Below are 70456 nucleotides of genomic sequence, written 5' to 3' on the forward strand. Positions count from 1 at the left end.
CTCCAAAAGGTGCTCTAGCTGTGGCCTTAGAAGATGAACTCTCCTTTAACCTCAGTTTCCTTATCTGTGAAATAGGGGTAAAATAGCACCTTCTTCACGAGGCTCAGAAGGAACGAGGAAGAGAATGTACGTGATGCAGTCAACACATGTCCAGCCCATCGTAAGTGCTCAGCACGTTGAGTTCAGAATAATCCAAGATTAATACTAATGTCTGGTGAGGAACGTCGATAGTAACTTTCCCTTGGGCAGGTCAGCACAGAAGCCCGGGGAGATCAGCTGAGGTCAAAGGACCCATCACTTGGTTTCTGAGATCAGCCCCGGTGGGATTGACAGCCTCGGCCCATCTCTCGGCCAGATCTGCCATGTCGCGGGGAGGCCCAGCAGGCTCGTTCTTCCTCAGATTTCTTCCCCTGTGGGGATCAAGGCAGGAGAGCGCAGGCCTCGGATGATAAACACATTCTTGCCTCTCCCTGTGTAAAGTGATAATGCCAGAGGTGCCTGGCACCAAGCAAGGGACAGTGCCATCCCTCCAAGGCTCCTTGTCCCCACAGCTGACTAGGTGCCTGCTGGTATGGCCCTGGGAACTGTCTTGAAAGTCCTTGTCTCTCTCCCCTTTGTCTTTGTTTAGCAGCTGCGTTGCACTGCCGGGTATGGGGTGCATTCCTGCCTCCTGACAGTGACTGTTCCCTTCAACAAGTTTTAACAGATTTGGGGGGAACAATTTTATGTCCACAGCCGATTGTGTGGAGAGCACAGAGAATGCCCTGTCCTTCCTACGCCCTCAGACACACACAGCCTCCCCCGATCCGCATCCCCCTGCAGAGGGCACGCTTGCGACCTCCGTGAACCTGCAGGGACACGTCGTTATCGCTCAGATTCCACATTCACTGTAGGGTTCGCTCTTGGTGTTATACCTTCTATAGGAGTTGTTGACTTTTTACACCAGAAATTGTCCCATGAGAGCTTATTCGAGTAATTCAGGGCAAAGCTGGGGATGCCGACCTATTTCTAAATAATCCATTTTGGAGAAGAGCATTTGAGATGAAATGGAAATAGAAAAGAAAGAAAGACATGATGGAAGGAAGGAGCAAGAGAGAAGAGAAGAGACCATCCAGGCACCCAGGAAGGTCCCTCCCCCCAGTCTCCGAAGCGCTTCACAAGCAGAGGTCAGTGGTTGTTCTTGCCTAAAATTCATACTCTTCTCCTGTTTCCAAAATCCTCCCACCATCCCCCCACCGTCTCCGGGCCTTCCTCTTCCTGGGGGGAGAGTTCTGCCTTTGAATCTTTGCCTTGAAGCTTTTCCGCTGCCTGTCCTCCAGGCCTCCATGGTGAGGTCCCTACCGGTAAAAGGAGAGTTTTACTTTGAAATGGAGGGCTCAGGAATGGAGCGGGGCAGTTCTGAAGAGTTTTTTTTCCCCTGTACCTAAGATAACTTTTTATTGCTCTTGCAACGTTCTTGTAAGGAAACCAAGTCAGCCTCCTGCTCTGACAGATGAAACCTTGAGGAGCTGGCTGTCCCCAGAGCCCGGGGCAGTGCTAAGACATCCTTCCAAACCCGGGCCCAGACAGCTGGAGGGCTCCAGTTACTCAAGAGGTGAGTGACACGGACCCTTGGCCCCTGTGCGGAAGGGGAGGAGTGGGGCAAGGGAGCTGGGGGAGGGAAGGACAGAGGAGAAAGAAGGGCGGTGACAAGAGGGAGGGGGCTGCTAGGAAGGCGGGAAGCAGGCGGGGCTGAGGCCTGGCTGTGGAGGAGGGGAGCGTCCTTTCTGACCATACCCCCTGCTGGACTTTGGGGGGGAAGGGTGGTGCCCCACCTTGGACCTCGGGGTGTGATTGGTGACTTTCCAACCCAAAAGACCCCTGAAGTGGAAGCCGTTCTGGCCGTCTGTCCCCCCCAGGATCATTAAGGTCCTTTCACAGCGAACGACCATTCCAGAAGCTGGCCCTCTCCAAGCCGGCAGATGGAGTTTGCTCTAAACCTTTGATTCGAGATTTAAATATGTATTGTTTTTTTTCAAATAGTGAATTAAAATGCACACCCATCTAAATGTTTTTACTGTACTTTTCTAAAATGACAATGGGTGGCATTAGCAATGATAAAAAATGATTTTCAATGATAAAAATTGAATTGGTTTGAAAAGTCCCAAAATAATTTATAAAATTTGATAGAGAAAGAAGTGATAAATCTAAATTTCACATTGGTTAATTGGTGAGATGAAAGTGGATTTGGAACAAGAGATGGGACTTACAAACTTTTTAATTAAAGTATAGTTGATTTACAATGTTGCGCCAATTTCTGCTGTACAACAAAGTGACCCAGTCACATATATATATTATATATGTTAATATATAAATATAGATAAAATAGATACGGAATACATATAAAATAGATAATGTATAAATATATTAATTTTATAGTAATATATAAATACACAAATGTGTTTGGCTTGTTAAAACAAATGTATATTACTTTGTTGTTTTTTAAAGTAAACTCAAGAAAATTTTTAAAAACTTTTCCCTATGTTTTCTGTTTGTTTGTTTTGCTTTTTAGTGTCACACCCATGCCACATGGAGGTTCCCAGGCTAGGGGTCTAATTGGAGCTGCTGCCGCCCGCCTACACCACAGCCATAGTAACGCCGGATCTTTAACTCACTGAGCGAGGGCAGGGATCAAACCCCCAAACTCATTGTTCCTAGTCAGATTCATTTCTGCTTCACCAAGACGTGAACTTCAGCCATTTTTTTTAAAAGGCTGTTTCGTTAAGTGAAACACTTAATTCACTTTTTAATTGTATAAAGTTTGGTGAATCAAAACTTTCACCAGACTTTATACAATTAAGATACAATTAAAATACCAAATGGTATTTTTTTAACTCTCTAGAGAATCCTTTCTGCCAATTTTGCGTGTGCCAGCCCACCTGCCAAAAGTTTGGTTGTACATTTGTCCAACATGGGCCTTATAGGCCTTTTTGTCAAAAGCAAATGCTTCCACCATTTGAATGCAGATAATGTGCATTTCATTCAGAGCTTCAATAGCTTAAATAATTTTTTTTTTCAACTGTGAAATTGCAAGCAGACAGAAAAGACTGGAAAATAATTTTAAAAATAGCCATGACCCACAGTTTGATTTAACAAATATTATTTTTCCGTATTTGCTTCAGATCCTTAAAAATAATTACAATAGTAATAATAATTAAAGACTGCAGTTATGTATCCTCTGCCTTCATCTCAGCAACAACTGTTTCTCTGAAGCTGGTATGTATCTTCCTGTCCAGTGTTTTGTACTTTTATTTTGTGTATATATCTTTAAACAATTATGTACGATTATTTTTTTTGGCCGTGTCCAAGACATGCAGAAGTTCCTGGGCCAGGGGTCGAACCTGCACCACAGCAGTGACCCAGGCTGCTGCAGTGACAATACCAGATCCTTAACCTACTGCACCGCAGGGGAACTCCCTAGACATCATTATATTTTAAAACTAAACCAAAATATTTTAGTGCTATGTACGTAATTATCTTGGAGATTTATCCAAGTTGATATGTGTAGCTATGGTGCATTCAGTTTCATTGCTCTATAGCCATTCTGTATAATATGACTTTATATATATTTATAAATTATATATAATATATATTGTATATTACAAAATAAGTCTTTAATAAAAGTCTTTACTATATATTAAAGTAATTTATAAATAAAATTCTTTAATATATATATAGTATATATGTTATACACCATTATTTTATATATTTATATTATATATATCATATATAGTATGACTTTATGTATTCTATATAGTATGACATTTCTGCATTTATTTCTCCATTCCCCTATTGATTCAAGACATTTCTAATCTTCCCATTATAAAAAAAAAATACTGCATTCAACATCTTTGCACTGACCTTGAACCAGAGCACACCTTAGGATTGTCCTAGCAGGACAAGTGCCGTGTCACTGAAGCACCCTTTAAAGTTTAAGCATGAGAGAGAGAAACGTGCAAAGTTTTAGGTTTTCTTCAGGAAGGTTGGTTTTAATAATGATTCTGAGTCATCTCATTTCAGCTGATCATGAATTCTCCACTTTCATTCACCACTTTTCCTCCCAAATTTGAAAACTAGGAAACCTCTAAATCCAAGCCTTGATTATGAAGAGTTTATTGGTCAGAACTCGAAGAACTAACTCATCCCAAAGCTGAACTGAGGAGGAGACTGGTGAGTATGTTTCTTGTTCTTTCTTTTCTCTCGGAATATTGCACATCAATTTAGAATGTATTAAACAAGACGTCAAGATCATTAAGCTTATTTTATTTTATTTCTATTTTTTCTTTTTAGGGCCACTCCTGTGGCACATGGCGTTTCCCAAATTAGGGGTCGAATCGGTGCTGTAGCCACTGGCCTACACCACAGCCATAGCCACGCCAGATCCAAGCCACATCTGCGACCTTCACCACAGCTCACTGCAACGCCAGGTCCTTAACCCACTGAGCAAGGCCAAGGATCGAACCTGTGTCCTCCTGGATACCAGTCAGGTTCATTTCTGCTGAGCCACAATGGGAACTCCTAAGCTTATTAGAACAAGAAAATAAGTCTTGGTAAGTAGGCTAATGACTTTAGAATCCTGAGTTGTTGGGAAGCAGGCTGAAGGGTGGCCCTCTGCCTTTGCTTGATGAGCACCCATGATGGTATTTTTTCCCTCCTTCTAGATCGGTTTCAGCAGGTTGGCGTCAGCAGATTCCAGGTGATGGGCAGGCAGCTTTATTCTAACAGTCTGTTGATTCCCAGTAACGCGTGGCCTTCCTAAAGAGGTAAAATAATTCCTCTTGTCATTGTCCCTGCCCTGCCTCAGTCCAGCCCTGTCAGGAGTCCGTCCTCCCAATCTGCGTGTCACCAAGCCCTGGCAGACCCATGGGGACCCGCTGCCACCTGGGACCTGTGCTCCCCCAGTTCTTCAGCCCCATGGGGCTACCTGCTGTAAAGGTGTACAGCACCTGTTCCAGGCCTTTCCAAGGTTTTCCAATGCTGCCAGCACCTCAGCCCTGTGTGTCCCAAAGTGCCACCAGGTGTGATAGGCAGCATGGACTGAGGTGGCCTATGGCTATGTCTGTTGCGTTTTATTAGTTATTAATTCCTAGGCACATTTCATACATTTTATTACTGAGGACAAGGCTAAAATGAGCATTTAAGTTAAAAAATCCTTACTTTTAAAGGAAAATATTAAGTACATAAAGGGGCATGTGGCCCATATTGTGACAATCACATGCAGTAACTGCATTTAGGAGACATTGGCTGAGCAAAGCACAGCCTGGCGTAAGGGCAGTAAGTCACTGAATTTCCGTGAGCACCACACTCAAGTGAGTGTTGATTTGGGCCTGTCCCTTCAGTTCCTTGAGTCTCCGTTTACCCACCTGGAAAACACAGGGTTGGACTGAATCCGTGATTCTCAGCCCTGTCTTTACCCTTGAATCTCCCGGCATCCTCTCCAGATCAACTCAGGTAATATCCCTGACTCAGTGTTTAGCAGCTTCTCCAGGTAGCTGTATGTGGGCAAGGTGGAGACTCACTAGATACACTGCGGTCTGAGGCTCCTCCCAGGTAGCAGATGAGTTGATTTTTTGATCCCATGAAAAGTAAGTACTGATTCGGTGATAGCAGAGGAGGCTCACGGTCCCCTCAGACTCTGCCATAACTCGTGTGATTTTTAACCATCGTCCAGGCCTGGGTCAACATTGGGCTGGAAGGTCCCTGAGGTCAGGGACCATGGCCTTTATCTGGGTTTCAGCAGATCCTGAGCCAGGGCTTGGTGTGGAGGAAATGGTCAATAAACGCTGGATGAGAGAAGAATAAATCGAAGTTCAGGAATATGACTTTATAAGGGCATCTAGGCTTAATCATGTGGTCAGGGATGAGTAACTAAACTCACAAGAGCCTGACTTTTGTACCAGAATTCCAGCTTATTGATTCCTCAGGGGATCTCTGCTGAGTCTAAGAAATAGAACCAGGAGTTCCCATCGTGGCGCAGTGGTTAATGAATCCGACTAGGAACCATGAGGTTGCGGGTTCGGTCCCTGCCCTTGCTCAGTGGGTTAACGATCTGGCGTTGCCGTGAGCTGTGGTGTAGGTTGCAGACGCGGCTCGGATCCCGCGTTGCTGTGGCTCTGGCGTAGGCCAGTGGCTACAGCTCCGATTTGACCCCTAGCCTGGGAACCTCCATATGCCGTGAGAGCGGCCCAAAGAAATAGCAAAAAGACAAAAAAAAAAAAAAAGAAGTAGAACCAGTCTCTGTCCCAGTATACTCTCTTCCTGGTGACGAGGGTCAGAAGGTTACTTGGTGAGTACAGAACAAAAGGTGCATCTTCTGAGCTGTTTCTATCAAGTTCTGATGACCCCGTGGCCTGGCCTTCATCTCTTTTAAGGCTATTTTTATGTAAAGGGTCAGGATCAATCATCCAGAATCAAAGTGCCTGTGGGGCCTCCTGGTGACACACTGACAGATTTCCATCTTCCCATTTCCTTTTTCAAATAGTCATCCTGACGTTTACACTCGTTGCCACAACACACCATCTCCTGAGTGCTAGCTTATTTTGCCTTGAGTTAGGCTGCTTGCTCATGACATACTTGGGACAGGCACTTTAATCTCCTCGGCAAGGTCATTCCAAATCTCTCTGCAAGATGGGTTACTTCTGGAAAGCTGTCTTGAAGACAGCTAATCCCATCCTTCTGGCAGGCGTGACTTTTGGGGATGGCATCTGCTGACCTTTTGCTTCAAGAGCAATCTTATTTTGAGAACTGAAGTGCGTGGTCCACCTTCTACAGTTACCCTGACTAAAAATACTTCGGAGGGTGAGGAGTCTTCAAGGGGAGGTTGCAAGGATTTTAGTGCTGCCTTTCAAGTGCATGGCCTTGAGAGTTCCCATCGTGGCACAGTGGAAAAGAAGCTGACTAGGAACCCTGAGGTTGTGGGTTCAATCCCTGGCCTTGCTTAGTGGGTTAAGGATCCCCCGTTGCTGTGAACTGTGGTGTAGGTCGCAGACGAGGCTCAAATCTCGTGCTGCTGTGGCTGTGACATAGGCTGGCAGCTACAGCTCTGATTTGACCCCTAGCCTGGGAACTTCCATATGCCACTGGTTGTGGCCCTAAGAAAAAAAGAGAAGAAAAGTTTAAGCGCATAACCTTGTTACTGTGCTAAGCTGCGTGTTCCCTGCTGAACTGCCCTTTCAGGTTGTGATTGATTGTAGGCCATCCTTTGTGCTGAGCTTTGTGGTCGTGTTGCCTTTTCCCTGCAGAGGTACCTACTGATGACGCTGCTGTGATGCTCCTGACGGCAGCACCACTGTTTTGTCTCAATATGCAGAGTTAGCTACCTGCCTGCTTCACTTTTCTCACACAGACCTGAGCTTCCATCCGTGCGTGTCAGCCATGGTCCCCCCCCGACACCGTATGTCGCCTCCCTCCCACCACCAACGGTATCATTGGGGAACTTCCAGATAAACCTAAGACTAGATGTATTTGTGTTGCACAGGTGGTGCTGGAATTTTCTAGAGAAAGTATGAAACAGGCTGCAAGCATGTCCAAACTAAACTATGGGTATGTTTCTGCATCTTTGTGTGCGCGGATTCGGCTCTGGAACAGAACCTGGGTCTGCTCTCCAGCGGCACAGCCAAGCCAGTCCCCCGACACTGCGCTGCGCTGCAGGGAAGAACAAGGCACCAAGCAAGGAGAGCAGGCCCCTTATGCTCAGGAGACCCCAACCCCCTGTGGCTTTCACGGAGGTGTGTTTGTGAGGAAGAGGGTTGCCGGTGTGACGTCGACTTGGGCATAATTCTCTGAGTGGTTGATGATGAGGTTCCAGTCTTCTGGTTCCAACGAGTCTGGGGTCCACACGCTGGTGGTCAGCGTGCAGTTAACATCTTCTGCCTGGTGAGGGCTTTAGTATCTGCAAAACAACTCAAGGCTGTGGCTCAGGAAGTGATCTCTAGCCCTTGAGGAGGAACTAAAGGTCCTCAAGTTTGTTTTAGGGCCAAACTGTTATTATTTTGTCTTGCTTGACTGCTTTCTTTTCTTTCTGCATTTTCTCACTTCTCTGATTAAATTTGCTCTTTGGACATCAGGGAGGGCCTCAGAGGCTAACGTTTTTTTTACAGACAAGAGTTAGGGGGCGCAGGGGAGTCTGGTCCCAGGAAGACCTCACAGGGTCCTGCTCAGTTTCAACTTGATGAACTGTGTGAGTGTCACTCAGTTCCTCCTGTGCTGATAGGTTGCTACATCCTGGATTTCAGGATTGTATTTGTCAGGCTTCCCCACTCGCTGCCCCCTGGTTGTTATTTTTTGTTTATTTGGTTTTTTGTTTGTATGTTTGTGTGGCTGCACCTGTGGCATATGCAAGTTCCCAGGCCTTGGATTGCAACCTACGCCATAGCTGTAGCAACCCTGGATCCTTAACCTGCTGTGCCATAGCAAGAACTCCTAACCCCTGTTTTTTAGTGTGCTTAAATTAAAGCCAATGCTTCCACCTTATAAAAATAGTAGAGTAACTTTGAGGATTAGCTCTTGCATTGAGGAAGCTCTTCCTTAAAACTGATTTCCATTTTTCTTCCTACATTCACAGTCTAATTGCGCCACAGGGTGTGGGTGTGGCTGTGTACATGTGCGCACCTGCGAGTGTGTGTTTAGGTATTTGCATGTGAACAGAACGTTTGTGGGAGTTCCCTCCGTGGCTCAGTGGTATCGAACCCCACTAGGATCCATGAGGATGTGGGTTTGATCCCTGGTCTTGCTCAGTGGGCTAAGGATCCGGCGTTGCCATCAGCTGTGGTGTAGGTCGAAGATGTGGCTTGGATCTGGTGTTGCTGTGGCTCTGGTGTAGGCTGGCAGCTGTAGCTTGGATTAGACCCCTAGCCTGGTTACCTCCATATGCTGTGGGTGTGGCCCTAAAAAGCAGAAAACACACACACACACAAACACACACACACACACACAAAGGAGAACCTTTATGGAAGGATGTATAAGAAACTGGAAACTGATTACTTCAGGGAAGAATACTAGGGTAGGAAGGGACATTATTTTTTATTTTACTGTCAACCTTTGTACTGTTTTAGACTGCTTCGCCACCCATTAAATAAGATGTTATATCCAAATGATCATATGATCTGAGTCCCTTCTCTGAGAGTCTGTCATCCTCTTGCATGAAGGTATGTTTTATACTTTCTTCCTCCAATCTCTTTACTGAATTCAGTTCTGTTGGCTATATAGGAACACCTCATTTTTCCATCATTGTCTGAGAATGAAACTTTCCACACTGTGAATTCTCTAGGTAAATGATTCTACTTCCTTTATTTTGTTTAAGTGTAGAATAATTACTAATGGACCGTTTATACGTGGTATTACATACCTTCCTGTTCTCTTTTTTTAAACAGCTTTATTGAGATATATGCGATATATATACACGTATATACGATATATATACGATAACATTGACCTATTAAAAGTTCAGTGGTATTTAGCGCATTCACAGAGATGTGCAGCCATCATTGTGGCCTAATTTTAGAACATTTCCACCCCCCAAAAGAAGCTCCATACCCATGAAGTTGTCACTCCTGCTAATCTATTTCTGCCTCTATAGAAATTTGCCTATTCTGGACATTTCATATAAATGGAATTACATAATATGCACTCTTTTGTTCCTTAAGCAGAACAGAGTTAACAGTGTTTTTCCTTTTCCGGATAGTTAAGGCTTATTGTCGTTGACAGTATGCTTGTGATGACCTCAAGGAACACCAGGCCTCGAGACTGGTTGTCTCTGTGTTCCAGGGCCCGTTTGGAGGGCCCGTGGCCCAGGCCACCAGGAGACTTCTTGTCTTGGGCTTTTAGCTCTCATTTTAACCATCATCTCCCTTCTGGTTGGGTCTTTCATTGCTGCAAAGCTGGACCATTAGTATCCAAACTAGATCACACCCAAAGTCTCATGCCTTCTCTTGACCCAGGCTCACAGCGTAACTCAAGTGTGAAGCCGCTGGTGTGCTTCTCTCCTTCTCCCGGAGAATTAAACAGGATGAACCCTGCTGTTCTTTCATTGCTATCTTGAGCATCTTGTATCATTCCGTCCACTAAATTCCGTCTTCGTGGTAAATCCCCCACAAGTATTTTATGATCTCTCTGGTTTACGCGGTGCTAAACCCTTTGATTCCCTGTATCCTTCCTCCCCTTTCTGAAAATAGTCTGCAGCCCTCACATCGGGACGTTATCCTCTTTCCTTTCTCCGAAATTGCATAACTGTGAGAGAACATGTTCCCTAATTTTCCTTAAGAGCCTGAATAATCAGAACATTCTTGAATGCAAACCTCCAGGCAGGGTGGGGCAGGGCAGGCCCGAAGTCAGCGGGCACCTGTCTGCCAAGTCCAAGAGCATCTGCTTGTTTGACACAGAGAAGTATTTGCCCTCTGAACGGTCCCGTAAGTATTTTCTTTATCTCGGTGGAAATAGGGTGAAGAGGCAGGATTTAACTGTGGGGACACTGTTTCTGGTCTGGGCCAGACTTAGAGGATGGTTTGAGGTTTGAGTCAGGATGACAGGGAGTGGACTTGGCCAGGGGAGCATGGCAGAGTCTGACCAGAGGTAAGTCACAGGAACTGGAGATTTCCTGGCTCATTGTCAGGATAACAGTTTGGGGCACTCTTGCTGAGAGCAGTTCTGGGTCACAGTGAATCTGGAGACTAAGAAAATTCATTCTGTGTCCGGGGAGCCAGCCCTTCTCTGGTCCTGACTTGGGCAGGGAATGCATGGCAGTAGAAGGGTGCCTGGTGCCCAGCAGATGCGAGAAATGCCTGCGGAATGACCGACTCTCTGGTGTCAGTCTGAGCAGTTCGTAGCGACTTCCACGCAGGGGATGCTGAGAAGGGTCCTCAGGTTAGGCTCGGTGGGAAATGCTCTGATTTAGGACTGACCTGCCGGGGGTGCAGGTGAGCGAGTGGAGAGAAGTCAGTGGTGTGGGAAGTGAGATCCGAGCTGAAAACACAGAAGTGGCCCTGAATTGCAGATGGCACAGGGAAGGGAGGAGGCGTCCACCTCTGGATGATCTGCTAGCAGGGTACTCTGCTGGACTCAGACCCTGGTAGTGAGGACACCCCCAGCTGCACTGGAGATAACCAGAACTGAGGTACCCCCACAGCCACTGTGCTTGGTGGGGCCACATTTGCGGACCAGGAAGCACTCCCTCCATAAGTGACCCAGCACTGCCCTCTGGTGGTAAAAGCCATCAAATGCACATTGGCTCAAAGGATTCCTTCCCGAGCCTCTTGTTTCCAGCTTCTTAGCAGATGCTCTGGGCCTCTGGGCTTGGGGTCTGATCTTACTAACCCACATGAACCCAATCCCGCCGTGATGTGAGTACAAAAATCTGGGAAAATAACGTACCTCATGCCTCGGTCTGGTTCCACCAGTAGTCTGAGACACAATTCAGTTAGTCCTGAAGAACTTCCACTTAGTGAACAATATATGACAGGCATTTGCAAGGCCTTTGTGTCGTGCTAGTTTATAATCTAGGAAAGGGGCTCTAATTATTCACAAGTTACAAATGAGTAAACTGAGGCCAAAGGGGAGGTTTTACTCTTGCTGCAAGAACATGATATTCAATTCTGGGTGCCCCCAACCTGTTAACAACGGTAGTCCTCCCACCTCTGCCCCCGATGGTGGGAATGAGAGGGGAGTAGAATGGGTGGGGGCACCATTTTATGTTGCGCTAACATACTTTTAAAACAAATATGTGCCACTTCTCTCTTTAGATCTAATTTACAGTAAATTCTAGGTCTCCCCCATGATGAAGGGATATTGCTGGTCTTGCACATCCAGGCCAGGGTTCTTCGCCTTGATAAGCAGGGATCCAAAGGAATTTGGTAGCTATTTTACAACCCCTGAAGAGTCAGGAGGGTGGGTTTATTCTGTGTCATCTCCAGAGTGCAGACCCGGGTCAGGGGAGCCGCATTCTCAAGGCAGATTTCAGCTGCATGTCAAAGCACATTGCGAGCCTGTAGGGGCTGCCCACCTGTGAAAATGGCTTGTGGAAGTGAGACGTCTCTGAAGGGGCTTTGACTGGAGGTCACTGGGAAGTTTATACAGGAGACTCACTGGTGGGGCAGGAGTAGCCTCATTAGAAGGTGGCTTCAAGTCCTAAAGCCTCCAATGAATGTAGCTCTGTCCCTCCCATCTGCGTCTTTCCAGAGGGCAGCAGTGCCTGCTCTCGCCTGTAGGTGGCGGCCTTGGCTCAGTAGCTGCCCAGCCTAATCTATCCGTTCCTGGGTTCTCAGCTCCGAGGCTTTACAAACTCCTGCCTGAAGGGTGGGGAGCAGGATCTGGAAGAAGGATGGCACCCCCAGGGTGTGATTTAATTGGTGTTGGGTGTGGCCTGGGCCTGGGGGTTTTTAGAGCTCCCAGGTAATCTAGAGAGAGTGGCTCAGTGCTCTGACGCTGCCATTTCTGTCCGTTCAATGGCCAGCTCGTGTCCCGGTCTCTGCTTCACTGCAGGGGGTGCCTCGGCCACAGAAGGAAGCCCAAGCATCAGAAGAGGTGTCGCCAAAAGCTATAGAGAATACAAGCTCATTAGGGGAGAGAAAATTAAAGGATTCCCCCCAAAAAGCAGAGAGAGGGAGGAAACAGGAGCCTGCACAGAGCACAGGAGGGAGCGGAGGGAGCAACAGGCATTTGATTCCCTCATGAAATAAATTCCTTCAGGCCACACAGAGGGCAGGGAATCCTCTAGAAGGCAGTGAGACGTGGGACTCGGGCTGGAGATGGTCTCCTGCAGTAGCAGGGGTTTTGGCCTGTGGCTAGGCCGTGGCAGTTCGGGGATACAGGACTCTTTGGGAACCTGGCAGAGAGGATTCACAGGGAGACTGAGGGCCTCATGAGGCAGTATTGGCCTAAGAAGACCTGGGCTTCTGCCAAGACAGTGAACTGACCCAGGCATCTGCCCTCAGATCAGCCCCAGCCCAGTGTCTGGAGTTCACAGAGAAGGGGCCATCCATCCATAAGAGCAGAAACAGCCGTTTCCAAAACATCTCGAGACACGGGGGCGTAAGCCACGCTGCTCTGGCCCAGGTTGGGACAAGGGTGAGACAAGAGAGTGCAAAATTTAAGGAGGCAGCAAGAAACTCGATCATTAATAAGATTAATAATGCTTCAGTATAATATTTTTAAAAATCAAAATTAATGCAAAAGAACGCATGATGAACAAAATGTTAACATTCTACATTAAGACAGAGTGGAATCAGCGGTTCTTCCTTTTGCCTCGTCTGCAGCGTGGCATGGTCCTGCCCTGGCCTGTCTTCCAGAGCACCGGCAAAGGGCCAAGGGGGCGTCGTCTCCCACTTTTCACCTGCACTTTCCCGCAGCTTTGGCACCTGGAGAACTGTGGTACTCGGCTAGAGCAGTAATCCCTGCTGGGGGCTGTGGCGGCTGGCAGAGCAGTGCTGCCACCTAGTGGGGAACTCCTGGTTGAGCACCAGAGATGCCCAGGCAGAGGCTGTACTGAGAGGGGCTGCCACTGCCGTGTGAGAAACCCGGCTTGGGGACTTGCCCTGGCGGCGGTGGGGGCCGGGAAGCCGGGGGCGTGAGAACAGATGTAGCAGGCAGTGGGGAAGCTCGAGGCAGCTTGCGAGCTGGGTACCTCCAGGGTGGGGTATTCCCTTTCCACAGTAGCAGAAACAGTACCCCAGGAATCTGAATCTTTAAACAGCTGCTCTGGAAGTTTAGGGAGATCATTAGAATCCCCAGGGGAGCCTTAATGGCAGATCCCCAGGCTCTAACCCAACCTACTGCGTCAGATTCTTTGCGGTAGAACTCTAAATTCTGTGTGTTTTTACGAAGTACACCAGGCAGTCTGATGTCCAGCTGGGTTAGGAACCTTGAGGTAGTTCTTGATGGCTCGTTTTCTGGGTGAGGACCTGAAACCTGGAGAGCGAGCTGCCCAGGCTGGTGAGAGAAACTGTAAGCAGTGTCGAGACAGGTCAGAGTTTCTTACCCCTCGCACTTCCAGTGACTAAATTTGTGTGTGTGTATGTGTTCGAAATACAAGCTATTGGGGTAGGAACTGTGGTGCAGGGTAAGGAAGGCAGCTTAGGGCACGTGACGGAGTAAAGGCATGCCCCTGGGAACGTGTGCGGGACCACTGGTGAGTGCAGAGGACCAAGAGGGCCCGGATGTGTTAGGGTTTCCACCCACGCAGGTGGCCCTGGGGGAGGGGCCGGGCCGGAGGAGCAGGGGAGGACCACTCCGTGGGCTGTGGAGGGTCGGTCTCAGGCGTGTGTGCTCAGCCGATGGGCACAGGAGACCACTGATGGTGTCTGGACAGAGCAGTGACAAATTAGTGCGTGTCAAATAGGAGGACTCAGCAGGACGAGGCCGTAGCAGGTAACTTGAATGGACTTGGCTGTGACTTTGGCTGCCTTGAACTCTGTGCTCTTTGGGGCAGATGGCTTTGGACCCGAGTGGACCCTACATCCCATGTCTCCATTGTCACCAGCCTGCAAAACCCAAGAAGGGTTTCAGTACAGCCATGAGAGGCAGAAGGAGACCTGTCTAAATTGCTTCTGCCTTTTGCTGGAATGATTAATATTTAAACTGTTTTTATCTCAGGAGCTCAGGATGATTTAAAACGTAGAACTGCTCTTGATATTTCCTTACAGAGATGTGGCTGGAGCCACAACAAAAGCCCTCTTCATCTTCAACCCAAGTTCCAGCCACTGAAACGGAGACAGTAGATTGCTGAGAATTATGGGCAGGACAGGGCGGGCGTCACTCGGGTGTCAGCACCAAGCCACTTGGGCAGCAGGAATGTTCTGGAGTCAGAGTTAGGAGTTTGAATCCTGGTTTGTGGAGCTGTTTGGGGTTCAGAAGTGTGGGGGTCCCTCATTGCTGACAGGACTGATTCTAGGCTTGGGGGCAGCGCCGTGGGTGCCATTCTGACCCCTCGGGGGGGAGATGGGTGAGAAACAGGGGGCAGGGAGACACCCTATTTAAAGCTCCCTCTGATTGCATCAGGTGCTGCTAAGGCCAAAGCAGGTCCCCCCTGGGGGGGGCCCATGTCCTTGTCCCATGGAGCCCCTCACAAGGTGAGAATGAGCCCACGGGCTGCACGCTCTTGGCCGTGGGGGTTGATGGTGGCCACACGGTGTGTATCTATAGGTCACTCGTGACCTAAGACCCTCTCGTGGGCTGGATTTACTGTGGAACTCAAGGCAAGTCCCTTGAACAGGTGAAAATTCATGTCCTCTTAAACTCCTTTCCAAAAGTGGCCATCCCGTCCTCACTGCCCTGTGGGCTGGTGTAGGAATGATCTGGAAAGTGTATTTTAGAAATGTGATGTCTGGCCTACACATCCGCACCGTCGGGCACCACCTGGCTGTGGGCATCGGGGCAGTGGCGAGAAGGGGCCTGACTGGGCTCCACTCTGCGGGCTTCCCAAGCAAGCCTGGGGGTGGAGGGGAGACGGGAGGAGGAGATGGTAGGTTTCCAGCTGGGGGCTGGCTCTGGCCCCTGGCCGTGAGGCCAGGGCGCCCCCAAATAAACACCCACGTAAGCGCCTGTTCTTCACGTCCCCACACCTGCTCCCCAGGGCCTGAGACCCCAGGCCCAAAATAGGCGCAGCTGCTGCGGATGCTAATCCGGCCCCACGCTGAGGCTGAGCCGTATTTGGAAATGTCTGGCCCGCCACCCGCCCTCAGCCTTGGGGCCTCAAAGCAGAGTTCTCGCTCCCTCTTCCTGGCCTGGCTTTCCTGGGGACTTCTGTCTGCCTGTTTCCTGTCCCTGGGCACGTAGTGGGCAGCTGTAAATGACAGGTGAATGAGTTGGTACAGAAAGGAACAGAGACCTGAGACGTGCAGCCTCAAAACCGGCTTCACACGGCAGCGCCTCACCCCCAAGGGCCTCCTCTGCTACTTGACTCTGTCTTCAGGCTTCCGAGCCCCTGTGACCCGTGCCCAGCCATGCCCACACCCGCTGCTTCAGGAAGCCACGCAAGTCCAGTGCCTGTTAGCACCGCTCCCACATCCGTAGGTCTCGGCTGCTGGGTTGTCGTGACGTCTTTCTTGGTGACACGCAGAGCAGAAGGTCAGAAGAACTGGCTTTCCCCAAGGTCACACAGCATCCCCCACCGCTTTCTCTTCTTACTGGGAGTTCAGTTCAGCACATGCTGAGCACCTGCTGTGTACAGAGCAGTGGCTCACTGCTAAAGGGATTGACTTTCTTTTGGTCTCTGACTCTAAAAGTGTGTCACCCTGTCACCTTCCTCAGTTTCCCATTTCCTCTGTTTTCTCTTCCATCGTTATCTGAGTACTTAGATTTCTTTGATTGTCCTTGAGGCTCAAGGTTCTGTCTCATTTATTTTTGAATCTCTGGGTCACTGAGGAACCCTCTGTGGACGACAATGGTCCATTTTCTTTATCTAAGACGCCCCTCTGTCTGGAAGCTGGGCTCTTGGTGAAGGTGGCCTATGGGCCTCCTCAGGGGTCCTTGGGGCCACCTCTCATTTGCTAAAACATGGAGAAGGCCCCCAAATGCCCAGGTGACGGGGCTTCTTGCTTCTCACTGCCACGGAAAGCTTGAAACAACTTAGCTAAAAATAATCAGTGCCTTCCTGGGCCCAGCTGCCCTCACCAGGTGCTCGAGGGCCCCCCGGCATGTCTTGGCCTTGCTCAGGGTAACCAGATCCCGGCTTGGCCCTGGCGAGCAGCCGCAGGCACCCTCAGCCTCAGCTGGTTTTAGCAGGAGGATTCCTGGGAGGGCGGGAATAGACTCCATGTTCTGGGCGGCTTCCTCAGCCCACACGTCTAGGTACACTCTGCTTTATTAAAGCGCTCAGCTGTCGCGGTGACCAGGCGAGAAGGGCAAGGCCGCTCTCCCCAGCAGGAGGGGCTGCGGACCACAGCGGTTTGTCACCCTGAGGACGTGTTGCTCCTATTAGAGCTGAGCCCCTTCCATGTCCTAAAGAAGGGGGCCCCACCAATCATAAATCAGGATCTCATCGCTTCCAAATAAAGGGAGTCTGCCGTCCCCATGCCCGGCGCTTCAGCATTGACAGATAGATTGTTTTAGTCCTGTGTCGAGCATTTCTTTTCGCTTTTTTTCTGGGGGGGGGCGCACCCACAGCTTATGGAGGTTCAGGCTAGGGGTCCAATCGGAGTTGCACCTACCGGCCACAGCCACAGCATTGCCAGATCCGAGCCACTTCTGTGACCACACCACAGCTCACGGCAACGCTGGATCCAAGGCCGAGGATCAAACTTGCAACCTCATGGTTCCTAGTTGGATTTGTTTCCCCTGAGCCACGACGGGAACTCCTGAGCATGTATTTCTTGTGCAATTAAAAAATTATAAGAGGTGGAGTTCCTGTCGTGGCGCAGTGGTTAACGAATCCTACTAGGAACCATGAAGTTGCAGGTTCGATCCCTGGCCTTGCTCAGTGGATTAAGGATCCGGTGTTGCCATGAGCTGTGGTGTAGGTTGCAGACGCAGCTTGGATCCTGCTGTGGCTGTGGCGAAGAACGGCAGCTATAGCTCTGATTAGACCCCTAGCCTGGGAACCTCCACATGCTGCGGGAGTGGCCCCAGGAAAAAAAAAAAAAAATTATAAGAGGTAATGAAAAATGGAAGTCTGGTGCCAAGAGATTTGAGGCTCAGTAAAGAATTCAGAGAGTTTTCTGGTGAGTATGAGAATTACAGGGGGGAAATTAATAAGTTCTGTGTCTAAACACTGGAAAAAAATTTTTAAGTGAGGCTCTTCAGAAGAAGGAAAAGTGACGTGAACTGGCCCTTAATCTGGAGGTGGTAAGAAGTTAGTGGGAAATAGGGACCTTTGCCCCGGTTTGCCCTCCTGTTTGGGGCTCTCGTGCAAAAGAACTGGGAGCTACTGCCCAGGAGCAGGCCCCCACGTCCCTACTGACTGGTCACGTGGCCTGAGGGGAGCCTCTGAAGTGGGCCGAGTTGGTGGCCAGAGACGGGTTCTAGTGGGAGGCCTGCTGACAGACACAGGCCACAGTCGGAAAGCAAGCCCTGTCCGCTTTGGTTGTATCTGTCGAGGCCTCAGGGACCTTGGCCCGGCCCCCTCCCGGCGGTAGTTCTGCTCGGGCTGCCCCGGAGGCAGAGGCGGAGGCGGCGCTGTGGGGTGGAAGGGAGTGGGGCTCTAGAGGGAATCCCACCTCCGCTTCTGTTTCTGCCGCATCTGTAAGGAAGCCTGACCCGCCCGCCTCCTCTTCTTGTGGCTGAGTCCTCATGAGCTGAGCGTGAGCTGAGTGCAGAGGGAAGGAGTTCGGGAACCGATCTGACCCCCCCTCCTCCCCTCCTGCTGGGGTCACGGAGGAGGGGGGCGCTCGGCAGGGCCTGCTTTGGAATGAGGTACGTGCTTCCATTTTCCTTCCTCGTACAGGGCTTATCTTTTCTGTATCACGGGCGTCCTTTGCTTCAGGGCATAAGTTAACACTGGAAAATCCAGTCACACTATGATAGACTCACAGAAAATGAATTGTTCCATTTTATCCTCACAAAATCAGAGCCTAATACAGTTACGGATCGCTCCTAGAACCCATTTCCTCCTCCTCTGGGTGAAATATTGCACGTGGCCTGTGTGTGGCCGTGTCAGGTCCTCCAGCCTCCAAGGTTTCCTACCTCTGTGACCTGCTTCTGTATCAAATGCATCAGGGACCTCTTTCATCAGGTCTTTGTCTGATCTAGAAAACAAGTTCCTTCAAAGATGGCCCTGTCGACCTGCCTTTTTCCCCCCTCTTCCTTATCTGTATTTTATTATGTTTTTAAAAGATAAGGAATATTTTGGAAAGCATAATTACAATACCACTTTGAAAATGAGCAGCTATCCCATCTCATCATCATATATCCAGTCAGTTTTGAAATTTGACCAGCTGGGGGCGTACGTGTGTATATGCAAGAAGTCTGCGTCTCTTTTAATCCATAATTTCCCCTTCCATTTCTTTAATGTATTTTCCCTTGCAGTTTACATATTGGAAAAACTAAATGTTTTGTGGAGTTCTCCATATCCTGGCGTCTTTGTCCTATAAGTTGGTGGACAAATTTAGGGTCTGGATCAGACCCAAGTGAGATTGTTGGGCAGGAATTCTTCCTGGACAGTAGTGTACGTACTTTTGTCAGGAGGCGTTTCATGTCTGGCTGTCTTATTTTTGTGACACTAGTGGCCGTAATTCATCAGGGCTTCGTAATTCATAGCATAGTCATGTTCCAGGTCTTCCATTCCTCCTTTATCCCCCAGTTGGAGTCCCTCTGTAACGAGAAACTTCCCTTGCCTTTCCTGTCTCCCACTGTGTGCAGAAGGCAGTCTGTAGCTGGCTTTGTCAATTCTGAGGCTCTGAGCACCTGCAGCCCTTCTGGCCCAGCCTCAGGCCAGGGCCTGGGCCCAGGCTTGTTCTGGTTGCTGTGCGTTCCTCGCAGCACCAGCCCCCACCAGGGGGACGTATGCCACTTTTTAGTCCCAGTGTTACCGTCAAGTATTGAGAGCGAGTCAGAGAGACATGGTCTTTGAGGTAGGATTACCCGAAATCACTGACAGGCCAGTGACATCCGACATCTATGGTGGCCTTTCTGTGGAATGACAAACCCGGGAGGCCCAGAACTCCCCTGGGTCTTTAACTCCTGCCACGTCAGGCCGGGTCATCTCCTAACCGTCTAGTGTCAGATACAGGAGGGAACTTGACAACTATTTCTGCTAAGTTTAATTTTAACAACAAACAGGGGATCCCAGGTTTGAAGATGCTGTTTCCAGTTGCAGGTCATCTAGATAGTTATTCTGATTTCCTGCCGTATTTTCTCTCTCACAGTAAAGATGGGGTTACCCTGGATAAGGTTGTGCAGCTTTGAACTAGTGCAGACTGAGCCAAGAAGTCGGTGGTAGATTTGGACTGACTTTTCGGAGGGACCAGACCCTCCGAAATATCTGATTCATTTGTGTACCCCTGCTGGCACAGCGCTTGTGGGAGGCGCTGCCTGACCTATTTCCTAGGTTCCAGGCGAGGACGTGGGCGCCGCTGGCCCTGGCCTTATGAGGTGACCCCTGCAAACCTTCATGTTTTCCTCAGGTCACTTGGAGACTCTGTCCAACCTCCCCCCTCCCCGCACCTTTCCTCTACCCAAGCAGTGGTTAACCTAGTAGGAGTGTTTTTATTTCTGATCTAATCTCAAATTTAAACTCCAAGCCATCTCTGTTCCCACACATACACACCAGTTGAATTGATCAGGCCACCTGCTTACCGAGATTTCAGCACCGGACATAAACATCACCAAACAATGAACCGCTTCTGCCCGGGGAAGAGAAAACACAGCAAAACAGCCCCAAACTGAAGACAAGGTTTATTGCATGTGAAAAGCAGTCACATGGAAGTGAAGGGTCAGGAACCATGAAAATACACATTTTGCATATTTTCTGTCCTGTTCCAGAGGAGGATCGCTCACTCTTCGCTCTCGTGGACCACCATCTGGGGAGAAAGAGGGCGTTTTGAGCTTTGTCACAGGGCAGAGAGTTTTCTCCCACTCCCTCCCGAGCGAGCATCTGGGGTTGCTGCTTGCATAGCTCAGCGGGACATGGGACCTTCTCTGGATCTCAGGAGAATACATGACTGCACCCGCGGAGCGGTCACCCTGCATCCTGAGACTGGCCCTCAGACTGAAGGAGCCCCTTCTGCGGGGCTTCCCACTCGCAGGCGGGCGTCCCCGTACCTACACGTACAGTGACGGGGACTGGCCAGCAGAGGGCGCCGAAAGCTCACTGTGGGACCCGCCTTTGCTTTTCAGGATGGTGGGAGTTTTTTTGTTTTTTTCGTTGTGTGTTTTTTTGGTTTGCTTTTTGTTTTTAACTTTTATTGAAGTATAGTCGATTTAAAATGTTGTGATAATCAGGACGGCGCTTTATTGTGACTTACAGAGCTGGGTGGCTTTAAGCAAATCCTTTCCTTTCCTGAGCCTGAGCCTGACCTCGGTCCCTTCCATCGCAGAAATGTCTTCCTCCCAGCAGGTTCCTCCCCAGGAGCCACACCTCCCGCAGCACCACCGCCCCGCACCTGGTGCCGGGGGACTACGTACCCGGCTGGAGGTGAAGTCTCGGGTCTTTGCGCGAAGCTTATTGACCTGAGATTCGGCGATATCAGCCCGTTCTTCAGCCTCCTCGAGCTCATGCTGAGCTTTTCGGAACTTGGTGAGATGAGCATTGGCTTGTTCATCCTAAAACCAAGGAGCCGGGGCAGGGAGGATGGGTGAGCGCCTCTCCAGAGCTCGGGGGCCGAAGCGGGAGGCGCTGCGAGAGGACTGCGCTCACTTACAGCCTCCTCCGCCTGCCTCTTGTAGGACTTGACCTTCGCTTGAAGTTTGTCCACCAGGTCCTGTAATCTCAGCACATTCTTCCTGTCCTCTTCACTCTGAAAGAGAGCACAGGGGGAGCTTCCTAGACAGGAGGGGGCCGAGATGCTCCAGGTCCCCGGTTTCTAGAGAGGACTCTGTCGTGTTTGCACTTCACAGCGCAAATGCCCGGGGCGTTTCTTTCCACTTGCCTGGTAAGTTAACTCCTTGACCCGCCGCTCATATTTCCTGAGGCCCTTGACAGACTCCGTGTTCTTCTTCTGCTCCCCCTCAAGCTCAAACTCCAGCTCTCGGATCTGGAGGAAGGTTGGGATGTTAGTCTGGGGCTAGAGCACGACCGGGAGAGGCCGGGAAGCTGTGCTGCTGCTGGGGTCCGTCCCCCAGGTACCCACCCTGGCCTCCAGCTTCTGGATCTGCTTCTTCCCGCCCTTCAGGGCCAGCTGCTCCGCCTCGTCCAGGCGGTGCTGCAGGTCCTTCACCGTCTGCTCCAGGTTCTTCTTCATCCGCTCCAGGTGGGCGCTGGTGTCCTGCTCCTTCTTCAGCTCCTCGGCCATCATGGCTGCCTGAAAAGCACATCAACCCACTTAGTTGCAGACACAGGTTAAGTGCTTGGAGCTGTCGGAATCTGGGTACCCAGAGGAACAGAGGACAAAGGACATGGATGAGGTAACGGCTGAGGCCACCGGGGAATCTGAGGCGGGCTACACCGGGCATGTGACATGAGCTGAGAAGGGAAACTTGCAAGGGCTGCGTGGGAAATGGTTTCTTTCCTTTTCTTAAACTAGCCTCCTTGGGACCTACCCCCCCGCCCTCAGGAAGTTCCTCCGTTCACTGTCACCAGAACCCGAGGCTTAGAGAGTGCTGAGCTGGTGACTAGCGTCACGGGTGTAGGGGGCGAGTTTAAGGGAAGGCCTCTCAGGGATGGGGGTGTGAGCGCTGCCGGACCGGCACGAGGTAGTGCTGTCCTTCCGGCAGCAGGTGGCGCTGTGGCAGCCGTGGGCACAGGCCCAGGCCTCTGCGAGCAGGAAGGTTCAGTATCGGCCAGAGGGAAGCCAGCTTCCTCGAAGGTGACGTTTGGTGGGATACTGACCCCATTCTGATCCCAAGGTCTCATCTTTCAAATTTGTAATCAACCATATGTTGAAGGAATGAAGAGCATCCCTCTCCACTGGCGCAGGAAACACAATCCCTCTGGTCTTTTTATCTGTGCTACATTCTTTGTTTAAACGTGCAGGGGGAGACATGCTAAGTTCCAGGGGAGGTGGGGAGCGCTTCTGGAGAACTCGCACCATGCGTGCCCGGAAGGCTGTGCCCTGACTACTGGGCGCTGGCTCACTATCTCAGCTGGCGGCTGCGCAGGGCGGGGGGAGCCTCACGTCGGTGGTGGCCTTCTTCGCCTTCTCCTCGGCATTCCTCGCATCCCTGCTGGCGTCCTCGACCTCGCTCTGGAGCTGCATCAGGTCCGTCTCCAGCTTCTTCTTGGTGTGGATGAGGCTGGTGTTCTAGGGTGAGCAGAGCAGGGGTTACTTGGGCGTGTGTGAGGCTGAGGTCCCCCCCGCCTCCCTCGCTACCCCCCGATACCTGGGTGTGGAGCAGCTGCACCCTCTCGTTGGCGTCCAGGAGCTCCTGCTCTGCCAGTTTCCGGGCCCTCTCCGTCTGCTCCAGGGAGGCCCGCAGCTCCTCCACCTCGGCCTGCAGCAGGCTGGCTCTGCGCTCCACAATGGCCAGCTGCTCCTTCAGGTCCTCCTGGCCTCGGAGAGCGTCGTCCAGGTGGAGCTGGGTGTCCTAGCCCGAGGGTCAGGGGAACATGAGTTGAGGTGGAGGCGAGCGTGGTGGAGGTGGGAGCGCTTTCCCACCAGGGAGCCCTCCCAGACCTTCAGCTGTCCTTGGACGCCCCGGAGGTGTTTGAGGGTCTCCGCAGCCTGGCGGTTGGCGTGGCTCAGCTGGATCTCGATCTCGTTCAGGTCCCCCTCCATCTTCTTCTTGATCCTGATGGCCTCGTTCCGGCTCCGCACCTCGGCGTCCAAGGCGCTCTGCATCGTCTCCACGGTTCTCTGGTAGTTCCTCTTGAGCTGCTCGATCTCTTCGTCTTTCTCAGCCATCTTCCTGTCAATTTCCGATTTCACCTGCGTCAGTTCCAGCTGGATTCGGAGGATCTTGGCCTCTTCATGCTCAAGGGCGGCCTTTGAAGGACAAAAACAGACACAGTACCAGCGATGGAGACGAGCCCGCTCCACCACCCTTTGGGGTGATAAAGCGTCAGTGGAACATTCATACCTCTAACTCTGCCATATTCGAAACGATCTTTTAAAAATCCCTAACTTACCTTCACTGCAGAAATAGAATGATTCGTTGCTATTTGTTATTATACTATCAAATGATATTAACATTTAAATCCTATTTCTTGAGGCCTTAAGGCACTCTACAGATTTTTAAGTTCATCTAAGACATTTGTAATATCTCATTTTTAGGCCTATTTTAATGTAATGACTTTCTCCAGTAAGTGCAAGACAATTCACAGGAGTTATTTCATGCGACTTGATGGGAAGGGAGCTGGCGTTGGGGCTGCCATTGACGGAGGTGAAATTCAGATGGGGTTGGGAGGTCATAGTGTCTGCTGCCCCCTGGCCCTCTGCTCACCTCTGCTTCCTCAAGAGCCAGCTGGATATCAGCCTTCTCCAGCTCGATCTGCTTTCTTGATTTCTCCAGTTCATGGATGGTTTTACCGTTCTCAGCAATTTGTTCTGTGAGATCTGCTATCTCCTCTGCAAAGAGAGAAGTTCTGGTTGCATCGAGCGCCTTTGTACGTGCTTCCAGGCAGAAGCACTGACCCTGTGCTTTGAACCGGTGCGTTCCTGCTCTAAGGATGCTGCTTCCCAGTGATAAGCTGCTTACAAAGAGACTCAGAAACAGCCCCTCCAATGGCGAATGCTTCTGCATGCGCGTGACCTGTCACACCCCCCAGCACGCGCTCTGGCCACAGCGGGAAGGGAGATTCAGACAAACCGCTTACGCTCCAAGTTCTTATTTTCTCGCTTCACAGTTTCAAGTTGATCTAAGGCTTCTTCGTAGGCATTTTTCAGCTTGAAGAGCTCGGTGCTCAAGGAGCGGGATTCCTTCAGAGCTGCCTCCAGCTCTGCCTGGCTCTCCTCACACTTTGTTTTCCACTCGGCGAGCACCTGGAACACGGGGGTGGGCCATCCACTCCTCTGCTCCCCCCTCCAAGCTTCCAACCCAGTGTAACATGAAGGTAAACACCCTGAGAATCGGGGATCCTGGGCCGGGTCCCACCAGCTCCTTGCTCCTGACTATGGACTAACTAAGGTTTTGTCCTATAAACATACTCAAGACCAGGAGTTGGTCAGTAACGAAACAATGGCCACCCCAAAAAGCAAGTGGATCCTTTGGGAAGGAATTAGCTGGGCCTAAATGCCCTTTTCCTAAAATGAAGCGGCCTTGCACTTTTAAATATTTCATGAAAACTTCAGTTCACAGCGGCCTGGCCGGTGCTCCGGAAGGGGAGGCTGCCAGGCAGAGAGGAGACCCGAGTTAGGGTCCCACATCAGCCACCCCGAGCGATAAGCCAGATCCGGGAGCAAGAACGCTGGGGAGTGGACAACACGGTAGGAAGGGCTTTGTCTCCAGGGACCGTGTTTGAGAGGGGCCTCCACCCCCATCCCACTCCCATTTCACTTCCAGATGCAGAAACTACAGCCCAGGGGAGCTCAGGGCCACGGCTGAGGTCACAGTGCTGGTGGGGTGGAGCCAGGATGGGACCCCAGCCTCCTGCACCACGACCCCCGGGTGCTCCCACTCTCAGGTCCGCCGGCAGAAGCCCAGCTGGCACCTTGTCGAAGTTTCTCTGCTTCTTGTCCAGCGCAGCAGCCAGAGAGTTGGCTCTGTCCACGTCCACCATCAGGTCCTCCACCTCCGCTTGCAGCCTCTGCTTGGTCTTCTCCAGGGAGGCACACTTGGCGTTCACTGCCTCCACCTGCTCCTCGGAATCCTGAAGGCGCTGAGCAAGCTTTTTCCTTCAAGAACGTGAAAGAGAAGCAGATGCTGTTTACGGCTCAGTCCTCCCAAACGTCACGGTTCATCACGTTGGAATCGCTAATCTCTGTGCTTCAAACACCCATTTGCTTTCAGAAGCCCTGGAGAATTTCCTGTCTGCTAAAAATCAGTGATCAATAACCCGCCTGGTTTCTAACCAAGATCAAAGTCGTCTGTCTCCATGAAATGTGCTAATGCCAGGTCCTCTAACAGCACAGCACTGCGTTAAACACAGAAGAAAGAGATGGGAAACATCTAGGCCCAGACTCCCTCCCGGGTGGTTCTAAAGTCAGTGCCCCTGTCACTTGATCATCGGGGACGCCTTGTTCTCAGACCAATGGAGCTGCGTACTTGGCCTCCTCCAGCTCCTCGGTGCGCTGGATGGCGTCCGTCTCGTACTTGGTCCTCCACTGGGCAACCTCGCTGTTGGCCTTGGACAGCGCCCTCTGCAGCTCGGCCTTGGCTTCCTGCTCCTCCTCATACTGTTCCCGCAGCAGGTCACAGTCGTGGCGGGAGGACTGCAGGGCGTGCGCCAGGGCGTTCTTGGCCTGCAGAAGAAAGAGGAGAGCCCCCGTGGGTTAGCATCTCAGGGCCGAGTGCATGAGAGCCCCGTACACCGCCACCGCCACTGCCTGCTGACGCGGCTGCCTGTTTCTGCAGGTGGTACTGAGGGTCCGCTCAGGGGAGGGCCCTCAAGGCACCCACCTTGCTCTCCTCCTCCAGCTGCCTCTTGAGCTCTTCTATTTGCTGGGTAAACGCTTGCTTGCTTCTGGAAAGCTGTGATACTGTGCTCTCTTTCTCTTCGAGTTGACGACTCAGCTCACCTGTGTCCAAAAGGAAAATATTTTCGTTCCATTCATTCATTCAACGGAGTTCCTCGGGGGGTAAGGTGCTGTGCTGTGGTCTGGGCAGAGTAAACTTAGGTGTGGTCCTTTCTGGGGGCTGAAGAGATGTATCCATGAGAAGGGAAAACTGAAAACACATCCTGTTATCACTGTAAACTTCTAGGCGCGTGGAGTGACTTTTGCCGATAAAACTTGTTGCAAATAACTGTAAAGTCACCACCTCAAAGCTCCCACCAGCCCTTTGGGTGGCTGGTGTTCGCCGCTGTTTCCTGGGTCGTCAATTAAGGGAGGCCTCGCACGCCTTGGCTGCCTTCCCCTAGGACTTGATATCTTTCGTATCGTGAAGCTGACTCCTGGGTGGCTGTGGTGGTTCTGGCTTATATGCTTCTGTCACGGTGAGAGGAAAAGAAGGGGCGGAAGGGCCTTAGGACTCCAGAGGTGAACGTCCAAGGTCACGGCAGAAGTGGTGACTAAACTTCCTGTCTTGGTGGAGCTGCTACAAAGGCCTGGTTCTCTCGTGCTGATGGGCTGCCGGGCCAGTGCTAGGGTCAGAGCCCCAGGTGATGCCCCCATACTTTGGCACCCAGGAGTCTGGACGGATTGGCTCTGTTTCTTTCTCGACTGTTTAAAGGGCTCGATGGCAGACAGCAAATCTGCGTTACATGCAGGAAGAAGTAGAAGACTCACGGGACTCGGTTTCCGCCCTGTTTCCACCCCAGGCTCTTTCCTGATGTGAGTTTATATTGATGGTGGAAGCACGCAAACCAAGCAGTCATTTGAGTCCGTCCTTATCAGGGGCCCCTGCTCCCTCATCCCTCCTGGACCCTCGGTATTTGCTGTCCTCCTTGGGACACTGAATGGCCCTCTCGTGGGTTAGGCTGACTGCCTCTCTCCTGAAACTGCTGCTTCCCTAGGTTCTCCCCCAAACACATCCTGCCTTTACTTCTGACCAGCGGCCCCATCCGTGGGTGTCGGGGGGAGGGGGGTGACTCCTCCCCGTTTTCCTCACTCACCGGCCTCCGTCTGAAGACGGGACTTCTGCATGGTCAGCTCGCTCATGCTCCTCTGGATTTCCTCGTTCTTGCCCCTGGCCTCACTTAGCTGATCCTCCAGGGTGCGGCAGATTTTTTCCAGGTTGGCCTACAGGGTTGGAAAGGCAGCAGTGGCGTGAGTGCTGCGGCGGGAGGGCCGCGGAGATCAGAGGACCGGGCCCGGGCCACACCTTCGCCTTGGACACGCTCTCCACGTTGCCGGCCAGGTCGTCCAGCTCCAGCTTGAATTCGCTCTTCTCCTTCTCCAGCTTCTGCTTGACCCTCTGCAGGTTGTCGATCTGCTCCCCCAGCTCGGCCACGCTGTCCGCGTGCTTCTTCCTCAGCGCGGCCACTGTGGCCTCGTGCTGCAGGGTGGCCTCCTCCAGGTCCCGGCGCAGCTTCAGGAACTCGGCCTCGCGCTTCTTGTTCAGCTCGATCTGCGTGGATGTGACGCCCCCCGCCTCCTCCAGCCGCTCGCTCAGCTCCTCCAGCTCCCGGGCGTAGTCGCTGCGCTGCTTCTCCGTCTTGGCGCGGGTGGCCCTCTCGGCCTCGATCTCTTCCTCCAGCTCCTCGATTCGAGCCTGTGAGGGCGGGTCATCCCAGAAGGCTCTGGACTTGGCATGTCACCAGCAGGCTGGCTGCCACCCCCATGAGAACAACCAACTCTTGGACTCCTCCATGAGGGTGCGCCCATTCTGCCAACCGCCTTTGATGCCACTTTCCCTGCCTCAGCGCGGGCATCACCCCCACAGTGACCAACCCAGGACAGCGTCCATCCCAACAACATGTTGACCTGAAGTTCTTCCACTATGTATGTTTTTATTTATGGAAAAACTGCTTCTCACTACCGCGTGGGCCTAGCTGAGAGGACAGCCACGCTTCCGGCGGTCCCGCCCGCTTGCTCTGAATGGCGTATGCCAGACACGCCACCCACGGTGCACGCCCCACGTGTCAAAGACAAGTCCCAGATACCGCCTACCTGGAGCTCTTTAATTTTCTTCTGAAACTGGAGGCCCAGGGTCTGCTCATCTTCCACTTTGCTCTGCAGCTGACTGGACTCAAAATCCTTCCTGGGAAGGGAAATTTGGAGCATGTGAGGACATGATGCCTGGGAACTGGGAGCCTGAACCCAGTGCTTTTAGGCCGTACTTCTTGAGCCTTTCATCCAGCTGTTGCTTGTCATTCTCCAGATCCAGTATGGACTCCTGGGCAAGCTTCAAGTCGCCCTCAAGCTTCCTTTTATTCCTTTCCAGGTCGACCCGGAGCTTCTTTTCTTGTTCTAGGGAGCTTTCCAGCTGCAAAGGGCACCGTTTCTTTGCACCAGAACCAACGCTTTGCACCGGAGGATTCTTAGGCTCTTCCCACCCGAAGCCCAGGCCTCCCAGTCAGCACCGCTCACTCACATCATCCACCTGCTGTTCCAGTTTGCTCTTGATTTTGCTTAAGGAGTTGACTTTGTCCTCTTCTGCCTGCAGGTCATCCAGGGTCTGCTGGTGGGCCTCCTGGAGGGCCTTCTTCTCCCTGGTCAACTTCGCAATGGTTTCATCCAAGCCGGCCAGTTCCTCAGTAAGGTTTTTAACCTAAAAGAAGCCACAGGCAATTCTAAGAGGAGATCGATGGGGTTTGCAATGACCACATCAAGCTGCAAAGACCCATAAAGAGTGTACCTTGTTCTCTGTGGCATGTTTCTCCTTTTCAACCTTGGCCAGTGTCAGCTCAAGGTCATCGATGTCTTTCTTCAGTTCTGAGCACTCATCCTCCAGTTTCCTCTTCTTGGCCGTCAGCTCGGCATTGATCTCTTCCTCGTCCTCAGCTCTCTCAGTCACCTCCTTGATTTTGGCCTCCAGCTGAAACTTGGCTTTGATCAGCTGGTCACATCTTTCCTCTGCATCCAACAAGTTTTCACTTTCCTTTAAAAAAACCAATAGAATCGTGATTTCCTTTAATGACTTAAAGATAAGGTCTGTGACATTTCACTACTTTGTTATATGTGAGGTCCTTTAAGAAGCATCCCAAATAAAAAGCAAAAATCTCACCCCAAAATAAATATTTATTATGAAATAATCAGAAATAATAATTAGAAGGAAAATAAAAAAAAAAAATCCTGAACACATACAGCCTGGACCTGGAGCTGCAGGTCATTCTTCTCTTGTACCAGAGTCACCATCTTTTCCTCCAGTTCCTTCCTCTTGGCCTCTGACTTGGCGAGTTCATCCTTGGTTTTCTGGAACTCCTCCTTCATGGTGGCCATCTCCTTCTCGGTCTCTGCGCTCTTGAGCAGAGGCTTGATCTTGAAGAAGAGTTTCATCCAGGGCCAGTGCTTGACGTTCATGAAGGCTCGGATGTTGTACTGGATGCAGAAGATGGACTCCCTGAAAACAAAACAGCGGCTGTTGCTGGGAGAGACCCCCCCCCACTGCCCCCCCAGAGCTCAGGTTTGAGCACAGACCCCACTCGACCTTCTCTGCACCATCTTCTGGAATTCCACGCGCATGAGGAAGCCCCTGCACACGGCCTGCGTCCGGGTGATGAGCTTGGCCAGGCGGTCGTCCCGCATTTCCTCCAGGGTTCCCAGCAAGCCGGCCTTGAAGAACACCTCGAAGGAGAAGGATGGCTGGCGTCAGTTCTCTGGAGGGGCCAACGGGGACCCGGGCCAGCAGCTGTCCGAATCGATGCCCTACCTTGGTGTGTCCGAATTTGTACTGAGTGTGGTCAATATCGATGGACGCCAACAGCTTTTCACATGCCTTCTTGCTGTCGATGAACTGTCCCTCGGGGATGGCGCTGGCATTCAGCACGCGGTACCTGCCATTGGGGACACAGGACCGATTGCAGACCATGAGCAAAGACGTGGACTTTGGGGTGGGTTATTTTCGTTTTTTCTTTTCTTTTTTGGCCACCCTGAGGCATATGGAGTTCCTGGGCCGGGGATCAGATCCAAGCCAAAGCTGCAGCAATGCCAGGTCCTTAACCCAGGGTGCGAGGCCGGGGATGGAACCTGCCTTCCAGCACTCCCAAGATATCCAGACCCCACTGCGCCACAGCAGGAACTCCAGAGACACGAGCTCTGGAAATCTCCTGGTTCGGGCCTCTCTTCCAAGAGGCAAGAAGGCCACAGTCCAGAGAGGAAAGGAAACTTGCCCTTGGCCCCAGGCCAGAGAGTGGCCTGGATCTAGGTCTCCTGACCCTCTGGCCAGGTCTTTTTCTGCCATGTTGCGTGTTAGAGAAGCTCCTGAGACCGTGTGGGAGAAGGAAACACGTACGTGGCCGGGGGGGGGGGGGACCATGTGACATGAAGTCCTTAATAACTGTCGTGTCCAGATGGATCTTTCTATACCAGTATTTCTCCCTCTCAGCCCTCGGCACTGACCCCTCTCACTGAGACGCGTGTAGAACATTTTTCTCACACACCTTTGTTTAAAATCCCCGTAGAGAATCCGATTGGGGAAGCCCTTCCTGCAGATGCGGATGCCCTCCAGGACGCCGTTACACCTCAGCTGGTGCAGGACGAGGCTATGTTCCATGGCCCCTGAGGAGGGGCGCGACAAACGTCAGCCTCACACAGGAGTCCCTAAACCTGAGCACCCCCTCCAGAGCCAGCAGTGTTGTACCTGGGGTTTTGGTTTCATTGGGAATGATACAGCGCACAAAGTGAGGGTGAGTCGTCCTTAAATTCGACATCAGCTTGTTCAGGTTTTCCTAAAAGAAAAAGACCAAATTTGGTTGTAGCCTTTTTACAAACGTGGAGACATACTGTACCAAAGAAATAAGATAAAATTAAATTTATCATGAATTCTAAGGAATAAAGACGTTATTTAACTCTTTCATTTAATGGTCCTGGGGCTAGTGGTGTAGGCAGAGCACCCATATGCTAGTCCTTTGCTTCCCAGGGAGCCGGAGACCAGCCAAGTGCAGGATGCCCTCTGAGATCAACTCCAGGGAAGACCCGGCTCCACCGGGCGTGGGGGCTGCTACTGCCTGTGTCCCTGCAGCGAGCTGGAGAGCCTGTACCGAGGCCTCGCCTCCCAGGCCAGCCAGTCCAGCTAGCTGCAGTGTAAAATGACAGCTAAAGTCTGGCCCTCCACTCATGAGCCCTCGTTTATATATCATCATACCGCCACTCACCTCACTCAGGGACAGTAACCAGACAGTAAGCCCACATCACTGCGCTTGAATTAACCAAGTTTAGCACCTCTACACTGCTCATTTTGAGGTGACAGGAACCCATCACAAGCAAATGAATGTGTATTTTCTTACCCTGAAAAGGGCAGAGACGGTTTGGAAGGAAGAACCCTTTTTCTTGGCAACTTTCTTCTTTCCGCTGTCAGCTGGAAGAAAGAAAAGGTGGCGTGTGCTGTTAGCAGGCCTACAGGTGCTTCGGCCCGTGGGCTGAGCGGAGGGAGGACGCGGATCCCCGGTGCGCCAGGGGCTCGGTTACCGTCGGCCGTGGCGAAGGTCGCGTAGAGGTGCGCCAGGAGCCGGTTGGAGGACTTCTGGTACAGCCCGACCACCGTCTCGTTCAGGGGGTCCTTGTTCTTCTCCAGCCAGCCCGAGACACTGTAGTCCACGGTGCCCGCGTAGTGGATCAGGGAGAAGTGGGCCTCGGCCCTGCCCTTGAGCACCTTGGGCTTCTGGAAGTTGGCCGACTTGCCCAGGTGCTGGTCATAGAGCTTGTTCTTGAAGGAGGTGTCTGTGGCCTTGGGGAACATGCACTCCTCCTCCAGGATGGAGAAGATGCCCATGGGCTGGACCAAGGCAGAGAGCATGTCGGGTCAGCGTGACCTGCAGGGACGGGGAGCGGGGCCGCGAGGGGAGGCTCCCGAACGCACACAGCAGTACCTTCTCGATGAGCTCGATGCAGGCGGCCAGGTCCATCCCGAAGTCGATGAACGTCCACTCGATGCCTTCCTTCTTGTACTCCTCCTGCTCCAGCACGAACATGTGGTGGTTGAAAAACTGCTGCAGTTTCTCGTTGGTGAAGTTGATGCACAGCTGCTCCAGGCTGTTATACTAACACCGAGACATAATGTTCACACGAAAAGTTAGAACAAGATCAAAGATCCACCGACCTTCCTCCTCGTCGTCTCAAGCTCCCGCCAACTCATTTGTGCTCTCAGATGTGGTCACGTCCTTGGGCCTGGCTCGGATCCCACCTCCTCCTTGGCATCTTCTCTGAAATTCCAGCTGGAAGATGTTTCTCCCTCTCCCGAGTCCCGGGGCCCGGGCCTCTTCCCTGCAGCCCTCGTTGTCACTGGTCGTCTATACGTCTCATTGTCCTCACACACGTCAAGCCCACCTTTACTCACTGCAGGTCTTAAATCGGCAAGGCTGTGTGCTTCTGACCCGGAGCCAGTAGGATATTTATGTAAGAGATTGCATGGCTGGCTTATTGTCAGCTTCTTCTGTTTCTGGCTCTCCCTATTTTTTGTCAGTAATGGCATTGGATTCTTTTCTTTTACCCGCTTGGTGACGTTTTAAAAATCCCACTTGACACACGTCTTCCCTACTCTTAAATTTTCCCACCTCCGCAGGCTCTTCTGCCTGCCCCGCCTCCCTCTAGTTTCCTCCCAGAGGCACTGCCGTGTGCGGCCTGGGCTGCCCCGCCATACGAAGGTGGAACACCACCCCCCACACAAAGCCGTGCGACCAGGAGCACGCAGACCTCGAAGATCTCAAAGCCCGCGATGTCCAAGACGCCGATGAAGTGCTGCCTGGGCAGCTTGGTGTCCAGCTGCTGGTTGATGCGGGTGACCATCCACAGGAAGAGCTTCTCGTAGACGGATTTGGAGAGTGCGTTCACCGCGTGGTGCACCTGTCGGGGGAGGGGTCAGCCGCCGTCTGCAGGCAGGGGCCACCGGGTGCCCGCGCCCCCTCCCGGCCTGGCCCCAGTCCCTTACCTGATCCACGGTCTGGCCCTTGGTAACATACTCGTTCCCAACTTTGACTCTGGGGAAGCACAAAGCCTTCAGGAGGTCCGAAGAGTTCAGGCCCATGAGGTAGGCTGTCTTGTCAGCCACTGGCAAGAAAAGAAGGCTGACTACAAGGGAAGCCCCGATGCTTGGCAGAGCGGAAGAACCCTCCTAAAATCCTCTAAATGGTTGAACACTCAGCTCGGCTCAGCTCCAAGTGTATTACATTCCGTGTCTCTACCTTGCTTATTTGCGGCCAGTAGGAGCTGAGTCAGAGAATATGATAGACTTTATGAAAAGGCAGCATTGGGTTCCAGAAAACCCTGGTCCCTCCTCATTGTATTTGAAACGGGACCATTGTAGTGATTCTGCACATGGAGCCATGGGCAGCTGAGCCCTGGAGACAGTCACCTCTCCAGGCAAAGAAGGTCTCCTCGCTTTCAAAAGTGGCCTGGAGGGAGCTCAGCTGGACGCCCCCCACCCCGTGGCGCATGGCCTGTCGCGGCGGGTTGCTACCTTCCGTGCCGTCCGGCTCTGCCTGCTCCTCCCGTTGCTTCTGCTTGAACTTCATGTTCCCGTAGTGCATCACGGCGCCCGTCAGCTTGTAGAGTCCAGATTTCTCCTCTGGGGTGAAGCCCAGGATGTCGATGGCACTCTGGGATTGAAGGACAGCCCGTCAGCAGGTTGACCCTGGTGACAGGGGGCAGGGAGGAGCCCCCCCCCCTTCTCCCGGTTCTGCTCACATCCGTGGCCAGCAGCTCCTCGGCATCATCAATGCTGGCCACGAGGATCTCGCCCTGGCTGATGAACGGGTAGTCGAAGGGGTTGGTTGTAATGAGCAGCAGCTCTGCAATGACCAACAGTTAGAGGAGGTCAGTGGCTGCAAAGGAAGCGTCCCCTGGTGGCTTTGAGGCCCTGGATCCTGGGCTGAGACGTTTGCTGCTGGGGCCCAAACTGAGCGTAGGTTAGAAATCTCTTAAACAGCCTTTCAAAACTCAGGCTGTGGCTGAATATGCAATCCAGGGAGGACTCTGCAGCCCTCCCTGCTGAGGGAGGTTAGGAACCCAGAGAGGGAGTTTCCGTCTCAGCGGTTAACGAACACGACTGGCATCCCTGAGGACGCGGGTTCGATCCCTGGCCTCACTCAGTGGCTTAAAAGATCTGGCATTGGAGTTCCTCTCGTGGCACAGCAGAAAAAGAATCTGACTAGAAACAATGAGGTTTCAGGTTCGATCCCTGGCCTTGCTCAGTGGGTTAAGCTCAGCGTTGCCGTGAGCTGTGGTGTAGGTCGAAGACGTGGCTTGGATCCTGCGTTGCTATGGCTGTGGTGTAGACCAGCAGCTGTAGCTCCAATTAGACCATTAGCCTGGAAACCTCCTTATGCTGCCAGCGCAGCCCTAAAAAGAAAAAAAAAGATCTGGCGTTGCTGTGAGCTGTGGCTCTGGTGTAGGTGGCGTGGCAGCTACAGTTTGGATTAGACCCCTAGCCTGGGAACTTTCATGTGCCGTGGGTGTGGCCTTAGAAAGACAAAATCCAAAAACAAAAGAACCCCAGAAAGAGTATTTAGATTCCCCAGCTTGGGTGCACTGGTGGAGGCTTGGGGAGCTCAGGAGGGGAGCTGGCTGAACGTGGGCCAGGACAGAGCCCTGGAGGGGGAGAGGAGATCTTTGGTAGAATCACAGTCTCTTCCAAAAACCACTGAAAGACTGCAGCCTGTTTCCAGGCGAGGGCCCACAAGTCTGAGCAAATGCGCCAGAGAGCAAAGAGCAAAGTGGACCTGGAACACAAGGGGGCGCCAGGGGACCACTAAATGCTTTGCTTTGTTACTCTGCAGGTTTCCATCAAGCAGCCCTCAAGGCGGCTGTGGCTTAATCTTTTCCTGGCCACTGGAGTCCCATTTTTCAAAGTGGCCTGTCACTGTCCAAACAGCCCCATCCACTTCTACAGCAAACTCCCCTGCTGGCTGCCGGGCCACCTCTGCACAGCTCTCTTTGGTCAGCTCATCTAGGCCGAGCCCCCCAGCGCCCCCTCCCCCGACCCCATGACATCCTCACCTATGAGCTCTGGCTTCTTGTTGGAAAGAATCTGGTAGAAGATGTGGTAGCTCCTCTCAGCCTTCAGCTGGAAGGTCACCCTCGATTTTTCGAGCAGATCTAGGAGCACAAACGCAGGACTGTTTCCCCGCTGCTCCCCTGGCGTCCTGGCGCCCTCTGATCCCAGGAACCTACTCACATGTTTCGATATCTGCGGAGGCCAGCTTCCCGGTGGTACCAAAATGGATTCGGATGAACTTGCCCTGGGAGGGTGGGGGGAGACCAGGTGTTCCTGCCCATCTCCTGGGCCACGTGAACAGTGACGTGTCGTGTGTCCCCCTCTCCCCATCCCCTTTGTTCCACACAGCCTCCCAGCTGCCCCGCACAGCCGGTCGAGAACGTAGGAGAGGTTCTGTTCAAGATGCACAGCAAACCACATCACTTCCTTCTTACAGGATCCTTCAGTTCCTTTCTCCATGAAGCCCAAACCCTCCTCCTGGCCTCCCAGCTTCCAGGCTCCAGGTCTCGCCCCATCCCCACCCCCGCAGCTGCTCAGACCCTCTGGGGGTCCCTTGACTCTGCCAGGACCCCCCCCCCCCCGCCCCGAGGCGGGTCCTTCCTCATCCTGGGACCTCGGGGCTTCCCTGCCAGGCCTGCCTACAGGAGGCCGGGCCGCAGTTTCCCTGCACTCTCCCTCCCTCGCTGCTGCTCTGTCTGCGCCTGTCCCGTGGCTGCGGCTCCTTCCATTGTCCAGCCCAGGGCTGCAGGCTCCTCCAGGCCTCCGAGAACCCCAGCTGGACGGGACTCACGAAGCGGGACGAGTTGTCGTTCCTCACGGTCTTGGCGTTGCCGAAGGCCTCCAGCAGCGGGTTGGCGCTGATGATCTGGTCCTCCAGAGTCCCCTGGGGCAAGGAGTGCCGGGCTGGATGGCGAGGGGGGGCTCCGTCGCCCCTCCCGCCCGCACCCCCATGGGTGACGCAGTCCCTCCCGACTTCCCAGCCTGGGGCCCATCCCCTCCTCCCCACTGTCTCGCTCAAAGCCCTCCTGCCGTTCTGTTCCATGCGGCCCTCCTGCGTCTGGACTCAAACCTCCGCCCACCCTTCGACGCCTCGAGTCTCCAGGGAGTGAGGTGGGGCCTGTATTCCTTTCACGCTGCTGTTCGATATGTTTTGAAAGGCAGGTAGAGCCACAGTTCCCTCCAGGTGGTGGGTGACGCTGCTGCGCGCGAGCTGCCCCCAAGCCCACCTTTCTTAGAGAGTCTCGGGGCCTATGTTCTAGGCAAGCACAGGGTCTGGTCCTGCAGGATCGACCCGTGCTGGGCTGTCTAGGAGAACTGCTGCCTGCTGTCCCTTCCGTGAAGAGCTGGGGTGTGGCCTCCCCATGCCCCCTGTTCGGAAGTGGTGACGAGGGCCGGCCGTGGAGGCCGAGCGAGCCTCCTTCGCTCCGTACCTTCATCTTGGAGTCCTTCTTCTTGGCGAGGTCCCCAGTGGCGGCAATTGTTGCAAAGTACTGGATGACCCTCTTGGTGTTCACAGTCTTTCCCGCCCCGGATTCTCCACTGTCAGAGCCACGGAAAGAAACAAAAGAAGCAGGTCCCGTTAGTGTGCATAGGCCCCAAAGATGTCACCTGAGCCACATCAGACACACACCCACCACTCGCAGAGGCAGGGGCCCCAGGGAGCTGGCCTGGATGGGACGGCACCCTCCTGAGGCCTCACACACCTTCCTGCCCGTCCCCCGCCCGTCTCTGCCTCACAGACTTCGCTCTCGGTACTTCCTCATGAACAGAACAGAGCAAGTGGCATCTCTCCCTCTGCATTTGGGGCAAAGAGCCACAACTGTGAAACTGCAGCTATGAAACTGTGACCCCTTGGATACTTACGTGATCAGAATGGACTGGTTTTCACGATCTGCCAAAGGAAAAGGATAAAATAGAGTTGATGGCAATATAAATAGAGCTTCCCCGGAGTTCCCGCTGTGCAGTGGCTTGAGTCACTGTGGAGGCGTGGGTTCGATCCCAGTCCAATGCAATAGGTTAATGGATCTGCTGTTGCTGCAGCTGTGGCTTGGGTTCAATCCTTGGTCAGGGAACTTCCATATGTTGTGGGTGCAGCCATTAAAAAATAAAAAAGCTTCTCCAGCCTACATGTTCATCAACAGATAAATGGATGTGTAGTGTATTTATACAATAGAACATTACTCAGTCATGAAAAAGAATGAAATAATGCTATTTGCAGCAACATGGACGGACCTTAAGGTTATCATACCATGTAAGAAAGATACAGATACCTGATGACATCACTTATGTGTGGGATCTAAAATATGATACAGATGAACTTACTTACAAAACAGAAATAGATTCACATACATAGAAAACAAATTAATGGTTACCAAAGAAAAAGGTGGGGAGATATAAATTGGGAGTTTGGGATGAGCAGATCCCACCACTACATACAGAATAAACAAGGCCCCCCTGGATAGCACAGGGCCTGCCATATCTTACAGTAAACCACAGTGGAAAAGACTGACAAAGGATACATAGGTATAATCGAGTCACTGCTGTGCGCTAGAAATAACAATGCACATCAAAGACACTTCCAAAAAATTTTTGGAGTTCCCATCGTGGCTCAGCGGTTAATGAATCTGACTAGCATCCAAGAGGACACAGGTTCGATCCTTGGCCTTGCTCAGTGGGTTAAGCATCTGGCATTGCCATGAGCTGCGGTGTAGGTCGCAGACACGGCTCAGATCCTGTGTTGCAGGCCAGCAGCTACAGCTCCGATGGGACCCCTAGCCTGAGAGCCTCCATATGTCTCAGGTGTGGCCCTTTAAAAAAATATTTTAATAAAAAATAAAAATAAAAGGCTTCCCAGTTCTCCGCATCTCTAGCAGTGAGAGGTCACTGCACCATCCCTTTCCTAATACCCTGCGCAGTCCCTGGTGGGAGCTGGAAGACACCCCTTCTTGAGAATGAGGCGCATGGAGGTTAAGCCCCAGCTTCCAACCAGCAGCTGGCTTCTCATCCTATTCGGTTGAACCATATGAAATGGTCGGTTTTGCTTTTGGCCCACATGCTTCCCTTAAATCTAAACTCCTCCCCAGGGCCTTCGAGGCCCAAAAATATCTGGCCTCTGGTTTTTTTTTTCTTTTTTTTTTTTTAAGTCTTTTTAGGGCTGCACCCACAGCATGTGGAGGTTCCCAGGCTAGGGGTCCAACAGGAGCTTAGCTTCAGGCCACAGCCACAGCCATGCTGGATCCTTAACCCACTGAGCGAGGCCAGGGATGGAACCTGCATCCTCATGCTGCTAGTCAGATGCGTTTCTGCTGAGCCATGACGGGAACCCCCTCTTCTTTCAGCAGCTCCAGCCTCCAGTCCGTCATGTGGAGGCACATACTACATGGAGCCCTGCCCACCTCCCGAGACTTTCTCCTTGGAGACCCACCTGTCAGCATGAACTGATAGGCGTTGTCGGAGATGGAGAAGATGTGGGGCGGGGCCTCCTGGCGCTTTTTGCCTCGGTAGCCCTCCACCACCTCGGGGTTGTACACCGGCAGCCACTTGTAGGGATTGACGGTGACACAGAAGAGGCCCGAGTAGGTCTGTGGGGGGGTAACACATGGAGGTGTGTGTGTCTGGTCTGTAACGCCCTTTGCCTTTCATTTCTCTTTCATGAGAAACTTGTCAAGGAGGCGAGACACGATCTGCCTCTATTGATGAGGCAGCTGAGACTCGAGAGGGGCGCAGCTGACCTCCCAGGGCTGGTGGGTGATGACACGGGGACCCCAGCCTTGATGCCCGCCTCTGGCTCTCACCCCTTCCAGCTTCTCTCCTCCCTGCCCCTGCGTCTCCCCCTTTCTCATCTCCCAGCACCCTCATCCCCCTTCCTTTGTCCGTTCCCCCCTTAGCTGAACAGCTTAGTCAAACTCGAACCCTGCAAACACCCGCCGCCTAAGCAGCTCCACCCCACCCCACCGGAGCCCCAGGAACCCCGCACACATGGGCACTGACATAGATCATCCAGGAGGTGTACCGGTCCTTGAGGTTGTACAGCACGGCCGGCTCATTCAGGTGCGTCAGCATGGCCATGTCCTCAATCCGGTCAAACTTGGGGGGGTTCATGGCATACACATCCTCCGGCTTCACCACCAGGGTCTGAAAGGGAAAGGGTGCCCTGTGCGCCTACGCTTCTCTGCGCAACCTGCCTCCACATCTGGCACAGGATAGAACTCAAGGGGACGGGCCGGGGGCGGCTGGGGGTGGCGGTAACGGCGTGCGGTTTGCTTCCGTTCCTGGGGGCTTTTCCTCCTGTCTCCACCGGGCCTGAGGAGAGGGCAGGATGACGGACAGCAGAAGGGATCCGTGGGCGGGTGGGGAAGGACGCAGGCCCGGGAGGCATCAGCCCAGTGATGCCGGCTGGGCCGAGACCCGGCTCCAGAGTCTCTGGTCTTTGCCACCTACTGACCACACAGCAGGTTCACTGGCGTCCCTGGGGCAGGGACTGAGGAGAGGGCACCAGAGTGAGCCAGCAGTGTGTCTCTGAACACAGCTGCCCAGCCCCCAGCCCACATCGTGCCCGTTCACACCCTTGCACCCGTGCTCGTGAAAGAGAACCCAGCCCGGCGCCCTTTCTGGGGCCAGGCCGTTACGAGCCAGGGGAAGGAGCCACACAGCAGAGCGGGGGTTCGAGGCACTGGTGGGCCCCTCTGCGCTCCCCTCGAGAAGAGAAGCCCCCTGGCCCAGGGCCAGGGGCTGAAGGACCCCGCTTGGGGGCGTGGAGCTTGGCCCTGCCCTTCCCTCCTCTGAAGAAGGTCATTTTCCCTGTCCTGCCCCTGGGTGAGGTGGCGGGAATCCTGCCTTCAAGCCGGAATTCACTTAAACCACTCATGCCACCAGCCGCCCCGTGAGGCCCGGCTCATCTTAGGTGCCAATCATCACGTCCCGCTTCCGCCTCCCCTGCGGCTCCGCGAGTCCTTCTCGGCTGCAGTGACCAAGCTGCCCTCCGGACGTCCGTACGCGGGAGCATCGCAGGGCGGTTTTCAGTGCCCTCTCCCTTCACGTCCAACCTGACAGTGCTCTTTCCTTTTCTTTCTGGGATTTTTTTCCCTCTTCTTTTTCTTTTTAACTTTTCTTAGAACATTTCCAGAGTCTTCTCGTCTAGACTCCAAGGCGTGTGAAGTCCGGAATTCCTCCCAGCACTCCCCAGTAGCCTGGGCCGGGGTGCACTGGGCGGCGCTGCCCATCGCCTTCTTGGTGTGCGGAAGCTGCGGCTTCACATGGAGCTTGTGGTCCACCAGGGCCCTCGACCCCCTTTAGGTAGCTTTACTTCCCTAGGGAGCTTTTGCTAGAAGAACTGGGGGAAACCTAGGCTGTCAAAGGCGACTTCTCCCAACTCCACACGCGTAGGACCCACAGAGCTGGTCCCCACTGACCTAGAGTGTCACAAACATTGACAGAAGCACCTGAACAGGAACGGCTTTGATCAGCCACAACCAGGGGATTCTCCCGTCCTGCAGCCCGAGGCCAGTATTCTGCTTTGTCGGGAAGCTAAGGGAGTGATGCCCAGTGAGTGTCACTGGTGCCAGGGAGGTGTTCTGGTGCCCAAACACATCTGCAAATGGCCGGTGTGCAGTGGACACAGCGGGGCAGCCACAGCGGGTGACAGAGGGTGTGTGTCTGGCCTGCAGGGTAGGGACCGGGCTTACCCTGTTGTCTTCGGTTTCCACCGTGACCTTCCCATCCTGGGTGCTCTTAATTTTCCCCTTGGCATACTCTTCCTTCGAGTCGACCACGAAGCAGTAGGTTTTGGCATCGAAGGGCTGGTTCTGAGCCTCGATCCTCTCCTTTTCCGACTTGCGGAGGAAGGGAGCGGCTATGCCGAACACTTCCATTTCAGTGTCGCTGCTCATGGTGTCGGCTGGAAGGGACCCCGCAGTGAGTCCCCAGGCCAGGCTCCAGCCCTGACCCCACAGGCGCCCTCCAGGCGGAGCCCAGGAGCAAGGCCGCTGCCATCCAGCCCCCGGGGATCAAATGGGTGCATTTCATTGAGCAGCTCCTCTGTGCAGAGGACACGGGATGCACGCAATCCAAGCTCCCCCGTTAGCCGGGGCTGGGGCGGGCAGAGGGCCTAGAGGTGGGTGCAGCTCTTGGGATCCCGCTTTCCTCTTCTGTAAAAGCCAGGGGTTGCTGAGGGAAGGCGTAAAGGTAAACACTATCAAAAGCCAACATTCTTCAAAGGGCGTGTTAAAGGGCAAATAGCTAAGGAGTTTTGGAACCGCTCGGATTCAGGGTGGCTCCATCTCCCACCTAGAAACCGGCTTCAGTCCCTTCTGCAAACAAGCGGCTTCTCACATCAACATCTGCTTGGCAGCCTTCCCTGGGGCTCCTCTCCAGCCTAACCTGTCCTGCTCGCCGCAAGGCCGTGGCCGGGGGGGAACCAGTACCCTGGAGATGGCTGAGCCAGGGGACCTGACCTGCTTTCTCACCTGAGAGTCACACCTGCAGGAGGACAGCAGACAGCAGCAGCCGTGAGAAATCAGACCTGCAATAAATACACAAAAGGTCAGGAGACGTGGGAATGTCTGGTTCAGTTCTGAATGGGCCTTAATCAATCAACCAAATGAAGAGAAAGGACTAATAACTTTAAAAGAGCCTTGGCCCAGAGACAAGCTGGAGGAGCAAGTGGGACCTGGCCCACAGGTGAGCCCTGAAGGCAGGAGAGCCCCCAGCCGCCCCAGACCTGGCTCCCTCCTGCCCGGGTGGCACCACCCTCTGTCTGCCGTGCCTCCTCCTCAGACGTGAGCAGTCAGGACAGAAGCTCTGTTTCAAAAGCCTGTGCCTCCAAGCCAGGGCCAGGCCCCCTGTCTTCTGTGGGCAGGCAGGGCGAAGTCTCAGACAAGCTGACGGATGCACAGCTAGCGTGGCCTTGAGAGGACAGACACCGCAGGCCCACAGCGCAGGTGGGGAGGCGGCCAGGCCCACTGGCCTCTGCACAAGTCAGAGAGGTGGCAGCGTTCATGGGCCGGGGTGACGGGCAGTGGTCCACAGAGCATCCGCAGGGACCCTGCCCGGGAGGGCTCTGGAGGATGAGGGCGGGGGAGAACAGGCGAAGGAAGCGGGATGCTGGAGGCGGGGAGGCGCTGAGAATCAGCCGCACGTCTGGTCCTTACCAAAGCCGGGCAGGGCCACACGAGCCTCTGAGCCTCAGATGGCAAGGACCCGCACAAGGGGCACAGGGACTCTCCTCCGCCCACAGAGCAGCTACAAGGGGCGCTCCCCGCAGGCTTTTATAGCCCCTGCTAACCCCCGCCACTCATTCCTTCTCTATATTTGGAAAGAGAGTGACCGACACCACAAGTGAGGACCAGCTCCTTCCTCGCTTTTTTTTGCCGCTGCCAAGAGAGAGGTATATATAGAAATGACAGGATCCTAGCTGGAGAAAGCTGGAAGTTTGGGATGCCTTTCTCTGAACCGGCGGCTCAGTGATGGGACAGCCTTGCCGGGGGCCCTCGCTCCATCCCACAGGCGCCACACGGCTGGAGATGAGCCTGGTCTCTGGGACAGCGGGGACCTGGAATCTCGGCCTGTGGGCAAAGGGGTGAAGCCAAGGACGGAAAAGTTTAAATCCTCTTGGAGTTTTGAGCAAGGCTTTTGTTACAACACAGGGTTGTGGCAGGAATGTGTGATTGTACAACTTGTGCGGGAACAACAGCAGCAGTCCTCCTGCTGTCTCATTAGGATCGTCATTAACTAAACCTCTGTCTTAAGCGCCAGTAGGACCAACGAGTAAATGACTGAGAGGGAGCTACCCCACCAGCCAGGGGCCACAGTGACAGCTGCTCAAGGACCTGTAGTTATTAAGACATGTCACCAATTAGGAAAGACCAGCTGCTGGCCGGGGCAGGGGTTGGGGGATGGCAGGGCCTGCAGAGAAAGGGGGGTGAGGGGGCGTCTAACGAGTATGGCTGTTTCTAAATCAGGGTTGGAAAAATAAAGCCTTAGGAGCACAGAGGGGTATGGCTGAAGTGTTTGCCCATTCTTATTCCACTTTATGTCTGTTTTTCCCTTTTTTTCCCTGACAGACCGTTGGGAGCGTGGCCTGTGGGTAACCCGTTGTCGTTAATTCTGGTGTCAGCCGTCCCCACTGGAGAATAAGAACGGCCCCCTCCCAGCATAGCCACACGCAGCGCAGGCCAGGAGGCCACTCTAAGGGCTGGGGGTGGGGCAGGGAGAGTGGGGCTGCAGTCCCCGAGGGGCAGGGGCATTAATTAAACACCCACTGCATGCTGGGCCCAAGGCAGAACTCTGGAAGAAGAATCAAAAGAAATGGAAGCTGCGGCTTTACCCTCAATAGTTTCTTGGATAAATGGTGACTCGATTACGTCTGAGATTTTGGTGATTTTTAGATCAAAGCAGGTAGGCAAGTGGCCATCAGGAGGAAAGTCAGGAAGCATGGACCTGCCATGCCGCATGTCACGCCCACCCCCACCCCCCGTGGGACCGAAACCCCCTCCCCCAGAAATCCTCCTCGTCCAAGAAGAGAGCGCGACCCTCCTCAAGGACCGTCTGGTCCTGAAGGGGCGTGGTCTCCCTGCCCAGGGACTCGTCGGCCTGACTCTCTGCGCCATTGGCCAGCCATCCTGGGAGGCCTGGTGAGGACAGGTGCATGTCACCTGGAAGCAGAGGTGTTAGCAAGCCCCCTGGGGCTGAGGGACAGCACAGGGGCCCTGGCTACGTCTCAGGCTGTGACGTGCGCTGGGTGGTCAGGGGAGGGGTGCTGGCGGTCCCTTCTTAAACACCAGGGGCCGCGGTTAAGGTTAAGGCCGGCTTGCTTTTGACCTTTAGTTGGCGCCAGTTCACCCACCTCTCTGCACAACCACATCCATCCCACCTCCGGGACACTGAGAGGACGTTTTCCACACAGGATTTCTTTGAGCTTCTTGTAAAGCGTGAAGCCACGTCGCATCCCTGAGCCCAAGGCGAGCTCAAGGCTGACGGCCTCCCACCCCAGCTTTTCCCCCGTCAGCCGGCCTGTCTTCCTTCTCTCTGTCACATGTCCTCCACGAGCACAGAGGCACGGCTGGGAGGTCTCGGGTCATCTGCCGGACGGCCTGCTTCTGCACATGAGGGGCTGGAAGGCACGAGGGGAAGAAGCCTGCCCAGGCCATAGAATGAGGGTCCGAGTTAGGCAGGGAGCTCCGCTCGCCAGGAGAACCCTGAGGATGGAAGCAGCGGCAATAACCACCACATAGGAAACAGCCGTAAAACCGGAGGTCAAGAATCCAGAAGCAAGGTCGCCCGGAAAACACCCATAAGGAGGGAGGGGCCGTGGGAACTGCAGCCTGAAGGCTGTGGCGCATCGGGCCAGACGGGCCCGGCTGTGGACCTGGCGCTCACTCTCGCTACCATGTGATGGCTGGCACTGCACCTAACTTCTCTGAGCCTCTGTTTTCTCATCTGTAAAATGGGGGTGATAGAGCTGCCTGGCAGACCAGCTACGTGCATTCGGCTGGATATTATGCCAGGCACGCTGTGCCTGGTGCTGCATGTAGCTCACTGGAGACGGAAGGCTTCTGTGTGTTGCAGCCCACTACGACTGGTCCTCTTGATGGCACTGAGTACATCATATTGGACACTGGTTTTATTGACCTGAGGAGGAAGAAAGAAATATATATGTATTTTTTAGAAAGAAGAGAACCTCTTGGTGCTTAAACAGGCAGCTTTTGGGCCAGCTGGTGTGGGACTCCTCCGATGAGCAGAACGACTTCCAGGAAGCCAGCCTTCCAGGAAGAGGAGGAGCCCTGTTCTCTTGGCCATCACCCATCTAGAGCTGACCCCCAGGCCTGGACAGAGAGCCACCTTTACTCCCGGATGGGCTGGAAGAAAACGATTTGTCTCAAAAATGCGAGCAGCTCGGGAGGCGCTGACCAGAGCGCGGCTGGGCCCCTCCTGGAGCCTGAGCTTCCTCCTGTGCCGCGTGTGGACCCTGAGTTCTGCAGCCCTGCCCTCTGCCAGCGCATGAAGTCAGCCTCGCAGCAGATGCCTCTGGGATCAAGGGCCTTCTCCACGTCCCGCTCAAGGGGGATTAGGTGTCACTGCAAGTGGGGAGCCTGATTGTTCTGAGCCAAGACCATTCCCAGCCTGAGGCCAAGGGTGGGGTGTCCTGAACCAGTGCTCAGAGCCCCAGGTAGAAATTAGAGCGCGCTCACAACTCTCCTGTAACAAATGTCCACTTTCCCCAATTTCTACTACGGACGCTGTGGAGATACACTTAGATAAGCACATGGTGTGGTACTAACCATCCAGGATTATGAGGCACTTGAATTTGATGTCAGAGCCACGCTGTGAACCACCACGCTGTCTACACGCGAGCAGTCTGGGGAATGGATGGTTCCGGAATTACGACGTGAGCCACAAATTTGTGATGTCAGAGCAAACTTCTTGAAAACTTCCAGCCTCAATCTGTACGTGAAATCTGTAGCGAGCTGGTGCCAGAACGTGAGCAGGTGAAGAGAGGATTCCACACACACTGAAGGCCAGAGGACAGGACTAGAGATGCGAGCGAGAGAGGGCTGGAGACACAGCTGCTGGCAAAGCGGAGACAGTCCCTTACCTGGGGTGGGGCGGCTGTGGCTGCTGTCCCTCGTCGGCCTGTGATTCAGAAGATTGATGGGCCCTTGTGGTTGGGAGCATGGAGTGACATGACTGAAGCGGGGAAGAATGCTCGGAGAGGGAAGGGACAAGACGGGCATTCCAAGGGAAAGAAGGCTCTAAAGGGCAGGCATGGCCCAGGGCCCTGCCAGGGGATTTGGGGACAGGAATGAAGAGTAATGCACGCATCTGAACAATGCCATCGAGAAGGAGGCAAGCAGATCAGTCTGCCATGGGCATGAGGCTGTGGAAGGTAAAGGCCAAAGGTCACCAGGGGGTCACCACAGGGAGGGGATGGAGAACAGACAGCTCTGTGGCCAACTGGAGTCATGGCGGTGGATGAAGATTTAAGCCTTAATCTTAAAATTGAAGGGTAACACTGGATTTTCATTTAAAGTTGTGCTTTTCAAGAAAGGGGACCCAAATAAACAAAATAAGGAATGAAAGAGGAGAAATAACAGCCAACACTGCAGAAGTATAAAAAAATCGTAAGAGAATACTGTGAACAATTACATGCCAACAGGACGGATGATTAGAAGAAATGGACAACTTTCTAGAAATATACATCCTGCCAAAACTCAATTAAGAAGAAATAGATAATGTGAACAGACCAACCAATCATCAGAAGTGAAATAGAGTCTGTAATAAAACATACAACAACAAAAAACTCCCTGCAAACAAAAGTCCAGGACAGCTTCCCTGAGGAAGAAAGAATTATACTGGTCCTTCTCAAACTCTTCCAAAAGACTGAAGAAGAGGGAACACTCCCAAAGTCATTCCATGAAGCCACCGTCACCTTGATCCCAAAACCAGACAAAGACACACCAAAAGAAAACTGTGGGCCAATATCTTTGATGAATATAGATGCAAACATCTTTAACAAAATATTAGCAAATCAAATCCAACACCACATACAGGTGATCATACGCCATGATCAAGTTGGATTCATCCTAGGATCACAAGTACAGTTCTACACACACAAATCACATGTCAACAAAAGACAAAAACCACATGATCATTTCAATAAATACAGAAAAAGCATTTGATAAAAGTCAACTGCCAGGAGTTCTCATTGTGGCGCAGTGGTTAACGAATCCGACTGGGAACCATGAGGTTGCAGGTTCGATCCCTGGCCTTGCTCAGTGGGTTAACGATCTGACGTTGCTGTGAGCTGTGGTGTAGGTTGCAGACGCGGCTCGGATCCCGCGTTGCTGTGGCTCTGGTGCAGGCCGGTGGCTGTAGCTCCGACTGGACCCCTAGCCTGGGAACCTGCATATGCCGCGGGAGCGGCCCAAGAAATGGCAAAAAGACAAAAAAAAAAAAGTCAACTGCCATTCATGATAAAAAAAAACTCTCACCAAAGTGGATATGGAGGGAACATATCTCAACATAATAAAATCTATTTATGACAAACCCACAGCCAACATAATACTCAATGGTGAAAAGCTGAAAGCTTTGCTGCTAAAATCTGAAACAAGACAAGGATGGCCACTCTGTCCACACCTGCTTAACAGAGTATTGAAGAAAAAGAAATAAAAGGTATCCAAGTTGGAAGAGAAGAGCTAAAACTGTCATTATATGCAAATGACATCACACTATATAGAAAACCCTAAAGACTATACAAAACCAATCAGCACTAATAAACAAACTCAACAAGGTATCAGGATACAAGATTAACATATGTAAGTCTGTTTATTTCTTTACACTAACAGGGAAATATTAGAAAGAGAAAGTAAAACAATGATCCTTTTTAAAATTGCTTCCAAAATAATTCTGGTAATAAACCTAACCAAGGAAGAGAGAGACTTATATGCTAAGAATATAAAACATTAAGTAAATCGAAGATAATTCAAAGAAATGGAAAGATATCCCATGCTCTTGGATTGGAAGAATTAATATTGTTAAAATGACCATACTACCCAAAGCAGTCTACAGACTTAATGTGATTCCTATCAAATTATCCATGACATCTTTCACAGAACTAGAACAAATAATCCTAAAATTTATATGCAGCCATAAAAGACCCAGAATTGCCACAGCAATCCTGAGGAAAAAAGAACAAAGCAGGAGGCATAACCCTCCCAGACTTCAGACAATACTACAAAGCTACAGTAATCAAAACAGTGCAGTTTTGGCACAAAAACAGACATTAGGATCAATGGAATGAAATAGAGAACCCAGAAATAAACTCAGATACCTCTGGTCAATTAATCTTTGACAACAGAGGCAAGAATACATAATGGAAAAAAGACAGTCTCTTCAGCAAGTGGTGCTGGAAAAATTGAACAGGTGCATGTAAATCAGTGAAGGTAGAACACACCCTCATACCATGCACAAAAATTAACTCAAAATGGCTTAAAGACTTAAATATAAGAAAGGACATCATACAACTCCTAGAAAAGAACATAGACAAAACATTCTCTAGAAACTGACATAAATCTAGCAATGTTTCCTTAGGTCAGTCCCCCAAAGCAATAGAAATAAAAGCAAAAATAAACAAATGGGACCTAATCAAAATTATAACCTTTTGCACAGCAATGAAAACCATAAACAGAAAAAGACAACCTATGGACTGGGAGACAATATAGCAACAACTGACAAAGAACTTAATTTTCCAAATACACTGCTTATACAGCAGTATCAAAGACACAAACCATCCAATCAAAAAATGGGCAGAATCGGAGTTCCCGTCATGGCGCAGTGGTTAACGAATCCGACTAGGAACCATGAGGTTGCGGGTTCGGTCCCTGCCCTTGCTCAGTGGGTTAATGATCCGGCATTGCCGTGAGCTGTGGTGTAGATTGCAGATGCGGCTCGGATCCCGCGTTGCTGTGGCTCTGGCGTAAGCTGGGGGCTACAACTCCGATTCAACCCCTAGCCTGGGATCCTCCATATGTTGTGGGAGCGGCCCAAGAAATAGCAAAAAGACAAAAAAAAAAAAAGGCAGAATGGACTTTCCGTCATGGCTCAGTGCTCAACAAATTTGACTAGCATCCACAAGGACGCGATCCCTGGCCTCTCTCAGCGGGTTAAAGACCCAGGGTTGCCATGATCTCTGGTGTAGGTTGCAGATGCAACTCGGATCCTGCGTTGCTATGGCTGTGGTATAGGCCAGCAGCTACACCTCTGATTCGACCCCTAGCCTGGGAAACTCCGTATGCCTTGAGTGCGGCTCTAAAAAGCAATAAACAAATAAAGGATAGCCAGGACATGGAAACAACCCAAATGTCCATCGACAGATGAGTGGATTCGGAAGATGTGGTATATATACACAATGGAATACTACTCAGCCATAAAAAAAGAATGACATAATGCCATTTGCAGCAACATGGATGGAGCTAGAGACTCTCATACTGAGTGAAATGAGCCAGAAAGACAAAGACAAATACCATATGATATCACTTATAACTGGAATCTAATATCCAGCACAAATGAACATCTCCTCAGAAAAGAAAATCATGGACTTGGAGAAGAGACTTGTGGCTGCCTGATGGGAGGGGGAGGGAGTGGGAGGGATCGGGAGCTTGGGCTTATCAGACACAACTTAGAATAGATTTACAAGGAGATCCCGCTGAATAGCATTGAGAACTTTGTCTAGATACTCATGTTGCAACAGAAGAAAGGCTGGGGGAAAAAATGTAATTGTAATGTATACATGTAAGGATAACCTGACCCCCTTGCTGTACAGTGGGAAAATAAAAAAAAATTAAAATAAAAAAAAACAAATAAAGGGCATAAGATCTAAATAGACATTTCTCCAAAGACGACATACAGATGGCCAATAGGCACATGAAAAGATGTTCAACATCAGTAATTATTAGAGAAATGCACATTGAAACTACGATGAGGTACCACCACGCACGGGTCAGAACGGACATCTTCAAAAAGTCTATAAATAATAAATACTAGAGAGGGTGTGGAAAAAAGGAAATCCTCCTACACTGTTGGGAATGGAAAATGGAAAACAGTATGGAGAATCCTCAAAACAACCAAAAACTGAGTTGCCATATGATGCAGCAATCCCAATCCTGGGCATATGTCCAGACAAAACCATAATCTGAAAAGATACCTGCACCCCATTGTTGATAGCAGCACTATTTATAATACCCAAAACAGAAACAACGTAAGTGTCCACTGACAGATACAGAAGGTGTGGTGAGTGTATGTGTGTATCTGTGGGTATACAGATCTACCGTGGAGCACAGGGAGCTATACGCAATATCTCCTAATAACCTATAAGGGAAAAGAATCTGAATATATATATATATATATATATAACTGAATCACTTTGCTGTACATGGAAACTATTACAATACTGCTGGTCAACTACACCTCAATAAAATAAAGTTGTGCTTTTCAAATCTGAGTAATGCCTTAGAATCGCCCGAGGAGCTGTTAAAAAAAAACAACAAAAACTCTGCATAACCAGTTAGAAGCTATGACCTCCTCCTATGGAAGAAATGACTCCTTTAGCAACAAATAAAATACTAAAGAATAAACGAGGTATGTGCAAAACCTTACCGTAGTACTGAAAGATAAAAACTAAGGTTTTCCTTGCTAGTGGATAGGATGATTCGACACCATAGAGATGTCAGTTATACCCAAATTCATATATGGATTTAATGCAATCTCAATAAAAACAACTTTTTTTTTCTTGGAGCTAAATAGTTAACTCTCAATTTCATGCATGTGCAATAAAGAAAACCCTGAAAAACAAAAAGTCACAGGCAGGACATCCTATCAGATATTATAACATACACAATAAAGTCTACATAATGGAGAATGTCATACTGGTGCAGGAAGAGACAGTCTGACCAAAGGAACATACTGGAAAGGCTAGGAAAAAGGCCCAAATTCATATGGAAATTTGATTCAGGATGAAGGGGGTATTTCAAGTCACAGAGCAAAGACAGAGTCGTCAATAAGTGCTGGAGGGACAACTGGATGGCCATTTGGCAAAAGATAAGTTGGGATCCAAACCCCATCCCACACACACACATTCAATAACAAACGTCTCGGACTCACACGTAAAGCAATGAAACAAGTACTAAAGGGAAACATGGATGAACTCCTTTCCAATCTGGGAGTGGGAGAGCCCAGCATGACTCAAAATTCAGGGCTGTAAAAAAGGGAAGACAACATCATAACAATGAAAAGAAACTTTACAGAAAAAAAAATTAACAAATGACAAATGGCAAATTGGGAGAAAATACTTGCAACTTGCATCACAAAGGGCCAATCTCTTTAATACATAAGTTATTATTATTATTACATTTTGGTCATGTCTGCAGCATGTAGACGTTCCCAAGCCAGGGATCAAACCTGAGCCACAGCAGTGACAATGACAAATCCTTAACCACTAGGCCATCAGGGAGCTCCCTAAATAATTCTTAGACGCTGAGAAGGATTTAAAAAAAAACCAAAAAACTCAGATGGAAACAAGTGGCAAATAAAGAATAAGAAAACTCACATAAAAAGATGTACAGGTGGCCTTTAAACGTGGGGAAAAAAATGCTCATTATTTTAAGAGAACTGCATATTTAAACCACATTTTCTCACTAATTAGAATGGAATAAATCCAAATACTGGGCAAAGCATTCTGGTGGCAAAAGCTGTGATGAAACATACTCATACTTTTCTAGTGGGTGAAAAACTGCATAGCAACTGTTATGGAGGGGAGTTTAGAAAAAATTAAATATGAAACTTCCCTTTGACCCAGCAAAAGCACTTATAAGAGTCCACCCCTAAAATGTATGTCCACAAATACTAAAATGTTGTAAGCACCTGAATATTGTGGCAAAATTACAACAGCGTAAGATTACAGCAGCCCAAGTACTGATGAATAGGAAGCTTATCGAACACAGTATGCTTGGTTCTCATGACTGAATATGTGGCCGTACAGCGAGGCAGCCGTGAAAAAGAATTAGAACCATCTCTATAAATGGAGATGGAGTCATCTCTAGGATACACTGTCAGTGAGAAAAGAAAGGTCCAGAACAGGGTATACAGAAGGCTAATTTTTGTGTTAGAAAGAAGATACAGGAATAGCTATACGTATTTGCTCATTTTTGCAAAAAGAACCCTAAGAAAGGTTAACCAGAAACTAAGAAAAATGGTTTCCCATAGAGGGTGAATGGAAACCATGACAGCTGTGCCTTCTTATGCGGTTTTGACTTTTGAACCATGGCTTATTCAGAAATAAATTTGGGAGTTTCCGTTGTGGTTCAGTGGGTTAAAAACCCAACTGGTGTCCATGAGGATGTGGGTTCCAACCCTGGCCTTGCTTAGTGGGTTAAGGTTCTGGCATTGCCATGAGCTATTGGGTAGGTTGCAGATGGGACTCAGGTCCCACGATGCTGTGGCAGCAGCTACAGGTGATTTGACCCCTAGCCTGGGAACTTCCATATGTTGTGGGTGCAGTCCAAAAAAAAAAAAAGGAAGGAAAAAAGAAATTCCTAAAATTGAATACAAAAAGTCCAAATAAGAGTTCCCCTGTAGCACAGCAGATTAAGGATCTGGTTTTGTCACTGCTGTGGCTCAGGTCACTGCAGGTTCACTCCCCAGCCCAGGAATTCCCACATGCTGTGGGCATGCCCAAAACAAAAAAGACAAAAAACCAAATAAACTTAATGTAGGAGTTCCCTGGTGGCCTAGTGGTTAAGGATTCAGCTGTCATTGCTGTGGCTTGGGTTCAATCCCTGGCCCAAGAACTTCCACATGCCATGAGCTAGCCAAAATAAATAAATAAATAAAAGCTAATGTATACCAAATTAATAACATAATCACATTTAGAAAAGACTTAATTCCTGTCAATTTTGAAAAGTATAATGACAATACATTCTTTGTGAGATGTATTCAAAGCACAGAACTACTAAGAAATGGGAACTTTTCTCTGTAGGTTTATTATTAGCTGTAATCTGGATTAAAATTTGAAGCAATTTACATTTTTAGATAACACAAATAATTAAACAAGTATTCATTTTGCAAGAACCAAAATTTTAATTCTAAGAGGAAAAAAAAAATAACCAGTATAAAAGAAGGTTAGAAAAACCCCATAATGTTCGTCTGAACTAGACCTGTTCATCTGAATCGGTGAGCATTTGAAAGAATTACTTAAATAAATAGCACCCACTGAGTGGGAAATGATCTGAGAGTCCCGAGGTGACAGGGTGGGGTGGGTGCAGCCAGGAAGGAAAGCTCTTCCTCCTCATAGGAGAATGTGCTCATAAACGCAGACAGAACCGGGAAATGGGGAAAACGATCATTTCGCCACCCCTGATACAGTAACCGATCCGGGCAGGGATCGTTGATGGCGCTAAAATCACTGCGTGGAAGGGCTTTAGGGAGAAGAACAGTCGCTAACTTAAGTGGATGATGAATCACGGACGGCCTGCTGTCCTGACAAGGCTGATGTGGGATGTGCCACACGAGTCCCCCCGGAAACAGTCTCACTGGGCGTTTAACCTGTACCTTTTCAAGCCCTGGCCCACCACTTCGGAGTGCAGAGAGAAATAAGGATGTGACACCGTGAAGCAGCGGTCAGATCCAGAATGTTGGACATTCTGTAAGAGCACTGGGCTAGATGGACAGTTCAAGATGAACCAATGCTGCCTTTTAAAAATAATCTCTTTTAGGTTAAAAGAGACAACAGAGAGAGAGCCAAATATAACACATGAACCTTGGTCAGATGCAAGACTGGAAAAGCGGATGGAAGGGAGGGAAGGGGACGAACTGGGGATTCGAACGCAACGGGGTGTTAGAGGAAACGTTCTAGGTGTGAAAACGGGACTGTAGCTCCGTAGGACAATGACCTTGTTTCCAGACATTTCAAACTGAAACACTGAGAGATAACAGCATCTTATACAGCAACCTTCAAATGGGTCAGCCGAAAAGAAGAGAAAAAGAAATGCATGTGCACAGATACATATGGCAAAAACACAGCAATAGGTGACTAGAAGGAGAGGGTCAATCTGTGTTCTCTAAGTCTGAAAAAGTTCAGATCAAAAGTTGAGAAGAGGAGGTAAGAGCAAAAAGGCCCCAGCCCCACCTGCCCCCAGGACTCGCGAGGCCTGGGCGCGATTTGTGAAGCTTCCGCCTCTAGTGCCTCTGGATTCTAATGCAGGCCTGCAGCTGAGAACCAGCCAATCGGAGTTCCAGGGGGTGGGGGCAGACAGAAGAAAAGCCTAGAATGAAGGGGTTCTGAAGTGAAGAGGTGGGTCTCAGAGCACACATATACTCCTCCAAACATGACGGAAAGGGCAAGAGGACCCAGAGTCAGCAGGTGTGTACTGGGGGGATCCTGGAGAAAAGGAAAGGGCCCCAGGAGGGCCTTCAACAGCAGTGGCTGAAGCCGACAGGATGGGGCCAGGGGGCTTCTCTTGTAAATTAAAGTAGCTGAACCAGATGCGGTTTCTTACCCAGACACCATCTGGCAGCTGGACTTGGGTGTGGGGGTTCCCATAGGTTTTCCAGGTAATTTCGAGGAAGGTCCCGGAGTAGGAATGCCTGTCGGACCACGTCTTCAGCTCCTTCCCACGCTGACACTCACAGACCTTCACCCCAACTGACCAGCCCCTTCCTGAGGGGGTGAGACACCTTCCCTGGAGGAGCCCAGAGGCCCTGGGGGGAAGCAGGTGGCAGGGCTGTCCTCCTCGGAGTCCCCACGCTGTGGCTATAACATGGCAGGGGAAGGGTAGGAGGCACAGGGTGCAGAAGAAAAGAACACCAGGCATTAGAGCTGCTGGGGCCAGAAGCAGCATCTTCTGGCTCCAAGGGGTGGGAGGCGAGAACCAGCTGGGCCCCACTCAGCCCAGGCCTGGCTTGGCCATGTTTCCCTCCACCCCGCCTCAGTCTCCTCCTCTGAGAAATGGGTCACTAATAGTCTAGGTTCCCTGGATTCCCGCCTTTCTCTGATTTTACCATTCTCATTAGGAGGACGCACCAAAATGCCTGAATAGAGACAAACTGGGCCATGATGTCATGACATCTGTTCTCCCCTCACAGTAATGGACTGTGGACGCTGGGCACACCCCACTCCATGGCAGCCCTTGGCCGATGCCACCCCCTGCAAGACTGTCCTCATGAAGCAGTAGCCAGTTTCCTAGACTACAGGAGCAGGCAAAAATGTCATTGCCACCGTTCTTCATTTTCAAGCTTCCACGTCCAGAGGAGGAAACTAACTTTTGTCATCTCCTAAGAAGTGAGTGGCTTCCAGAATGCTTTTTAGTATTGTTTGGTAGTCAGTTCAAAAGGCTGCCTGTGGCCCCTTCTCCTTCCTGTATCCCTGACCTGCCCTAAATGCAGGGAGGAGGACACCTTATGTTCCATCTTGGGGGGCTGGGAGGGGCCTCTGGTCTGCGGTTGCCATCAGCCCAGGCGGTCTCTGCAGAGAAGTGGCTGTGTCCCTGCTCATCAGGTCTCCATGGCCTCCAGACTCCAGGTCGGCTGACACGGTCTTCACCCCCTCACCTCAAGCAGAGGCCCCTGAGGATGCGCTCAGGTCTGTGCCAGGCAATGGGAGCCAAGTGGTGCAGCTTGTGCACTAACCCATGAACTCTGAACTTTGACCTTTGTGGTTCATGCTAGAAGGGGAAGTGCAGGGACTCAGGGAGGTACTGGGTGGGGCAGGTGGCCTCCCTGCCCTGGGCCATCCCTTCGGTGCCACCTCTGCTTACTGCCCGTCAGCCTAAACGCAGACTCCAGGACCTGCCTGCTTCCCAGGAGAAATGCAGCCACCCGAGCGGCCCAGCTTGGGGGGGGTGGGAGGGTGGGACAGCACCTTTCTCCACTGACCCCCCTCGTTCCAGGCTCCCCTCACTGCCCTCCCACCAGGGAGCCCAAGTTCTTCTTCTGTCGGCCATGGTCATGCCGAGGTGCTTTCTAAGTTCCTCTCCTCTCAGCCATGCCCAGGCACCTTCTCATTGTCTCAGACCTGGACACGAGCCCACCAGGGGCCTGGGTCCCCCAGGCAGGGTTGGCGGCGCTTTCTTACAAGGCAGTTCGAAGGTGTCTCACACCAGGTGCAGTCCTCCACTTCGCAGCCCCTCGCAGCCATGCCCACCTTGTCCCTTACACCCTCTCCAGGGAGCACTGTAAGGGCCACTACCTGGCCCTCCCTCAGGCTGTCACCTCCCCCTGCCATGACCATCCTGTCCCCATGGCACCTGCCACTTTGCCAGTAACCTCATCAGGTCCTCCGTACCTGATCTCACCTGCTCCCAACAACGGGAACCACTCCCGTGTGCGCTGTGCATGGAGCACGCCCTCCCCCGAAGTGTGACGGTGCCACGGCTTCTCCTCCCATCACTTGGACGGGACTGGGCTGGAGGATCTGCCGAAAACATGAGTCCAGGACAAGGCACGTCCCTCTAGCAGGATCGTCAACTCTAGAAAAGCAAATAGTGGGCTCTGCAGCAAACCGGATATGACAACGGGTGAAGAGTTAATTTAGAAATGATTTGGCCACCCGACCTCGTGGGAAAATGTTCCCTTTCCCAAGGTTTTCTGATTATAAAAGTAATATTCATATAAAAATTTAATTTATAGAAAATAAAAGATACAAGAAAATCACAATCTCCTACTAAGAGCTAACAATCACTATTATATGTAACTTCCAAATATTTTATATGCCTATTATTATTTGTCTTTTCAAAATAAAAAGTAGCTATTTTTCTATATTTTTATTTATTTTTATTTTTATTTTTTGTCTTTTGTTGTTGTTATTGTTGCTATTTCTTGGGCCACTCCCGCGGCATATGGAGGTTCCCAGGCTAGGGGTCGAATTGGAGCTGTAGCCACCGGCCTAAGCCAGAGCCACAGCAACGCGGGATCCGAGCCGCGTCTGCAACCTACACCACAGCTCACGGCAACGCTGGATCGTTAACCCACTGAGCAAGGGCAGGGACCGAACCCACAACCTCATGGTTCCTAGTCGGATTCGTTAACCACTGCACCACGACGGGAACTCCAAAACCAAGTCACTTCTTTTTTTTTTTTTTTTTTTTTTGTCTTTTTGCTATTTTTGGGGCTGATCTCACAGCACATGGAGGTTCCCAGGCTAAGGGTCGAATCAGAGCTGTAGCTGCTGGCTTATACCACAACTACAGCAACACAGGATCCAAGCTGTGTCACAGCTCATGGCAACGCCAGATCCTTAACCCACTGAACAAGGCCAGGATCGAACCCGCAACCTCATGGTTCCTAGTCAGATTCGTTAACCACTGCGCCACGACGGGAACTCCCCCTATTTTTCTATATTTTTATTAAAGCAACTAATACTGTAAAAACAAAATCCTATCATGCAGAAATGCAATTTTAACCAAATCTGTGTTCACTTGATGGACTGTGGACATCCTTCCATGTCAGGGACTTTAGATTTACATCATTATTTAAAAAAAAAAAAAACATATTGGAGGAGTTCCCATCATGGCTCAGTGGAAACGAATCTGATTTAACATCCATGAGGACGTAGGTTCGATCCCTGACTTAACATCCATGAGGACGTAGGTTCGATCCCTGGCCTCGCTCAGTGGGTTAAGGATCTGGCATTGCCATGAGCTGTGGTGTAGGTCACAGATGTGGCTCAGATCTGGCATTGCTGTGGCTGTCGCACAGGCTGGTGGCTACAGCTCCAATTGGACCCCAAGCCTGGGAATCTAGATATGCCACAGGTGCAGGCATAAAAAGACAAAAGGACCAATAAATAAATAAACCTACATTGGCGTATAGTTGACTTACAATGTTGTAGTAGTTTCAGGTGTACAGCAAATTGAATGAGTTATACATACACACACATCCATTATTTTTCCCCCATAGACTTTTACAGACTATGGAGTAGATATCACTGTGCTCTGCAGTAGGTTCGTGTTAATTATCTATTTTATGTAGTAGTGTGTATATGTCATTCCCATTCTAATTCCTCCCCCTACCATGGTTTCCCCTATGGTAACCATAAGATTGATTCTGAAATCTGTGTTTTATAAATAAGTTCTTTTGTATCATTTTCTCAGATTCTACATATAAATGAGGTCATATAACTGATACCATGATATTTGTCTGACTTACTTCACTCAGTGTGATAATCTCTACGTCCATCCAAATTGCTGAAAATGGCATTATTTTGTTCTTTTTTATGGCTAAGTATATGTACCACATCTTTATCCATTCCTTTGTTGATGGACATTTGAGTTGTTTCCATGTCTTGGCTACTGTAAATAGTGCTGCAGTGAACACTGGGGTGCATGTATATTTTTGAATTATGGTTTTCTCTGGATATACGCCCAGGAGTGGGATTACTGGGTCATATGGTAGTTCTATAGTGTTTTAAGGAATCTCCATACTGTCCTTCAAGGTGGCTGCACCAATTTACATTCCCACCAATAGTGTAGGAGCGTTCCCATTTTTCCACACCCTCTCCAGCATTTATTGTTTGTAGACATTTTGATGATTGCCATTCTTACTGGTGTGAGGCAATACCTCATTGTAGTTTTGATTTGCATTTCTCTAATAGTGATTTTGAGCAGCTTTTCATGTGTTTTTGGCCACCTGTCTCTCTTCTTTGGAGAAATGTCTATATAGATCTTTTGTCCATTTTTGGCAGATTGGGTTGTATTTTTTTTTTTTTTTTGTCTTCTTAGGGCTGCATATGGAAGTTCCCAGGCTAGGGGTCCAATTAGAGCTGCAGCTGCTGGCCTACACCACAGCCACAGCAATGTGGGTTCCAAGCCTACACCTCAGCTCACGGCAATGCTGTGGATCCTTAACCCACTGAGCCAGGCCAGGGATCAAACCTGCATCCTCGTGGATACTAGTTGGGTTCATCACCACTGAGCCGTGATGGGAACTCCCATTTTTATTTTAATTTTTTATATTTTTTTGTCTTTTTGCTATTTCTTGGGCCGCTCCTGCGGCATATGGAGGTTCCCAGGCTAGGGGTCGAATCGGAGCTGTAGCCACCGGCCTAAGCCAGAGCCACAGCAACGCGGGATCCGAGCCGCGTCTGCAACCTACACCACAGCTCACGGCAACGCTGGATCGTTAACCCACTGAGCAAGGGCAGGGACCGAACCCACAACCTCATGGTTCCTAGTCGGATTCGTTAACCACTGCACCACGACAGGAACTCCGGAACTCCCATTTTTTTAAAAAAATTAAAGCTACATGAGATATTTGTGTACTCTGGCAATTAATCCCTAGTCAGTTGCTTCATTTGCCAAGATTTCCTCCCACTCTGTGAATTGTCATATATATATATATATATATATATATATATATATATATACACACACACACATATATATGTGTATATATGTATACACAGGGTTAACTTTGTTGTGCAAAAGGTCCCACTGGTTTTTTATTTTCACTACTCAAGGAGGTGGGTCAAAAAAATATTGCTATAATTTATGTCAAAGAGTGTTCTGCCTATGTTTTCCCCTAGGGGTTTTATAGTATCTAGCCTTATGTTTAGATCTTTAATCCATTTTGAGTTTATTTTTGTATAGTTAGAGAATGTTCTAATTTTATTCTTTTATATGTAACTGTTCAGTTTTCCTAGCACTTCTTATTAAGAGTCTGTCCTTCCTCCATTGTATGTTCTTGCCTCCTTTGTCATAGATTAGTTGACCATCGATGCTTGGGTTTATGTCTGGGTTTTCTATCCTGTTCCACTGATCTGTATTTCTGTTTGTGCCAGTACCATATTGTTTTGATCTTTGTAGCTTTGTAGTATAGTCTGATGTCAGTGAGCCTGATTCCTTCAGTTCCATTTTTCTTTTGCAAGATTGCTTTGGCTATTCACAGTGTTTTGTGTTTCTATACAAATTTTAAAATATTTAGTTCTGATTCCATGAAGAATGTCATTGGTAGCTTGATAGATATTGCACTAAATCTGTAGATTGCCTTGGGTAGTACAGTCATTTTGACAATATTGATTCTTCCAACCCAAGAACATGCTATACCTTTCCATCTGTTTGTATCATCTTTGACTTTTTTTTTCATCTGCATCCTACAATTTGCATAGTACAAATCTTTTGTCTCTTTAGGTTGGTTTATTCCTAGGTATTTTATTCTCACTGATTGAATGGTAAACAGGATTGTTCCCTTAATTTTTCTTTCTTATTTCTTGTTGGTAGCATATAAAAATGCAAGAAACTTCTGTGTATTAATTTTGTATCCTGCAACTTTACCAAAGTCACTGATGAGCTCTTAAGAGTTTCCTGGTAGCATCTTTACAATTTCTATGTTAGTATCATGTCATTACAATGACAGTTTACTACTTTTCCAATTTGGATTTCTTTTATTTATTTTTCTTCTCTGCTTGCTGTGGCTAGGACTTCCAAAACTATGTTGAATAAGTGGTGAGAGTGAACACGCTTGCCTTGTTCCCAATTTAGCAGAAATGCTTTCAGCTCTTCACTGTTGAAAATGACATTTGCTGTGGATTTGTCATATATGGGCTTTACTATGTTGACATAGGTTCCCTCTATGCCCACTTTCTGGAGAGTTATTATCAAAAACAAGTGCTGAATTTTGTCAAAAGCTTTTTATGCATCTATTGCAATGTTCATATGGGTTTTATTCTTCAGTTTGTTGATGTGGTGTATCATGCCAATTGCTTTGTGGATATTGAAGAATCTTTGCATCCCTAGGATAAACCCCACTTGATCATGGTGTATAATACTTTTAATGTATTGGTGGATTCAGTTTACTAATATTTTGTTGAGGATTTTTGCATCTATGTTCACCAGTGATACTAACCTGTAGAATTTTGTGTGTTTGTGTGTGTGGTGGTATCATTAAAAAAAATTTTTTTATGGCCACACCCATGGCACATGAAAATTCCAAGGTGATGAACTGAATCTGGGCCACAGCTGCAGCAACACCAGATCCTTCAACTCACTGTGCTGGGCAGGGGATCAAATCTGGGCCTCCACATCGACCTAGCCACTGCAGTCAGATTTCCAATCCACTGCACAACAGTACATCATATTCTATGTATGTATTTATTCATAGTCTTTTTAGGGCTGCACCTGCAGCATATAGAAGTTCCCAGGCTAGGGGTCAAATTGGAGCTGCAGCTGCCGGCCTATGCCACAGCCATTGAAACACAGATCCAAACCACATCTGTGACCTATACTGCAGCTTGTGGCAACACTGGATACTTAATCCACTGAGGCCAGGGATCAAATCTGCATCCTCATGGATACCAGTTGGGTTCTTAACACACTGAGCCACAACAGGAACTCCCAATACATTTTCATCTTTAATGAGACCACACAATCCTATTATGCAGAGGTACTGCAATTAATAAATCCTTCATTTAAAAATATCATAGTGGAGCCCAAAATCAAGATGGCAGAGGAGTAGGACAAGGAGATCACTTTCCCCCACAAATACATCATAAAAAAACCCCTATAGGTAGAATGATTCTAACAGAAATCTACTAAACACTGGCAGAAGGTCTCATACTTCCAAAAAGGACAAGAAAATCTCCATGTAACTGGGTAGGACAAAAGGAAAAAGAGGAAAAAAGGAATTGGGACAGGACCAACACTCCTGGGAGGGAGCTGTGGAAGAGGAAAGAACCCTCACACTGAGAGGCCTCCTAACTGGTGGGGAGGTCAGGACAGAGGGGGAGTCCCAAAGCCTCAGAGCAACGTGCAGCAGCCAGTTTGAGAAGGGTAAAGCCGAGCAGAGCCACATGACAGTTGGTGCCCCTGCCCAGCAGGCCCCCCACTCCGACTTGCAGTGGGTGCTGGGTGCTGAGGCTCGGGCTTTGGAGGTCAGTCTCTAGGAGGGGACTAGGGTTGGCTGTGTAGAAAAAGCCTGAGGGGGCTAGGGAGTGGTGGGCCACAGCCGAGGGAGTGTGGGAGGTGGCCCGGGCTCCACTGCTATGGAGCAATGGAGGACGGGTGGTGGGACTGCCACAGGAACTTCTTTCTCTGCACAGGTAGGCTCTCATGTGGCAGGGTACCTCTTGTGTGGGCTGCCGCAGCCATCTCAAATTCCAGAGGTGGGCAGTGCCCACCACTGCCTGCTGCCCCCTGGAGTATTGACACCACTGTGGAGGGCCCTGTGACCAGGTGCCAGGTACTACCCCCACCTCCTTGAGGATCACTTCCACTGTCCAGGGTCCAGAAACCAGATGCTGCCCTCAGGTGACACCCATCGACCCCACCTCCCTGGGACCATGCACAGTCTGTGCACCTGCACACTCCCTATCAAGGAGATAACAGCCTGTGCACACTGAGGAAAGAGACAGCAAGTATCCAAATGAAGAGCAGTCCTCCTGCCAAAAAAGTACTAAACCCACACAAGCTACCCAGGGATACCCTCGCATATAAAGAGCCCTCCAAGGCTACAGCAGATAATTGTTTCCCCTAAACTTAGAGTAAGAAAAATATAAGCAAAATGAAGGAGCACGGAGCCATTCCTAGTTAAAAGAACAGGAGATCTCCCATTAAATAGAAAACAATAAAACAGTCCTCTTTGGCCTAACACACCAAGTTCAAAAAGGAGGTAATGAGGACCTGTGCTGTGGTGCAGTCGGTTAAGAATCCAACTACAGTGGCTAGGGTTGCTGCAGAGGTGCGGTTTGATCCCAGGCCCACTGCAGTGGGTCAAAGGATCTGGTGCTGCCACAGCTGGGGAGCAGGTAGCAGCTGTGGCTCAGATTCAATCCTTGCCTGGGACCTGCCATAAGCCATGGCTGTGGCTATGACATTTTTTTTTTAAAAGGAGGTAATGAAAATACTGAAGGAATTAAGAGCAGATATTGACATAACACAGATTACTGTAAAAAGGAACTAGAAACTGTAAGGAGGAGCCAAGAAAAATTTAAAAATCCATTTGCCAAGATGTAAGCTGAGCAAAAGGTAATGAACAGCAGAATAAATAAGTGACTTGGGAGATAGAAAAATGGAAGTCACCCAATCAGGACAGCAGACAGAAAGCCAAAAAAAAAAAAAGCAACATAAGAGATCTATTGTATAATATAAAGTATGCCAACCTGTGCATTACAGGGATTATAGAAGGAGAAGAAAGAGAAAAGGAGATTGAAAACAGATTTGAAGAAATTGCAGTTGAAAATTTCCCAAATTTAAAGAAGGAAACCTATCCAGATATAGGGAGCACAAAGGGTCTCAAATAAGATGAACCCAAACAGACCTATGCCAAAACAAATTATAATAAAAATGGCAAAAGTTAAAGCTAGGAGAGGGTTCTAAAGGCAGCAAGAGAAAAACAGAGTTAATTACAAGGGAACCCGCATAAGTCTATTGGCTGATTTCTCTATATTAAGGACAGAAGGGAGTGACAAGATATATTAAAAGTTCTAAGAGGGAAAAATTTACGATCTAGAATAGTCTATCTAGCCAGATTATTATTTAAACCAGAAGGAGAAATATATAATTTCTCAAACAAGGGAGCTCCCCTTGTGGCTCAGCAGATTAAGAACCTGACTAGCATCCATGAGGATGCGGGTTTGATCCCTGGCCTCAGTCAGTGGGTTAAGGATCTGGCATTGCTGTGAGCTGTGGTGTATGTTGCAGATGCAGCTTGGATCCTGTGTGGCTGTGGCGCAGGCTGGCAACTACAGCTCTTATTCGACCCCTAGCCTGGGAACTGCCATATGCTGCAGGTGTGGCCCTCAACAGCAAAAATAAACAAAAGAATTTCTCAAACAAAACCTAGAAGAATACAGTAATACTAAACCTGGCCTAAAAGAAATATTGAAAGCTCTCCTCTTAATAGCAAAGAAGTAAGAAGATACAGAATGGAAGAAATCACAAGTGGAAAATAATCACTTAAGCCAGTATTCAGATCAAAATGAAGAGGAAAAAAAAAAAACCACGTATTTGTGAAAGCAGCAATAAATGCAAGGAATAGCAAAAGAATAAACATGAAGATGTGAAAAAGGACATCAAAATAATAAAATGTAAGGAAGAAAATGTAGATTCTTTTTTTAAGAATTTGTTTGAGCCTATATGACTATATATAAGTCTAAAGGAAGCAGATAAAGCAAAGAGTTAACACACTTAAAAAAAAAAAGTGTAACCACAAATCAAAAACAATATATTCACATAAACTAAAAAGAAGAGGACACAAGGATAAAATAAAGGGAAATCAAACCACAAAATGAAAAAAAAACAACCAAAAAAAAAAAAAAACCAGAATCAGCTAGAAAACAAGGTTTAAGATGGCAGTAAATGTATGTATCAATAATTACCTTAAATGTCAATGGACTGAATGCTTCAATCAAAAGACAGAGAGTGGCAGATGGATTAAAAAAACAAGAGTCTACAATCTGCTGCCTACAAGAGACTCACCTTAGGGCAAAGGACACATAAACTGAAAGTGAGGGGATGGAAAAAGATGTTTCATGCAAATGGAAATGACAGAACAGCAGGAGTCACAATACTCATATCAGACAAAACAGACTTTAAAACAAAGGCCATAAAGAAAGATGAAGGACACCAATGATAAAAGGATCAATTCAAGAAGAGGATATTATACTCATCAACACATATGCCCCTAATATAGGAGCACCAAAATACATACAACAAACGCTAACAGACATAAAAGGAGAAGTGTATGGGAATACAATAATAGTGGGAGACTTTAACACACCACTCACATCAATGGATAGATCTTCTAGACAGAAAATTAATAAGGCAACAGAGATCCTAAATGACACAATATAACAGATATAATTGACATTTTCAGGACATTACATCCAACCCCCCTGCCCCCACTCCAGAATATACATTCTTTTCGAGTATACACAGAACATTCTCCAGGATTGACCACATACTAGGGCATGAAACTAACCTCAAGAAATTTAGGAGTATAGAAATTATTTCAAGCATCTTCTCTGAGTGCAATGGCCTGAAACCAGAAATCAACCACAGGAAAAGAAAGGAGAAAAAAACTGACTACAGGCAGACTGAACAATATGCTACTAAAAAACCAGTGGGTCAATGAGGAAATCAAAAAGGAAATTAAAAAATAACAAGACAAATGACAATGAAAACACAACCATTCAAAATCTATGGGATGCAGAGTTCCTGTTGTGGCACAGAGGAAACAAATCCGACTGGAAACCATGAGGTTGTGGGTTAGATCCCTGGCCTTGCTCAGTGGGTTAAGGATCCAGCGTTGCCGTGAGCTGTGGTGTAGGGCACAGACGTGGCTTGGATCTGGTGTTGCTGTGGCTCCAGTGCAGGCCAGCAGCAACAGCTCCAATTCGACCCCTAGCCTGGGAACCTCCATGTGCCACAAGTGCGGCCCTAAAAGGACAAAGACAACAACAACAACAACAAATCTATGGGATGCCAAAAAAGCAGTTCTTAAAGGGAAGTACACAGCCATCCTTGTTTTTTCCTTAAAAAACAATAAACAACCTAACCTACTACCTAAAGGAATTAGAAAAAGAAGAAAAAACAAAGTCAGCAGAAGGAAATAATAAAGATCAGAGAGGAAACAAAATAGAGATTGAAAAAACAATAGAGGAAGAGAGATCCTTTGTGGCACAGTGGGTTAAGGATTTGGCACTGTCACTGTGGTGGCTTGGATTGCTGCCATGGAGTGGGTTCAATCCCTAACACAGGAACTTTTATATGCCATAGGTACAGCCATAAAAGCCCCAAAACAGTAACAACAAAAACAATAGAAAAAGTTAATAAAACCAAGAACTGGTTCTCTGAAAGGGTAAACAAAATTGACAAACCTCTGGCCAGGCTCATCAAGAAGAAAAGAGAGAAAACCCAAAAACAAAATAAGAAATCAAAAAGAATGGAGTTCTCTCATGGCACAACAAGTTAAGGATCCAGCATTGTCACTGTAGTAGCTTGAGTTGTTATATATATATATATATATATATATATATATATATATATCCCTTAATTAGAAATGAAAAAGAAGTTCTTGCTGTGGAACAGTGGGTTAAAAATCTGACTGCAGCAGCTCAGGTCACTGCAGAGGCACAGGTTTGACCCCTGGCCTGGTGCTATGGGTTAAAGTATCTGGTGTTGCCACAGCTGTGGTATAGGTCACAGCTGTGGCTTAGATTCGATCCTGGTCCAGAAACTTCCATATGCTATGGGTGCAGCCATTGGGGAAAAAAAAAAAAAAAAAAAAAAAGGAGAAATCTCAACTGATACTGCAGAAATACCAAAAATAAATAAATAAAATTAAGAGAATACTATGAACAATTACATGCCAACAAATTTAACAACCTAGAAGAAATGGTTGACTTTCTAGAAACATACAGCCCACCAAAATGGAATAAAAAAAAAATAGCTATCTTAAACAGACTGATCACTAGAAATGAAACTGGATATGTAAAAAACAAAACAAAACACTTCCCTACAAACAAAAGCCAAGCACCAGATGGCTTCACAGGGGAATTCTCCCAAACATACAAGGAAGAACTTATACCAATCCTTAAACTCTTCCAAAGAGCTAAAGAGGAGGCAACACTCCTAAGACATTCTATGAAGCCACCATCACCCTAAAACCAAAATCAAAGATGCTACCAAAAAAGAAAATTACAGGCCAAAATCTTTGATGAATATAGACACAAAAATTTTCAAAATTTTAGCAAACTGAACCAATAACACATAAAAAAGATCACACGCTATGACCAAGTGGGATTCACCAAGTTCACAAGGATGGTTCAACATATGCATATCAATGGAATACACTATATTAACAAGAGAAAAGTAAAAAACTACATGATCATCTCAATAGATGTGGAAAAAGCATTTGACAACATTCAACTTCCATTCGTGATTTAAAAAAAAAAAATCTCTTACCAAAGTGGGTATAGATGGAACATATCTCAACATAATAAAAGCCATTTATGACAAACCCACAGCCAATATGATACTTAATGAAGAAAAGCCAGAAGCCTTCCCACTAAAATCTGGAACAAGACAAGGATGCCCAGTCTCATCACTTTTATTCAACGTAGTATTGGAAGCCCTGCCCACAGCAATCAGACAAGAAAAAGAAATAAAAGGTATCCATATTGGAAGGGAAGAGGTAAAGCCATCATTATATGCATGATACTATGTATAGAAAATTCTAAGGACTCCACACAAACTACTTAATCTGAACAAATTCAACAAAGTAACAGGATACAAGATTAACATTCAGAAATTAGTTGCATTTTTGTATACTACAGTGAAATATCAGAAAAGGAATGTGAAAAACCAATACCTTTTAAAATCACACTAAAAAAAAAAAATACGTAGGAATAAACCTGACCAAGAAGGTGGAAGACTTCAACACTGAGAACTATAAAACACTAACGAAGGAATGAAAGAGAATTCAAAGGAATGGAAAGACATCTCATATTCTTGGATTGGGAGAATTAATATTGTTAGAATGGACATACTACTAAAGCAGTCTACAGACTTAATGTGATTCTTATCAAATTACCCATGACATCTTTCACAGAACTAGAACAAATAATCCAGAAATTTATATGAAATCTTTATAAAAGACCCAGACTTGCCAAAGAAATCCTGAGGAAAAAAAAAATCAAAGTAGGAGGCACAACTGTCCCAGACTTTAGACAATACTATAAAGCTACAGTAATCAAAACAGTGTGGAACTGGCACAAAAACAGTATTTGGGTGAATGGAACTGAAGGGAGAGCCCACAAATAAACTCAGACACCTATGATCAATTAATCTTTGACAAATGAAGCAACATGTAATGAAAAAAAAAAAAAAAAGACATGCTCTTCCACAAGTTGTGCTGACAAAACTGGACAGCTGCGTGTAAAGCAATGGAATTAGAACACACCCTCTCATCATGCACAAAAATAAACTCAAAGTGGCTTAAAGACTTAAGACATGACACCATAAAACTCCTAGACCAAAAAAAAAAAAAAAACAGAGGCAAAATATTCTCTGTCATAAACAGTATGAATGTTTTCTTAGGTCAGTCTCTCTAGGCACTAGAAATACAAACAAAAATAAACAAATGGGAACGAATCAAACTTACAAGCTTTTGCACAGCAAAGGAAATAACAACAATAAAAACAACCTACAGAATAGGAGAAAGTATTTGCAAACAATCCAACAGACAAGGGCTTAATCTCCAAAACATACAACTACTCATATACCAACAACAAAAACTCAATTGAAAAATGGGCAGAAGGCCTAGACATTTCTCCAAAGAAAACATATGGATGTCCAGTAGGCACATGAAAAGATATTCAATGTTACTAATTATTACAGAAATGCAAATCAAACCTACAATGAGGTAACACCTCACACTGGTCAGAATGGGCATCATTAATACGTTTACAAATAAACACTAGAGAGGGGTGGAAAAAAGGGAAACAGCCCTACACTGTTGGTGGGAATGTAAACTGGTAAAGCTACTATGGAAAACAGTATGGAAGTTCCTCAGAAAACTAAAAATAGCATACCCACTCCTGGGAATATACCTAGACAAAACTATTAACTCAAAAAGATGCACGCACCCCTATGTTCCTAGCAGCAATATTCACAACAGCCAAGACACGGAAACAACCTAAATGTCCATAGACAGATGAACGGATCAAGAGGATGTGGTACATATATATACTACTACTCAGCCATTTAAAAAACCCCACAAAATACTGTCATTCAAAGGAACGTGGATGCAACTAGAGATTATCTTACTAAGTGAAGTAAGTCAGAAAGAGAAAAACAAATACCATATGATATCACTTATATGTGGAATCTAAAATATAACATAAATGAACCTATCTACAAAACAGAAACAGACCATAGACATACAGAACAGACTTGAGGTTGCCAAGGGGGAGTGGGATGAACTGAGAGTTTGAGGTTAGAAGATGCAAACTATTACATTTAGCAATGATAAAATAACAAGGTCCTGCTGTACAGCCCAGGGAATTATATCCAGTCTCCAGGGATAGGCCATGATGGAAAGAATATATAGAAAAATGGGTGTGTGTATATATATATATATATATATATATGACTGATTCATTTTGTGTACAGCACAAATTGGCACATTATAAATCAACTATAATTTAAAAAATGGAAAAAAGAATGTGCATATATAAAGGCATAAAAATGTATTAAAATTATAGTGAGAAACATCCTTGTCTCTTTGAATACTTATCCAATTATTTCCTTAGGACAAAATTCCAGAAGTAGGATTATGGAGCCTAATGCTTTTGGTACATATAACCTCATTAATCTGAAGGATTGTTTCCATTTACAGCCCCTCCCTCTCACGTGTAAGGGCTTCTTTCCCACATCTTTGCCAACTCTGGGTATCATCACTCATTTGTGCCAGTTTTACAGGTGAACAAGGTAACTCACTGATACCTGATTAGCTTTTTTCTTTTTTTTTTTGACCACCCCATGGCATATGAAAATTCCTAGGCCAGGAATCAAACCCTCACTGCTTCAGGGACGACACCAGATCTTTAACCTACTGCATCATAGCAGGAACTCCCTTATTTGCTTTTATTATGAGGGAGGCTGAACCTCATCTTGTTGCTACTGGTTATTTGTTGCTCTATGAATAGCCTTTGTGTCCTTTGTCTTTTTTCTCTAGAGATGTTAATCTTTTTCTATTTTGAGAACTTTCATTTATCAGAGATTTTAGTAACCTCTTGTGTATATTGCAAGTGTTTTATTTGCTCCTTACCTCATGTGAGCCTTACAAAAATCCCAGGGGGCTGGCAGAGCAGGTGGAATTATCCCACTTAATGGATGTGGAAACTGTGACTCAGTGAGGAACACTGGCCAGTGTTAAGAGCGAAGTGGGAAGACCGTGGTTCCCTTGCTCTGAGTCTGGTGCACAAAGCTGTCCTACTGCTTCAACAGGCCCCTAACAACACCCTTTGGGAGAAAGGACATTTCCCTTGTACAAGTGAAAAGGTCTCAAATATCTGGGCCTCGGTTTCCTTCTGTTTAAAAAAAAGGAGTTGAACCAAATGATCCCTTACATCCTCTTCAGCTCGACTATCCTCTGTGATTTAAGGCACCAGAGAGACCCACTTGGATGAAAGCAGGCTTTATCCTCCAAGCACATATGGGGGTTGGGAGGCGGCTGGGTGTCCTTCACGCACCAGGTGCAGGGTGAACGTCCAGCACAGTACGTTACCAAGAGCCTTTCCTCCTGGACTTGCCCAGGCAGGAATCTGGAGCTTGAGTCTGGCCACGTCTCTCCCACAAGGCAGCAGCAATAAACCCAGCATCTCCACGTCTTGGCTGGAGGCCACAGACCAGGGTAGCTACTGCCTATTCCCAGATCCTGGGAGAAGCTGTCGGTGGAGGGCACACACCCCGGGAGACTGGTCACAGCTTTGCCCTCCTCTAGCCCAGGAAGCAACTGCTGTTTGATCAAAATTGATGTGGGGATAAACTATTTGTCTTCCTGATGCTAGGACTGTTTTCCCTAAAAATGACTTTTTTTTTTTTTTTTGGTCTTTTTGCTATTTCTTGGGCTGCTCCCGCGGCATATGGACATTCCCAGGCTAGGGGTCAGATTGGAGCTGTAGCCTCCGGCCTACGCCAGAGCTACAGCAACGTGGGATCCGAGCCGC

General features: G+C 49.2%; 1 protein-coding gene and 2 long non-coding RNA genes across 4 annotated transcripts; 1 reads left to right on the top strand and 2 right to left on the bottom strand.

Moving 5' to 3' along the window:
* The first annotated feature begins 661 nt into the window (after positions 1-661).
* Positions 662-23397, top strand: LOC125114164 (uncharacterized). 2 transcript variants are annotated; one of them, XR_007131717.1, is made up of 8 exons: positions 662-1166; positions 1464-1594; positions 4117-4209; positions 4701-4802; positions 21020-21199; positions 21349-22026; positions 22595-22820; positions 23325-23397. It is a non-coding gene; the product is annotated as an uncharacterized LOC125114164 (long non-coding RNA). The 2 variants fall into 2 exon arrangements; XR_007131716.1 differs by lacking the exons at positions 662-1166; positions 1464-1594 and adding an exon at positions 3168-3255.
* LOC125114163 (myosin-3) lies at positions 20342-41143 on the bottom strand. The gene is made up of 39 exons (XM_047757297.1): positions 40932-41143; positions 39238-39381; positions 38672-38828; positions 37111-37138; positions 36678-36786; positions 36038-36130; positions 35428-35491; positions 35250-35348; positions 33939-34042; positions 33712-33850; positions 33184-33302; positions 32949-33098; positions 32126-32296; positions 31725-32031; positions 31544-31614; positions 30898-30985; positions 30698-30815; positions 29968-30091; positions 29746-29882; positions 29403-29658; positions 28954-29196; positions 28690-28866; positions 28436-28581; positions 28266-28356; positions 27478-27867; positions 27269-27395; positions 26116-26234; positions 25762-25958; positions 25208-25391; positions 24374-24539; positions 24001-24125; positions 23235-23543; positions 22942-23145; positions 22737-22862; positions 21753-21923; positions 21552-21656; positions 21324-21419; positions 21088-21225; positions 20342-20483 (listed from the first exon to the last, which is right to left on the bottom strand). The coding sequence occupies exons 1-39, from the start codon at positions 41133-41135 to the stop codon at positions 20457-20459; spliced, it is 5823 nt and encodes a 1940-aa protein (XP_047613253.1). The 5' UTR covers positions 41136-41143; the 3' UTR covers positions 20342-20456.
* A 2622-nt stretch (positions 41144-43765) lies between these two features.
* On the bottom strand, positions 43766-55549 carry LOC125115178 (uncharacterized). Its single transcript, XR_007131995.1, has 3 exons — positions 54294-55549; positions 45525-45601; positions 43766-44874 (listed from the first exon to the last, which is right to left on the bottom strand). It is a non-coding gene; the product is annotated as an uncharacterized LOC125115178 (long non-coding RNA).
* Positions 55550-70456: the final 14907 nt, after the last annotated feature.

Source organism: Phacochoerus africanus, chromosome 14 (assembly GCF_016906955.1).
Source record: "Phacochoerus africanus isolate WHEZ1 chromosome 14, ROS_Pafr_v1, whole genome shotgun sequence".
NCBI lineage: Eukaryota > Metazoa > Chordata > Mammalia > Artiodactyla > Suidae > Phacochoerus > Phacochoerus africanus.

Bases quoted from the DNA above. Each gene is read 5' to 3' on its own strand.
- LOC125114163 (XM_047757297.1), bottom strand. From the start codon at position 41,135: ATGAGCAGCGACACTGAAATGGAAGTGTTCGGCATAGCCGCTCCCTTC. The intron at 29,659-29,745 runs GTCGAGTGGGGT...TTTTGTTTTCAG, and splicing joins CAGAAGATGGTGCAGAGAAG to GGAGTCCATCTTCTGCATCC. The intron at 22,863-22,941 runs GTATCGGGGGGT...TGCTCACCCTAG, and splicing joins TGCAGCTGCTCCACACCCAG to AACACCAGCCTCATCCACAC.